The sequence below is a fragment of the Populus nigra genome, chromosome 17 (genome assembly GCF_951802175.1).
Source record: "Populus nigra chromosome 17, ddPopNigr1.1, whole genome shotgun sequence".
NCBI classification, from domain to species: domain Eukaryota; kingdom Viridiplantae; phylum Streptophyta; class Magnoliopsida; order Malpighiales; family Salicaceae; genus Populus; species Populus nigra.
The window spans coordinates 1,865,149-1,935,902 of NC_084868.1; the positions used below are offsets into that span (position 1 = coordinate 1,865,149).

General features: G+C 31.7%; 8 protein-coding genes and 1 non-coding gene across 10 annotated transcripts; 3 read left to right on the forward strand and 6 right to left on the reverse strand.

The window, feature by feature from the left end:
* Positions 1–1,282: 1,282 nt before the first annotated feature.
* LOC133676803 (two-component response regulator ARR14) lies at positions 1,283–3,537 on the forward strand. 2 transcript variants are annotated; one of them, XM_062098546.1, is made up of 6 exons: positions 1,283–1,563; positions 1,664–2,002; positions 2,163–2,239; positions 2,387–2,423; positions 2,544–2,658; positions 2,758–3,537. In XM_062098546.1, exons 2-6 carry the CDS (start codon positions 1,744–1,746, stop codon positions 3,413–3,415), a joined length of 1,146 nt encoding a protein of 381 aa, XP_061954530.1. In that variant the 5' UTR covers positions 1,283–1,563; positions 1,664–1,743; the 3' UTR covers positions 3,416–3,537. The 2 variants fall into 2 exon arrangements, with proteins under 2 accessions (XP_061954530.1, XP_061954531.1); XM_062098547.1 differs by having other exon boundaries at positions 1,283–1,555.
* A 614-nt stretch (positions 3,538–4,151) lies between these two features.
* Positions 4,152–6,498, reverse strand: LOC133677508 (basic leucine zipper 19-like). The gene is made up of 5 exons (XM_062099589.1): positions 6,354–6,498; positions 6,057–6,153; positions 4,794–4,884; positions 4,544–4,670; positions 4,152–4,222 (listed from the first exon to the last, which is right to left on the reverse strand). The coding sequence occupies exons 1-5, from the start codon at positions 6,496–6,498 to the stop codon at positions 4,152–4,154; spliced, it is 531 nt and encodes a 176-aa protein (XP_061955573.1).
* Positions 6,499–7,230: 732 nt separating this feature from the next.
* On the reverse strand, positions 7,231–7,304 carry TRNAI-AAU (transfer RNA isoleucine (anticodon AAU)). Its single transcript has one exon. It is a non-coding gene; the product is annotated as a tRNA-Ile (tRNA).
* A 10,834-nt stretch (positions 7,305–18,138) lies between these two features.
* Positions 18,139–24,558, forward strand: LOC133677179 (nudix hydrolase 11-like). Its single transcript, XM_062099044.1, has 4 exons — positions 18,139–18,603; positions 19,793–19,935; positions 20,029–20,148; positions 24,161–24,558. The coding sequence occupies exons 1-4, from the start codon at positions 18,261–18,263 to the stop codon at positions 24,383–24,385; spliced, it is 831 nt and encodes a 276-aa protein (XP_061955028.1). The 5' UTR covers positions 18,139–18,260; the 3' UTR covers positions 24,386–24,558.
* A 7,852-nt stretch (positions 24,559–32,410) lies between these two features.
* On the forward strand, positions 32,411–35,194 carry LOC133677068 (ammonium transporter 2-like). The gene is made up of 4 exons (XM_062098907.1): positions 32,411–33,152; positions 33,247–33,532; positions 33,613–33,716; positions 34,514–35,194. Exons 1-4 carry the CDS (start codon positions 32,520–32,522, stop codon positions 34,946–34,948), a joined length of 1,458 nt encoding a protein of 485 aa, XP_061954891.1. The 5' UTR covers positions 32,411–32,519; the 3' UTR covers positions 34,949–35,194.
* A 4,047-nt stretch (positions 35,195–39,241) lies between these two features.
* On the reverse strand, positions 39,242–42,118 carry LOC133676826 (BAG family molecular chaperone regulator 4-like). Its single transcript, XM_062098584.1, has 4 exons — positions 41,881–42,118; positions 41,467–41,765; positions 41,226–41,372; positions 39,242–39,551 (listed from the first exon to the last, which is right to left on the reverse strand). The coding sequence occupies exons 1-4, from the start codon at positions 42,002–42,004 to the stop codon at positions 39,357–39,359; spliced, it is 765 nt and encodes a 254-aa protein (XP_061954568.1). The 5' UTR covers positions 42,005–42,118; the 3' UTR covers positions 39,242–39,356.
* A 2,205-nt stretch (positions 42,119–44,323) lies between these two features.
* On the reverse strand, positions 44,324–49,896 carry LOC133676823 (uncharacterized). The gene is made up of 7 exons (XM_062098575.1): positions 48,404–49,896; positions 48,105–48,294; positions 47,112–47,215; positions 46,896–46,998; positions 46,491–46,801; positions 45,458–45,763; positions 44,324–45,037 (listed from the first exon to the last, which is right to left on the reverse strand). The coding sequence occupies exons 1-7, from the start codon at positions 49,583–49,585 to the stop codon at positions 44,573–44,575; spliced, it is 2,661 nt and encodes an 886-aa protein (XP_061954559.1). The 5' UTR covers positions 49,586–49,896; the 3' UTR covers positions 44,324–44,572.
* Positions 49,897–52,593: 2,697 nt separating this feature from the next.
* LOC133677437 (uncharacterized) lies at positions 52,594–54,344 on the reverse strand. Its single transcript, XM_062099495.1, has 2 exons — positions 53,199–54,344; positions 52,594–53,116 (listed from the first exon to the last, which is right to left on the reverse strand). The coding sequence occupies exons 1-2, from the start codon at positions 53,619–53,621 to the stop codon at positions 53,042–53,044; spliced, it is 498 nt and encodes a 165-aa protein (XP_061955479.1). The 5' UTR covers positions 53,622–54,344; the 3' UTR covers positions 52,594–53,041.
* A 130-nt stretch (positions 54,345–54,474) lies between these two features.
* On the reverse strand, positions 54,475–59,053 carry LOC133677436 (diaminopimelate epimerase, chloroplastic-like). The gene is made up of 6 exons (XM_062099494.1): positions 58,689–59,053; positions 58,119–58,598; positions 57,915–57,999; positions 55,416–55,475; positions 55,194–55,267; positions 54,475–54,976 (listed from the first exon to the last, which is right to left on the reverse strand). Exons 1-6 carry the CDS (start codon positions 58,962–58,964, stop codon positions 54,845–54,847), a joined length of 1,107 nt encoding a protein of 368 aa, XP_061955478.1. The 5' UTR covers positions 58,965–59,053; the 3' UTR covers positions 54,475–54,844.
* Between the last annotated feature and the right edge of the window lie 11,701 nt (positions 59,054–70,754).

The window sequence follows — 70,754 nt, forward strand, 5'->3', positions numbered from 1 at the left end:
AGCTTGAGTTGACTCATATTATTTTTAGGATTTTTTTTTCAAGCTAATATTTGTTATATTTCATCCTTCAGTACTGAATTGTTTTGAAATTGAGCTTTGTAATTTTTCTGGTTTTTCTTCTATTGAGTTTTTTTATTTTCATAATTTAGAACACAGTATTTAGTTGGCTTACCTAGTTTACTAGTTGTTTCTTTGGTCCTTTTTTTAATTAACTTATTTTCCATCAGTTTTTGTTTTAATTTTATTCTTTAATATTACGTTTGATATATTTGGAAATCGACTTTAGCTTCTTCTTCTTTTTTATCTTTTTTTATGTTAATTTATTATATTCTTATAATCTAACTTGCATATTTAGCATGCTCACTTAAATTGACTCATATCAAATTTTTTTTCAATTTTTTTTCTTTTTTTTTTATTTGCTTGGATGGAATTCTAGCTTCGACACCCTTTACATTTTGGTATTTTGGTGACCATTCTTTTTTTGTTTTACAATTTCCAATAATTCTTTTTTGTTTTTATTTGTCCATTAATTATCGTTATCTTTTTTTTTCATCTAGTTAGATTATACATTCTTTATTTTTTCTCAGTCATTTTCTTACTTATTTAAAAAATATTTGTTTCTCCCAAGCGTATTTCTTTTTATTTAATAAAAGATGTTCCGGTCCATGGCACAGCATATATATACCCACAAATCTAGTTACAAGCTAAACACAATAAATCCCACAAATTTCTAAAAATATGGGTTAATTTACAATGACCCAAAAACAAAACATTAATAATAATAATAATAGCTACATGAATAAATCTGGCCCACAAAAAAACCTTCTCAACAAAATCCTCAAAAAAAAAAACTTCACAAAAAAAAACTCAATCGTGAAAATCTCATAAATCTAGAAATCTCAAAAGACTTCACAAAAACTAACACAAAACCTTCTATATATGCTTAAACTAATTTATTTATTTATTTTCACCAAGAAAAAGTTCTCTCCCCCTTGGATCCAATATTCAAGAGTTTTTGTAGATAAAAGGAAATACTAATTAAAAAAGAATCACTCTATACGAAAAGAAATACTATAATACTAATAAAACTGGAAAATTGAAATATTTTTGAGAACAGGAATATGATATAAATTCCAACAACTTTTTCTTTTCTTTTCTAACAATTGAGGCCCACATACTGGTCAGAACGAAAGGGAGGAAATTTTCTTTACACGAGAAAGGCTTCTCTACCTAGCTGGTTTGTTTTCTTGCTTTGCATGACATCCATGCATACATGTACAACATCACATGTTAAGTAGAGAGGAAAACCGTATCATATAATATAAATTAATAATCTAATGGAACATACAAAAATTTAGGTGAATAATTGTTTACATGTCCCAAGAGGGAGAGGGAGAGTGAGAGACTATCTTCTTTGTCAAGATCTAGGGTTCCTATCCCCTCTTTTTGCACAAAGAACTGCATCTCTTTTTTGTCTTGCTTAGTTGATGAGTTTTCATTACCAAAATCGATGCCTCTTGTCTTCTGAACAGCAGTTTTTCTCTCCTATCAGGAGGTGAGAAGGTATATGGTTAACTATGGTCACCTTCACAGGGGCCCTAGTTCCAATTTCGTTTTTAGCTTTGTAAATCTGTCTGTAGCCCTAAAATCTCTTGCTATGTAGTTGTCTTTGTCAGGTGAAATAGAAAGTTTAGACTAAGATTTGGGAAGAAAGATAGGAGTGGAGTCAAAAGGAAAGATCATATGGAGGAAAGCAACCATACTGGATGTTCAAAAACGAGTGCCTCTCTACAAGATCATGATGAGAGTGCTGGTGGAGAGAATGATGAAGAAGAAAGTAGGCCTAAAAAGGGAGGAAGTTCAAGCAACAGCACGGTCGAAGAAAGCGAAAACAAGTCTTCAGTAAGACCCTATGTTAGATCCAAGCTGCCAAGGCTCCGTTGGACGCCTGAGCTTCATCTTTGCTTTATTAAAGCTGTGGAAAGACTTGGTGGCCAAGAAAGTAAGTCAAGATACCATATTTTTGCTTGAATTCTCAAGAAATGAAATCCTCTCATGACGGTCATAAATTCAGATTTAAATTCTTCAGTCTTATGGATTGACGTTGAAAAACAAGTGACAAATTCTTATTATCATTTTTTTTTGCTAATTTCTTGGTGCAGGAGCGACTCCTAAACTGGTTCTTCAACTGATGAATGTTAATGGACTTAGCATTGCTCATGTCAAGAGCCATCTACAGGTAGTTTTATTGAAGAATTAGTATTAGTTTTCTAACAATTCCTTGGAAATATATTATTGACTGCAGTTCATATATATATACCATAAGGTGATTCAGCATGTTCTAATTTTCTATTTCTTTTCCTTCTTTTCCTGGAATCCTAATCAGATGTATAGAAGCAAGAAGGTAGATGATCCAAGTCAAGGTAATTAAGCCGTTTACATTCCATTCTTCTTCTTGACTTGATGAAACATGAAGATAGATAAAGTTAGGGTCTCTTCATTTTGCTCTGATCCGTAGAAGTACTGGCCTTTATTACATGCAGGCATGACTGATCATAAGCATCTTGTGGAAAGTGGAGATCGCAATATTTATAACCTCAGCCAACTTCCCATGCTGCAAGGATATAATCAGTACCAACGACAAAATTCCAGCTTCAGGTATCAAATATGCAATCAGTAGGCATTCTTGTTCTCTATTTTCATAAATTAAGAATATCTTTTTTTGTCCATAAATTTTTTTCTTCCTGTTTTCTGAAGGTATGGAGATGCTTCTTGGAATGCTCGTGAACATTTTATTTATAACCCTCATGTGGGTCGGTGTGTAATCGATCGAACCAGACCAGGATCCTATGGAACAGTGGCTGAGAGGATCTTTGGTAGCAGCAACAATAGCAACTGGAGTGTCAATTCTGGCAAGTTCCAAATGGGTGCTTCCTCTTTGATTAATGCACAATCTAAATGGAAAAATGAAGAGCTTAAAGGTGATCAACAACTGCCACAATCATTAATGCACAACAATAGATTCTGGCAACCACAACCAAGTCCAAGCCTCATTGATGTTAGCCCTCTCGTGCTACCTCAAATGCAAACCAAAGTAGGGGAGAGTAGTAGTCCACATTTTAAGAGGTTTCTGCCTTCAGATTCAAAATCAACAACTAGTACAGTACAAGAGTGGAAGACATTGAAAAGAAAGGCTTCAGATTGCAATCTTGACTTAGATTTGTCTCTGAAGCTAACACCAACAAAAGATCATGATAGCAACCAGCGAAGTTTGGAGGACAGTACTAAAGTTAACAGTGAGCTATCTCTCTCTTTGTACTCTCCCTCATCCTCAAAGCTTAGTAGATTGAAGAGAGAAGGGGATGGGAATAAAGATCATGGAAAAAGGGCAAGTACTCTAGATCTGACTATATGAATGAGACATTCTAAGTGAGATCTTGAGGTACTTGTCCAAAATATTGCAATTCATATGATTGTCTTTTACCATCATACAAATCAATAGCAAGCATTTCTTAACTTCGAGCTTGCTTTCTCCAATGTCTCGTCATCATCACCGATGCACAATCTTGCCTATTATATGAATTAATTCCCGTCTGTATATAGCATCACACATATGCAATCCAATATTACACATGCAGGTGCCTTGCCCTACCTCTTACATAAACTAGGCGGTCCAAGGTTAACCGAACCAGTCATGATTTAATCTTTTATATATTTATTCGCACCCATCGGATGCTATGACATCCGATAAGACTGTTCTAAAAAATATCACATCTATTATGAGTCTTTCTATAACCTTAATTTAGGTCTGATCTCCAATCTTGGTTAGAGATATGCTTGGAACTGAAGTGGGAACATATAAGCAAAGCTTGGTCTAATGGCAAGCAAATGAAGGATATTATAGAAGGGTATTATTCACCATTCAAACCATCCAAATGAGCTAAATTAAACTGTTAATTTAAACTAGCTAGGAAGATCTAGCTTACATTTAAACGATATGGTATGATTTTATTCTTACAACATGACTCGAAACATCTTTATTTTGACGATTTCAATTCCACCATAGAAAGCAAATTACATTTCATGGCAGATTTTATTCTTGTCCTCCTAACTTACTCTGAAAATCTGAAAGTGCTTCCCCAGCTGATAAATCAGTTATAAAGCAAACGCATAGAGGCTCCCCTTAGTGCCTGCAGTTCTTTCTTCAGATATTGAAATTCCACTGCAAAAAATACACAGCCTTGAGAGATCTTTGAGAGTGCCGCGGCAATGATTTATTTTTACTTAAAAATACATTAAAAAGATTCAAGAATATAAAAAAAATAATTTTAAATAAAAAAATCAAAATTTTTAAAAATATAATTCCAAATAACCCCTTAGTTACATGACGGACCACAAACACTTAAATAACAATCGGAACAAGCTATAATATATTGTAACTCATTGCATATCATAACATATTTTAATACATTCCAGTGTGATTAGTCTAGTTTCAACGGATCAAAATCTATGTAATAATTTTCCAAAAACGTAGCATAATTACCTTCTTTCATAGCCTTTTCTCTCTCAAGTCCTTCCATGATCTCCTTTATATGAGTATTTTCAGTTTTAAGAGCCATTTGGGATTGCTGGTAGAGTGACTCTTGTAGAGATAACCAATATACTTTGACCTGCATTTTTGTTAAATATTTGAGGGATATTGATCATTTGTTAGACACAGACACACACACCAGTTTTAACCTTTAAAGGAGACGATGATCATGGGAGACAAAATATTTCAAGCACCTACGTACCTCTTCGGCTCTGACATCTCTTTCGAGTTTTTCTACATACACCAGCTTCCGAAGTCGGGATCTTTGAGCAGACAATCTGTTGGCCATAATTCTACAAAACAAGTGCGCCAATTTAATTAATTAGGCAAATATCATATAAAAATTAGTCTATGTTCGACACAAGAACTACCAAATTACAACATTCTTTTTTTTAAATAACAATTTTATGATTTTTTTTGGTTAGTGTTTTAAAAAGAAAAAATAAATACAAAAAAACAAATTTAATTAAAAAGATATAAATAAATTTATAAAATAAATTTATTTCTGAAATAATTATGAACTTAATTTTTGTCTTTCTATACTTAATTATTTTTATTCCTTTTTTTATCCCGAAAAAAGCTAGGATATGGAATAATATTTATTATATAATATTCTTAATTGTAGGATTTAGAAATAGTATCCCTAAAATTTATATATGGGTATGACGTGTATTGCCAATAAGTTCCGATTAACTTTTGTTTGGCGATGCCGTGCATGGCCATAAATATTGAGAAATTATATTACGTAAATCTCAAATTTAGCAATCGTGTGGGCTTGTGGCACGTGTGCATAAACATAGATATCAAATAAAAAATAATAATTTAGGAAATGGAATGACATTTTAGCTATATTAATTAATATTTTTTAAATTTCATAATCGCAAGATTTAGCAATTCTAAAGCATCTATAATTTTGGCGATGACATATATTAATTTCCAATAAGCTTTGATGATCATATATTTGGTAATCTACGACATGTCATGCATGGAGAAAAATTTATGTGTGATTAATTTAATTATGTGCATCAAATAAACATAGATTATATAAAAAATATTAATAGTGGTTTCAATTTATTTTCCTAAAAACTTTGACAGCAATATATATAGTCATTAAAATAGTATTTAGTTACTCTCTCGAGATATATATAGAAGTGATGGGAATAGATGAGACAAAAAAAATATTTTTTGGTGTCTTTTTTATTTTAAAATGATAAAAATACATTCTAAAACCATGTTAAAAATATATTTATGTTATTATTCCTCGAACCAAACACGTTTTTGTATTTTTTATATTTGATATTTTTATTTTAAAACACTAACTAAATATAATCTTATAATTGATGTACGGCATGTCGCTGAAAATATTATTTTTATTATATGTGCTAAATTTTTAATTTGGGAATGCATGCGTCACATAAGCATAGAGATCATATAAGAAAATAACAAGTAAAGGGAAAAAATCAACCGTTTAATCCTTTTCGATTCCAATTCCGAGTCTAGAGCGTTGTCATGCCTCCTCTTGCCCTGTGTATCATTCTGTTGCTCAGCTACGGTGCAAGAACCTGGAATAAAAGGCAATTTAATTCCATGGATTGAATTATCAGTTGAACAAAACGTTTTTCAAAATAACTTTGATCTCTTTTCAAGAGGCCTCTAGTAGTAAAACTTTTTTATATATAAAATAGGAGATATCTATTAATCAATTGTGATAGTCATTAAAAACATGGTTTTAACTTTTAACAGAGTAGTAAGAAGCTATTACCAGTCCCCGACTTGACAAAGCAGGGTTCCTTCAGAAAAGCAAATGAATCTCTAGCCGATCCAAGGAGTAATGGAACCCTAGGGCGTGAATTCATCTCCATGTCAAAGTAGGAAGCAGAGTGATCACTTCTCTTAGGGTTCAACATTTTTAGAGGGTGGATAGAGATTTGGTCCACCGCTTATGGCGATGTTACCTACAAATAAGCAATTTCCATATTCTTATATAATAACGAAAAACTATCAAAACAATAACAAGAAGAAATCAGAAAGACTCACTCACTTGGAAGAGCTAGTTGTTTGAGAGCAATGAAACCTTGTTAGGGCTTGTCAGCTATTTATATAAAAAATTTCAATTGTCACAGGAAATTTCTTTTTAATTATTCGGCTACAGCCAAAAATATTGGAACCCCAAAGTAATACAATTAAAATCACTAAAAATCCAAGAATACAAGGTAAGTTTTTGTATGATGAACAAGAACAACTTGGATCACCAAATTTAGACATATTGTGGCCTCGTTTATTTTTCTTTATGCGGAATATATGTGGTCTTGTACACAACAGATTGAAGAAGAAAGTACGTCAAGAGTATCAGACCCAGAAGAGATTTACTTAGAAGGTCATTAAAATGGCTTCCAAAGCTAGCTATATATAAAGGTGAAACACGCACCAACTCCATGGAAAAATTGATTTATATTGCATAGCAGCTGCAGCCCTCTAGATCCTAGATATGATAGTGATTTAGCTCTATCTATATTCTTGGTGCATTTGAGGATAAGGATAGATTAGCCCTAGACGAACAAGGTTATACATGGCAGGTGTTTGGTGGGAATTCTCAAAAAAAAAAAGAAAAAATTGGCTCCAGAACTCAAAATATAAAATGGCCCATGCAGGTTTCGAACCTGCGACCTTCGCGTTATTAGCACGACGCTCTAACCAACTGAGCTAATAGGCCAGTTGCCGAGCTAGTTGAAATATTATATAGAAATAATTTGATTTCTAGCTCTATAAGAGATTAAAACAGCCTGGCCTTCTAAACTGAGTTAGAAAGAAAGGCCTGGGCTTTTTCAAGTTCGTTCTACCTTTGCTAACAATTGGGTATGGGGAAGAGGGCTTCACTATTCTTTTGCATTTCATGCCTATCAAATTATCAAAAAAATCAGTTTTATAATAAAACAATTATTTCGATTAATTCCATCTTAGCCTGCTAGGCATTAATTTTTTTTAATTGAATCCCTCTATCCAATTCATTGTAGTTTTTTACAGGAGAATGCTAACTTCTCATCAATGCACTGAAGAATCAATTGAAGAGTGGTTGATGTCATCTATAGAATCTCATAGGAATAAATTTTAGTTTAAGAACCCAATTAAAAATTGGTGGCTATGTTTGGAAATAACTTGAGATATTCTTTTCTATTATTATGTATGAGGTATACAACTTTAATTTCATAAATTTTGATAAAAGTTTGTATGTATATTTTTATATATCTATTTCGAATTTTTGATATCTTCTTATAAAACCCAAAGATGTTGACTTTTTCCAGGTCCAATTTTAATTTTAATTATAATTCCATATATCCAATAATTAAATAATGTAGCTATGGTCATTGTTTTTACGTATTTACTCATCAATTTAAGCATCAATAGATTCAAAAGACTTTCCTAGACAATTTTAATGGTGTATCTTTCATTTAATTTGCTGTATTTAGAAGCATAAATTCTCTTAATTACTTACTCAAATCCTAAACTAGTAAAATTAAGAAAATAAATAAATCTCTAACCATATGGAACTGCTCATTGAAATTATCTACACTTAATTGTGAAAAATTAGATAATCAAAGGGTGTGCATATAATTTATGCAAATCGCAACACAGGATACAGATGGTACTGGGTTACATCCACCCCAAAATATCCCCGCAAATGTTCAATGTATATAGCTTATATTAAATTATTAATTTTGTCGCTCTCCCCTTTATTGAAGCAAACGACAAGATGCTACCACTTCCTAAAATCATTTACACACCAAACAAAAATAATAATTGCTACATTATCACTTGTATTGTCTTCGAAATATTGCCACTAAAATCATGATTTTTAAGGAGCATGTCCTCTTCCTGATCAACTAGCATATCGGCACCATGTTTTTTAAGGTTAACATGCCTTCATATATATATATATATATATATATCATAAGATATGCTCCCATCCATCACATAATTATAACCGATAATTGAAAAGCTCGAGTCGAATCGGTACAAGACAAGGGGAAAAAACCCTCAATATTTGATGCAAATGATGTGTGATCAATCAGAGTTATAGATGGATGAGTCAGTACGAAATCATAGAACTATTGATCTTGTCCCGATACGATTCATTCACAGTCCTCCATGGTAGGGTAGAAGTCCATAATATGCCAAATACAATTTATGGTTAAAGAGAAAAGGATGCCATATACTACTTTTTCTCGAGGAGGAAAAAATATATTGCACACATATTTCTCATGAATAACATAACTTATTAAGAAAAAAAATTGTAGATTAATTTAAACTAATACGATAATACGATATGTGTATATTATCATAGTTGATGCTCCAATCTGTTGAAACTAGAAGTAGACATCTAAAAACTACATTACATAAACTTAGGAACTTGATGTGGATCAAATCACATGAATCCATCACAACAGTAAGAAATATATATTCAAAAAAAAAGTTTATAATAATAATCAAGTGGGTTCATGCTCTTGATATCTTAATATTGTGAAAAGAAGAAGCAAGCGCGCTCGCGCATATATATATATATATATGGAAATTATTGCAGTAACCTCTGGATCTGGATGAATTAATTCTGAACCTTGATATAGAATCAGGTTGATAGCTCCAAGGCTCTGATCATTGGCAGCAATTCAGGCCAGGCATATTTTAGGAACAGTGCAGATGCTGCAGTGAGCCTATATTTCTATACCGGTTGCTGGGTTGTCTTGTGCTCCACGGATTGATGCATCAAATACCCGTCTCTAATCTGACCTTTGAAGTCAGGACTACCGGAAACATTCCTTGGCGAGACAAGCTCCGGCTGCCTGACTTTTGAGGCATCCTTTAGTCGTTTTGCACACATACAGTAGAGAATAAACAGAAGACATAAAGGGAAAAGCAAGAGCAGCACTAGCATCGTAATCTGACCCTGGATAGCAAAGTTACGGTCATTTGAGACAGGAAGCTCATCCTTCTGAGTGTGAACAATAACAGGGGCCAATGTAACTGATGGTAATGAACCAGCATTGGCCATAGAAATTACCAGTAGTGACTTTACTTGCTCGATGACTGTAAGTTGTAGTGGGCTAGAGAGAAGGTTAAGGGTCTCAATGTGCTGGGATGTTGCCAAGAAAAAGAGGAATGACTGGTTATGGATGGGATGGTGACAATGAAATAGAGGAGGCTGAGCAGCCAATAGTTTTTGAAATATTGAAATATGGCCCTTTTTAGACTATTCATGACTTGTAGATAAGCATCTTTGCTCTCAATCACATGTAAGAAATCAGTTTGTGATTAATTGATAATTATGGGAAAAAGAAAAGACATTGATCGTGCTATGTAAATCGAAAGTCTTACGTGTCAAATTGCTATTCCCTTATTGATATTGAGGTGACAATCAATTAGGTTTGGCCTAACATTTTTTATATATATAATAATAATCAATTGAACATTCAGATAATAATTTGAAGAAACAAGATGAATTTAAAAAAAAACTGAAAAAACTTGGAATAAGCCTAATTATAATATATCAATAATATCAGAATTTAAACTTTATTTTTTATGTGCTTCTTGCTTGTGTTTGTTCAAAAATAAATACTTTCAGCACTGTAAATGAAATCAATTATTGTATATAAAAAATCAGACTTATTAACTTATATATATATATATATATATATATATATATATATATTGTAATTTTTTTTTAGTAGTGGGTCATATTTACAGGACTAACTGACGTATTAAACATGCTAAAGAATTTTAGAAAATTATAAAGATACATTTACAAGTCAGGGTTACATAGATCCGGAAAGAAAAAATTCCAGACTTCTTAATAATCCACCGTCAACTTCTTTTCATGATATCCGACCTCCATGAAAGTCGAATTCTCACCGCCTTCTTGAAAACAAAATGTCTTGAACCATCAGGCGGCGGCGGCGCATTTGCGCGTCCAGATTATGATTTCAGAAATGCCCTAATACCATCTTCAAATTACTTATCTTTTTGTTAGGCAAGAGATAGGACAGAATACTATACTGGTTTGGGGGTCCCCAGAAACGATACAGGAAGATGTCTAGCTCTAGCCCCCTGGCCCAAGTGGGCAAATTAGTGATAGGACAATTATGAACCTTCTCTTGAAATATTTTCTCTACAATTGTTTTTTTTTTTAGATTTTTGTAACAATTTCTATAGCAGTTTTAAGTGATAACACTATAATCATAGTCTAGAGATATTCTTAAATCAATTTTTATACATCAAGACTAAATCTCTTTCTAACTTGTAAAATTTTGAATAAACTATGTATTTGAATGGAAGCATTGATAAAATAAAAGGTATTTTCTCAATGTCATATAAGGTTGTAATTTTGACTAATAGTGTAAATCCATTTAATTTTTTTTTGGATTCAAAGAAACTCCACTTCCTAGAAAGTGTACTTTATGATCCAGATAAGCGAGTAAAACCTTAATTATCCCAGACTCTTACAAAAGATGCACGCCCTGACTCGAACTCGAGACCTGTTATGCAGATCTCAAACCCTTTGTTATTACGCTACGCCTCTTGCGGACATAAATCTACTTAATGTTAAGACTTTAAGAGTAGATTATGTATATTTTTTTTTAATTAATATAGGTATCTAGATTAGCTTGCTTGTATCTCAATTAATTTCACGGGTTCTGAAGTTAACAATTATATAAGCTTTCAATAACTTTAAAATTTATAAAACTTAAATCGATAATCTTTAATAATCTTTAAAAAATAAATTTAAAACCTGAATATTTAAATTAAATCCCCTTAAAATTTATCATATATATGTTTTTATGAGGCAACGAAGAGAGGTGGAATCCAATGAATGCAGTCAGTACTCTAGATATTTCTTCATGAAGTTCAATTTTTCTGGCGATGGAGAGTGGTGACTTCCACGAGGAGCCAAGCGAGTACTTGATTGGAGGTAAGGTGATGATGCATGGTAGGGTTTGGGATCCGTGGTGAGCTCTTTTCTATTTCTTTTCGAGGGCATTGTGACTGTCATTCTTCGTGGGCATATCTATATATGATAACATCGATCGTTTTCCTTTGGCAGCTTCTTGCACTGTCTGCATGTAGGGGAGGCAACTTCTCATTCCGATCACATATTTATTACTACCAGGTTATCCTACTCCAGTTATTTATGGAAAAGAAAAATAATTAAACTAAAATAACTTAGGTGGTTATGCAAGTAGTTCTCATTAGTTAATTATAGATCCGTCGAAACCGGTTTAAATAAATAATCTTGTAGGAATATTTATGAATTAATAGAGCTAATTTTTTTAAAAAAAATCTGAGTTATGTATAATAATCAAGATAAAAAAATCTAAGATTTTCGATATAATCCTTTGATATTACTCATTTTTTACCACAAGATTTTAACTCCTGTTGATCTATTGAGCTATGAAGAGGTAGTGAAAAGTTACAAGAAGAGGCAAGATATGATGCTCGAATACAGTCCATTTAGAAAATAAAACATGAAATTTGACTGAATTACCAGCAGAAGATTGGAGTGAAATGGATTTTACCACAAGAATTTATAGGATAAAATAAATTTGGATTAGTTTTGTTATATTGTATCTTTATTTTCTATATTATTTAAGACTTTTATTGCTTTTTTTTTCACTTGGAGTTTCTTAATTTGTTTATGTTTAAAGAGTTGTAAATATTTTAGAGAAAGAAATTACTTGGAGAGAATATATTTAGTGATAAAATCTGGAATTAAGACTTTGTAATTTGACCCTATTTGACAGGATTGCTTGTTGTCTGCCTTGTGATATTATCATCTGCATCATCTTGTTAAAGGGTTGGGCTTATAAATTGCAAACTAAGCCCAACCCATCTATGCCTAAATCGAATCAAAGAACAAGTAGGTGCAACAAGGGCCGAGCCATCGAGCCTGACTCAGCCATAATCACTGCCAAAATGCTAGTGATTGCTTAAAGCATGGCCGGCTGATATGATAAGAACTTGTAAGAAAACCTAGCCTGTAAAGAATACTCCCTTGTCTGTTCATGATTTAGATTTTCATCTATTTATCTAAGAAAAACATTTAATATTGCTTTATGGGTTGGGTGTAAATTTAAAATTATTTCTATTTTAGAAAATATAGAAGTCCATATAGCTGCTATTAATCAAATAATTAAGGATGAAAATGAAAAATGATCCCAATGTTTTTATGTGTTTTATTTTGAGAGTTGGCAAAAAGCTTTGGACATCAAACATGGATAAACGAATAGGGACAAACGAGTAATATCAGAGAAGAATTGCTTATGTAAATTGTGTGTGATGCTATTTATCATAGGTTTTTACATGTAAAGGACAATGGCAGCTGATTTTAGGTTAAACTAGTTGGATGGCCAACGAATTTCCACTAATTGGATTTAAATGAAAAATTCAATATAGGGTTTGGTCAGTACCTAAATAATTCATTAAAAAATCTAAATTTCCTAAATCATCTAAACCAATTTAAGTAAAAAACAAAATTGAGAATTTTGAGAATGATTAATTTGTGTAATTATCTTGACTTTTTTTGGGTGATACATGAAAAAGATTAGATTACTTGAATTTTATATAGACACACACAATAAAAAAGGAATAGCTTGCAAACATTTTTTTTTAACCTAATTTTTTCCAGTAAAGTCGTTCATTAGACTTTGAATTTTAACAATTTAAATCTGATGAATTCTTTGAACTTGTCGCACTCGATATCGCGACGGTCTTAAAAATTATTCTAGATAATGGAAAAAGAACTGATATCTAGCATCTTGTTCTTTTAGGAAAAAAGGTTTTATTTAAGGAGTCGTCACCTAGTATTATGGTCACTAGGAATCCTAACTGGTCAACAGAGATTCTATGGTCCGGAACTGGTTATGCAAAAGGAAAGATGCTATCACCCTTTAAACGTCCTGCTTGAGGCAGGCTGCATTGCTGATTTTATCTAAAATTGCTAAATATTTTGTTGGTTTATGCTATGGTGGTTTTGCGTGTAATATTCCTGACTCTAGCGTTAGTGAATATTTAACTATGAATATTTCCAACTCTGGTGTTGGTAAATATTATGTAGCTATAAAAAAAAAATCTCAATCAGTATTTTTTATTCTTGACTCTGGCGTCAGTGAATAAACAAATCAAATAAATTTATTTTTTAAGCATACACATTTTTTATGTAACTAAATAAAAGTAAAATACAATAAAATAAAATAAATTTACATCAGTATCTTTATTCCTAACTCTAGCGTCAGTGAATAAACCAATAAATTTACTTTATTTTATTTTATTTTATTTTTGCATGCATATTTTTTTATTTTTATGTAATTTAAATAAAATACAATGAAATAAATTTGAATCAATATTTTTATTCTGACTCTAGCGTCAACGAATAAAAACAATAAATTCGTATTTATTTTTTTATTTATATATACACACATCTTTGTTTTTTTATTATTTTATTTTATTTTATTTTATTTTATTGGGCGGGGCCCAGCTCTGCCCACATGGGCTGGGCTAGACCCAGCCAGCCCGGCCCGGCCACTGGCCCAAGCCAGTGGCCCGGCTGGGCTGCAGGCACGCGTGGTTCAAACCACGCGTGCCCTGCACAGGGCAAAGTAATTAAATTACCTTAGCCCCGTTTTCTTCTCTTAAATCAAAGGAGCAGAAATGAAGATAACAGGAAAGCCTTACCTAGCGATTCGAAAGCGCAGGCGACAGCAAAAGTTCGAGCACTCCCGGATAATTCTCTCTTCCTCCTCCTCTCAGTCTCTTCCCCTCTGTTCTCTGGAGACGGTGTGGATGGTGGCAGCGCGGTGGCCCTCCTCTGCTTATAGCTTTCCCTCCTGCTTTCCTTTGCTTCTGTGCCCGCTGTTCCTTTTTTTCTTTTGTTTTTCCCTGCTTTCTCGGTCCTTGCGATGAAGAACTGAAGACGGTGCTGGCTTCTTCTTTCGAACTTGGGTCTGGGTTTTTACTCTGTGTGTGGCTTGCGTTTTCTTGGTTTTTCCTCTGTTTTTCTAGGTTTTTCTTCCTTGTTTTTGCTTGCGTTCTCTCTTCTGTTTCCCCTCTCCCTGTGTTTTCGTTCTTCTCTCTGTCCCCTGCGTTCGAGAAGATGGTGATGTTAATGTTGGTCCTCTGATTTTTTTTATTGCGCTTGTCTCTGTTTTTGCTCTGGATTTATGCTCTGGTTTTCAGTGTTCTCCCCACTGGTTCGTGGCCTTCTCTCTCGTTTTCAGTCCCCCCAAAATCCCCCCTTTCCTCTGATTTTTGGCCCCTTTTATAGAGACCCAGCTGCTTGCCTCTAACATCTTCCCCGACGAGATCGTGGGCGAGAGATGTGGTCCACGATCGGATTTGTTGCAGATTATCAGCTCCCCTGCTGAATCGGGAGCTCCCCTGTTGAAGCGGGATGGAGAAGACGCACGGCTGTTAGCAACGGTGCCGTTTCGGTAAAAAAATGAGAATTTTCAATTTGACCCCTGCCTCTGGAATTTAACAATTTGATCCCAACAATCTTTTAATTTTACCCTTGGATTAATTTCAAATAAGTCCCTGAATTTATTTAATTAATTAAATCAAAGTTTAATTAAGTCCTCAAACTCATTAATTCTTCAATTAAACTCTTAATTTCATTAATTAAAATAATCTAAATTTTAATTAAATAAATTCTCCAATTAAGCCATTGATTTAATTAATTAAACTAGTCAAGAGTTTAATTAAATTTTTAAACTTTCAATCATGTTGCTCTTAACCCAAATTTTAATTCATTCTTCAATTATTTTATTTTTACTTGTTTTTCATTATTTTTTAGAAAATAAAAATAATAAAAATAAAAAGATAAAAAATTGAGCTATGACAGAACTGATTAATCAATCTTATATGTATGTAAAGTGAAGTGTGTGAGTTCATTTTAATGTGTTATCCAGATAAGATGTGCATATTTACACATTGCACCAAAATATTTATTTAATTCTAAATCTTCACTTGTTTCATTCTTGGATTTCTTTCCATAATTTTATTTATCGATATGTTCTTTGAATAAATTTATTTAAATTTGTTCTCAACAAGATAATATTAGTTTATTTTCTATTTAATTATTATCATCAAAATATATAAAAATATAAATATATAACCCAAAGTTCAAGAGTGTGCTCATATGAGTTATTGTATGCTATGAAATTTGAGTATATTAGACAAAGTTTTAGAGTTTATTTTGGTCATGTGTTATCCCCAACAAATATAGTAAACATATTTTTATTATAGATTAGACTTAATGTTGTTGAACCATACTAAGTTTTTTATGTCTCTTTTTTATTTTTTGCATAGTATTATTTTCTATTAAATAGATCTTGTATTGTAGATCTTAAATCAAACTACTACCTACACACACGCTAAGGTTTTGTATAACATGACTTATACAAAATGATTTTTTTATTTTGAGTTATAATTCAAAAGTTATTTCTCATAAATAATTTATAATAAAAATATATAGTTAAATAAGAAGTGTGTTTGAGAAAATAACTTAATGCAACTTATTTGGAGCAGGAAAGATACTATGATAAAGAAATAATAAGTTAGAAATTAAAAATCCTATCTTTTGATTAAAACAACATTTTGAGTTTATTTTTGTAACAATTTCTTAAATTAAGTTAAGAAATAATTCTATCTATAAATATTTATGAATTTTATAAGTTAAAAACTAAAAATCAATTTAATTTAATTTGTAAAAATCATATCAAATAGAATCTAGATAATTTTACTAGTTAGACCAACAAATACACAAAAAAAAAATTAAGAGTAAGAGTTTAAAAAATAATCATATTAATAAAAAAAAAGTTGTCAACAATAAGAAATCATCATAGGATTATCAATGGAGTGTTAGAGATTTGTTATAAAAAATATGGTTCATTGAAATATTTGAGGTCAAATTAAAAGTGAAATTCACTCATTTTTAAAATTTAAAACTGTTGAAAATTATTCACCAATAAAAACACTTTAACATGAAACATTGACTTGATTAAAATAAATTATAGATAAATAAAAATTTGATCTTAAAGAACCTTTGGTTAACATGTTTTGTATGTCCAAAAACTCTCAATCCCATATTAAAATATTAAAAGATTTTTTATAGTTTATATAGTGAGAAGATGAAGAGTTAGGATGTGACTCGGGCCTTGGGCTAAGTCCCAGGTCCTACATTTGGGCCTAGATTTGTGTTTCTTGCAAAATGATTTTTTTAGCTAATAATAAATTAATTCAATTCGTGCCATCTATTTTAGGTTTGAGTTTGAGTTTGCAATAAGATTTTTTTTTTTTTTTTGCTTATAAAAAACTATTTTTTGTTAGCCCATTTTTTTATTTGTCTAGGACATGAATAAAAAGTTTGAATAGTTTTTTTTTTAACTTAAATATATTTTATTTTTACAAAAACATCATATTTAAAAAAAATTATGAGGTTAATTTTATTTTATTGTGGGTAATTAAAGCTGATAAATCACAAGAATCAATATTTATATAAAAATATTAATTAACAACAACAACAAAAACAACATATTTTTATTTATTTCAAATTTAAACTACTTCAACAAGTAATTATTATTTTATTTATGCAAATTAATTCAAGCATGTTTGTTTTGTTTTACAGTTTTAGTGTAATCTTCTATTTATGGTATATACGTGATTATAAATTTATGGTATTTACATGCTTTTTATATATATAATTAAACTAAATAAACAACTAATCTAAATTAACATTAAGTTATATCATTCAAATCTGTAGTAATTTTTCCAACATGAAGTGCATCACAACTTTCTTTGGATGCTCGTTCATTTTCATGCTTTTAGTATTCTATTCTCTTCCATTCCGGTCCAAAGAATATGTTTATACACATCACCATTATTCACTAATATGAATTATGCTGATCTTAGCTAGATATTATTAAATATTCTATTCTTTTTCTTTTCTTTTCTTTTTAATTTCCACTCTATATGTATATTTTTCCATTTATTCATAACATAACCGATCATATTTTGTCATCAATTAAGGTCACCTTTCATGCTTCTATAGATATTAATATCGAATGATTTAATTAGAGGCTCCGATATTTTAGAGGTCTCGATATTTTATTATGAACTAATAAGTAAAATATTCTTGAGCTTGTCGATACTTTTTTTTATATGTTTTTTAATGTTTTAAATTTTAAATATTTATAATAGTTTTAATAATAAATTAACTGGTTCCACCAATAATATCTCAATTATTATAAAAAAAAACATTAATATCATGAAAATGACACAACCCTAAAACTTCTTTATAATGATAAAAGACAATCAATTGCATAGTATATCCGAAGCTCTACCCTCCATATGTTCGACTTGGGTATATATGCCCCGTAATGATTCTTCTACGCAGTGGCTAAAGGGTTGCTAGAGGATATGTTCCTTATTTGACAACTAAAGTTATATCACGACGTTAATAAATAAAAGTTCTATAAATTTCTTGATTTTTTTCGATCCATGGCTCAGCTCAATGTACGAAAATATGTAAAACCAAGAAGAAGAAAGGGAATGATTCTCCTAAACAAGATATTGTTGTGTTCTCTATATATCTCACAGAACAAGATCACTTGTCAAAAATCAAATTATGATTAACAGGGCTTGCATTACTGTGCCCTCTACGTGCATGGAAAACGCTGGCTTCAAAAAGGGCATGTTCTGTAGCAGCCAATTAACGCTACAAAAAATTGCAGAGCAGCTCCAACTTCTTACTCCACCTAGAGTGAATACTATGGAAGTAGAGCACTTTGATGATAATATTGGTTCAAAGCTTGAGATCATGGAGTCTGTAGCAGTAGAAAATGATGAGTTTTGCTTGGAGAACTGGAGGAAGAAGAGAGCGGCTGTCTTGATTTGCCTCTTTGAAGGCAATGAAGGCGAGCTACGTGTTATTCTTACCAAGAGATCTATGAAGTTGTCTTCTCATCCAGGTAATTAATCAAATGTATAGAATGAATTGAAATCTTCATGTATTTTGAGTTTTATATAAATTATAAGTTGTAATTTACACTTGGGTAAGCATTATTTTTCACAAAGATTTTCTCAACTGCAACACCAACCATCATTAGGGAGCAAATAGGGCTGAAATGGATTATCGAATGCCAAAATTTAATTGGTTTGTCTAATTATAGTGGGATACTACTGGTGTGTCTCTTTCACAAGAGGATTCGAACAATAAAAGAATTCAATTGCTAGGGGAAAAAAGGATTAAAGGAGGGAGACTACAGTTTCATAACATAATTTTGCAAGGCTAGTGATTAAGGATCATGATGGGGAAGCTCATCAACACCAATATTATATATATGGTGACTGATTTCTCCGGCACAAATGATTTTCCAACAAGAATTCCCGGAAAAAAAATGCTTAAAATAGATATGGTAATTAATGAAAAAAAATTATAATTGACTTAGGTTTACAATTACTACTGCATAAAATTGGTTCTTGAGTGGATTAATTCTCTTCAGTTGAAATCTCACTTCGTTTAGCTTCCTACACACACTTCTACAAGATAGAATCTAGTGACAATTATTCGATAATTATGTCAACATTTTGAGTAAACGTAATTAGAAATACATGTTATATATAGTAGTATTTCAAGTAATTATTTTTATTAAACATCTTTAGCTGCATTTATTTAACTTTGAAGTACATTATATTAGTTTTAGTTGGAATTATGATATAACTTCAAATGTTTAATTTATATCTAATATTGGGAAAAATATATCACAATTGCCACAAAAATTAAGACAAATGATACTAAAATATATAATGATGACAATTATAAAATAGTATTATAATGAGTATCTACCATGGCATTTATTTTTATAATTTTTTTAGACAAATTATACTAAAAAATAATTTTATTTTAGTTACAATGATTTAATTCCATCACTTGTATGATTTTTCCTACTTCCCTATCTCACTAGATATGAGTTCTGCCAAAAACAATTTCTTTTATGAATCAGATTATTAGTAGAACAGAAGTAGAGTACAAAAGAGCTAAACATTAGCAAACTATAAAAATGACAGAAGAGGTAAAACATTTTCTAAAAACTTTTTTTGGTCAAAAATTAATTAAGGGACTCCTAAATTATTATTATTATTATTTGCAAGAAGCAGGGGATGTAGCATTGCCGGGTGGGAAGATGGAAGAAGGAGATGTAGATGACTCTGCAACTGCATTAAGGGAAGCCATGGAAGAGATAGGTTTGGATCCTCATCTTGTTCAAGTTGTTGCAAACTTAGAGCCCTTTATTTCCCAGGTATACATATGTAGTAATGTTTAATTTCCTCTTGGTAATTTATATGACTCAAACTATCTGATGATCCTGATCGAACCCATGTTTTTCATGCAGCACCAGCTGCAGGTTGTCCCTGTGGTAGGGCTACTAGCCAGGGTAGAAGACTTCAAGCCTGTACTAAATACTGACGAAGTTGACACTCTTTTTGATGTCCCATTGGAAATGTTTCTCAAGGTTTTCAGACCCTCTCCATACCTCAATCTTTTATTTTTCAAAAGTTGCATGCACGAACAATATTTGACAAATGCAAAACACATAATCACTACTAGAAAATAGCAAAACAAGAAAGAAATAAGAAATATTTCATCGCTGATTAAAGTCTGATTTCATCAGAATTACAATTAATAACAAACGGTAAAATATTGTTAGAAAACATATTTTGGGTGATTTATTTTCTATTAAAAATATATATAATCACCAATAAATTTTCAGTTTGAATTAATGATGTCTCAAATAAAAAAATTAACCAATAATAATTTATCTATAGTAATTATTGCAAATTACCAATGAGATAAATCAATGGTAAATTCATTGGTAGTTATAACAATAAATCTGTAAAAAAATTACATCAACAGTGACAATTCCTGTAAATTTTTTTGAATGCTTTGAAACTCTTCAAGAAATTAAGTCCGATGGTAATTGTATTCACATTCTGTCAATAATTCTGTACATATTATATGTAGTTATTTAGAAAAAAAGTTAAAACAAACAATACAATTAAAACAGGGATGTTGTTCATCAGTTGAAGAGGGGTTGACAAATGTGGAAGTCTCAGTGGCTGTGAGTGAGTGGTCTCGAGTAAAAGAGTTGGTATAGCTCAAGATGGAGGTGCTTCGTTTTTTGGCTTAGGAATGGTGGAAATTTTAAGTGTTGATGGGTGTATGTTTTTTACTGTGGGTTTGTGATGGTGAGACTGTTGGACATGGTGGTGGCTAAACTGGGATAAAAAAGGAGCAACGGCGGAGGAGGAGGATAAACAATGACTTGACTTTATGATTTTGGGGGTATGACTTATGAGCACTGTCTGTGAGAGAGGGAGAACGAGCGGCTACTAGTCTGAATTGTTATTTTTTTATGACTAAGATTTGGGTTGATCGGGTTTTGTTTTCTTGTTTTCTTTTATGGAGGCTATTACTGGAAGAGAGGCTGTCGTGAGTGTGATGAAGATGGTGGTGTTGAAGGAGGGCATTAAGGGTTTATGCCTACTCTTCAGTATTTTTTTTTTTTTTTTATCCATGAAACCGAGGCTCCCTCTGGTTTTATCGTTCCTCCACTCTTGTTCCTCCCTAGTTCTCTCTTGTTGCAGGCTTTTGAAGCCCATCAAAGGCTAGGCTTGTGGGAATAATTTAGGATTTGATTTCGGGTCTTGATTGAAGATTTTGGGCTAGAATTATGGGATTTGAGAGATGAAATAGGGATATTTAAAATCTAGTTTAATAGCTAAGTTTCTTGATTGGATTGAAATCTGAACTAAATTGAATTAATTTGGTCTAAATCAATTGAAGTGAAATAAATGGATTGGTTTGAATTTAATTCAATACAATTCAATTGAAATAGAATTAATTGAACTGAATTAATTGGAATGAAAACAAACAAGACTGAAATTAAATTAAATAAAAATTCAAGTGTTCCTATTAATATTTTATTATTTTCATTACAGTCCTTATCTTTTTAATTTTTCAATTTCATTTAATTAAGATATTTAATCTTGAGATTTCTTTCGATTTAAAATTAATTGATTTTTTTAATTTCAATTTATTCTTTGTTTTCCAAAAATTCTGAATTCATATATTTTTTATTATTATGTCCGAATCAATTTATTCATCCAAATTTAACCATTTGTTGCAAATTCATCCTTTGTTCTTTCATTCTTTATTTTTAAACTAAATTGACTGTTGATATCAAATTACTTTTTCAATTAAACCCTTCATTGATTTCTAATTTGGCTATTTGTTTCAAAATCATCCTTGAATTTCAAATTTCTTTCAATATTAACCAAATTAAGTCATTTTCTAAATTTCTCTTCAATTGAAGCCTCGATTATGTCCCAAAAATTCTCAAACTCAATTTTTTCTTGTGCTACTCAATTATTGGTTCAATTTCAACCCCAAATATATTTTTTATATTTTATATTTTTTGTATTTGTTTATGATTATTTTTAACACCTAAAAATGATGAAAATAAAGAAATAACTAAATTTATTGAAAAGATATTTTTGGATTTTTTTAATTTTTTTCAAAATATATACAAAAAATAAGGGTTTAGAATTTGAGTTATGACAAATATGAGAGGCATATTCATTAAAAAATACTCATTATAACACTTGACCTTTCTTCTAAAACTTAAACATACTAAATTCAAATTACCAGGAGCATTACCTCTCATTTGATAATCTTGGTACATGATTACAACCATCTTGTATTTAAAAAATTTGAGATTCATTTATATGTGAATTTTGGGATAGTAAAAATTAACAATATTGCCTACAAGAAATTATTCAATCTATCAGTTTATATAAGAGTATAAGAGAAAATTGTTTTAAAAAATAACATATTATAATTATAATTATTGAATAAAAGGTCTCAATTCTTCGCAATTAAATTGCATATAATTATATGCATGTTTGAATTTAATTTCTATCAAGTATCTTCCCCTTACTACATTTTTAGATAAAAGTCGCCCAGGATAGAAAAATATTGACAAATTCTCATATGAAAGGTATTTTCACACCATCATCTTAGCTTGAAACGTGATTGATTTTTGTTCTCAAGTAAAGCTCAAAATAGTATAAGATATATATTGAATATAAATCTCGCATATCGAAACATCAACATGCACCTTATTTTTAACTTTTTTTTTAAGGTTGAACAAGCAGTTGCATGGAATTAAACAGAGATTGAATAAATGAATGTTTTATTTTTTAAAGAAAAAAAAAACGATAAAAATTTACTTATGATGTATATGTAATTCTTAACCTCTCGAATGGATATATGGATAGGAACTCCAACTTTTTCCTTAAACAATAAATATATGGGTAGATGCTTAATTGAGTCGAAAAATTATGGAGGAATATCATCTCAAGTTTGTAAATTATTTGAAAAATATTCATTTCAAGCTTCTCCATGTGTTCGGTATGTAACTTGTTATAGCATATATCTCTAAAAAAAATGACTAATTTTCGCGAGTGCATCTCATATCTATTTTGAAAATAAATCCTTGAAAGTAAATGGAATGAGTGTTAACATAAACACATAGCAGTTATGACTCGTCATTCCATACAATCTGTCATTCTTCAAATTCATCAATCTAGATATGTTCGAAGCATATTCATCAAGAAAATCTTAAGTCATGGCTTTGAGTTTTGCGACTCATGACCCATCATAAAACAACTTCATACTCTTATGGTGACAAAAAAAAAAAAGATATCATTTTAACCTTTATGTTGTCCTTTGTCTTCCCTTTTCCATTCATCACCATGTTAAATCTTTTCAAACATGTTTTTTTCATATGCATGGCATACGAAGTATGACAGAGGAGATTAGTCTTTAAATAAGAAAACTCCCAAAAAATACTTCGTTTTATCAAATTGTATGTCACATCAAAATCAGAAAACTTCTACTTACCAGATTAAAAATCAAACACAATGCTCTCATATTGTGATACCATATTATATAATTCTTCATCTGACGGTGCCGATAGTGCAACAATATCCCTTTCAACTCTATCAACAAAGAAGTTATTTTTATTTTTTTATACTTATGATCAATTACTAAGAATCTCTAGTAGCAACATATAAAATAAAATAAAAAGATGTGTTATCGTTATTTGTTAAAGTAAAGACCTTGTTATTTTTCATACAATATAGACAGGTTAATTATCATCGGTAATTCCATTTGAATAATTGACACGTTAGATGCTGACAGAATTAACGAGAGAATATTTGTTCAATTTTTTTTATTTTTTAAATTCCACCAATAATTCCATAGGTATTCACCAACGAAAATATCGAAGTGATTTTTCATCTGTAAATATCATTATAATTTATCATTTTTTTCCGTTGTTGGTATTTGATAGTTTCCTGGAGTGAATTGGAGAATTTCTATTAAACATCTTCAACTTAATTTGATAAAAATGAGCATATTAGCCGTGCTTCATGGTGCTCAACACTTTCTGTTTTTCCATATAGGAAGAAAATCATCGATGGGAAGAGAAGGAATGGATGGGTTGGAACTATTGTCTCCATCTCTTCGATTTTGAATCCGAGAAAGGAGTTTTTCTCATATGGGGTTTAACAGCAAGCATTCTTATTGAAACAGCCTCTGCCATCTACCAGCGGTCTCCAAGTTTCGAACATCATCTCCGAGATTTTCAACAATTACAAAAGGCCTTGAACAATAATAGAATTGCATGACAAGAACCACATTTCTGCATGCGGTAATTACAAGTTAAAGAGTTCATGCAGTCACAAGGATTAGATAGCACAAAATAATAGAATTTATTGTTATATATATTAAGCAAATGGAATAGATTTAGTTTCTGTTTGTTGTGTTAACAAGTTTGGTATATATATATGACTTCTGCAAATTTCAATCTAGGTTATTTTTTAACTTCTGATTTTATAGAGAAATTATAAATATGATTGATTAAAAATAATATTTTTTAATTAAAATCAAAAGTCAGATTGTTTATTTAATCAAAATCTATAATTTATGGATTACTTGTCCTACATCTATTCTTTAAGAAAAATTTCACTTTCAATTTAAAGTATTTTAATTTATTTTTTTAATCATGTGATATTTACCAACGCCAGAGTTGAAAGTATTTGTAGTTGAATATTAATTAACATCAGAATCAAGAATATTATTATAAGCAGACCATCTGTAGTATAATACAACAAATCATTAGCAATTTAAGACAAAATCAACGATACAGTCTATTTCAGATATGATGTTTAAGGGATAATAGTATCTCAGTCATGTACTATAAAATCTTTATTGACCAGTTAGGATTCCTACTGACTATAATACTAGGTGATAACTTCTTAAACCAAACCTTTTTCTCTTTAAGAACAAAATGTCAGATATCTATTTTTTTTCCTTAAAATTTAAAGGTTGTCACAATATTGAATACAACAATATATATTAAACAGCTATTGGAATAGATTTAGTTTGTGTTTGTTGTGTTAATATGTTTGGTACATATATGACTTTTGCAAATTTCAATTTAAGCTATATTTTTTTAGAGAAATTATAAATATGATTGATTATAAATAATATTTTTTTTAATTAAAATCAGAACAATATTGGGTCAGATTTTTTATTTAATCAAAATCTATAATTTGTGGATTCCTTGTCCTACATCTTTTCTTAAAAAAAAAAAATTGCACTTTCAATTTAAAGCATTTTAATTTATTTATGAATCATGTAAAATGAACTCTTATGAATTTCAAAGAGATGCGACAATTTGATTAGACATTAAATTATCATTTTTTTAATAGAATTTTGTAATAAATAAGGGAAATGTTTAAAACGAAAGCTAAGACCATGTCTTAGTCAAAGTAATATGATTAGATATATAGTCGTTGTATTTGTCTTGCTTTATATCTAATTCCAACCTCCCTTCCACCCTGGTTCCCCGGCATCTCCATCACTGACCAGCAAGAATCTTCATAATTAATTGCTCTTTCTAGTTTGTACGCAAAAGCAAAAGACTTGGACATGAATATTTTTCTAGTCTACAATCAAAAGTTGTCCTTCTGATTCCCGTTGAGGGCAGGTCTTTAAATCCATCTCAGCTTGAAAAGTCACGTTGTTGTTTTTTTCAAATTAATTGTAAGTTTATCGAAATATAATATTTAATTCTTGTAGTATTAAAGATCAATTAAATAATCTCTTGATTAGTGTTGGTTGTACCTAATCTTTCCATGTTGCCCACTTACTTGTTTCCTTGTTCTATTTTTAGAAAAAATAAATTAAGTTAAGAGTTAATTTTGAAATAGATGAAAATGATTAAGTTATGAATGGATTAATTAAAAGATTAAATATTTGATTTCCAAATCTATGAGGATTAATTAATTGATTTTGGTAAACTACATGGACTAAGTTTATGATTAACTCGTGTTTTTTCAAACAAAACTTTATCCACCCCCGTGTACGGAGGAATCCCATTTTTCTATTTCTTGAATTGGCCGATTTCAAAGAAATTTCGTCTCATTTTCTCAAGGGTTTAGAAGACACAACTCTCAGCTCAACCTAATTAAGGAATTAATCTTAATTAAGCAAGCTTTGTACTTATAGATAAATACCTTGATGAAATAGTCATCAAATATAATCAAGGCAAGAATTTTCCTTGAGTGTATGAATCGAACAGAGACACACAATTCCCTTTTTGACAAAACAATCTTTGTGTTGGTCAGTCAATCTTTCATCTGCTGTTTTTGCCTGTGTCTTACAAAGTATTCCATGTGTTCCACATCTTGACCGACCAGGCACGGCAAGTCCACAGCACCTTTCAAGGTGGGATGACTGTCTATTATGGCATAAATTCTAAATTCATGCGTGCGTGCGTGTGTCTACAGACGTCAGAAACAACAAGAAAACGTATCAAAGAATTATGCCAAATAAAATCATCATATAAAAAATTTAATTTAAAATTTTATAATATTTTCTCTTCAACTAACTGCTAGCAATTATCTAATTGTAAATATGAATAATCAAATAAAATCATAATACTTATGATCTTAGAAATTTATGTTTCTCACATTCATAATTAATTGGATCTATAGTAAACCTCGTAAAATTTTGAAATCTCACATGTGAATTAATGAAAAAATTGTGTTTTTTTTAACCCCTTTAAAATTCTTTGCAAAAGTTTTGATGAACTAAAACGTATTGTTATGGGTAGAGAGAATAATCGGTTTCTAAAGAGACTCTTTATTTTATGCGTCCATTAAATATGTAGTTATTAAATAGAATACTACTTCTCAAAATTGATTAATAGGTTTCACCATTAATATTCTAATAAACCATTTAAGAACCCATTTTATATATATATATATATATATATGCTATGATACTTTCCTTTCTACAAGATTACTAAAATTCTTGGGTGACAATCCTTTCGTCAATGGATCAGCAATTATAAAATTAGTGCTAATATGTTCAATTGACACTCTTTGTTTTTGAACTTTTTCTTTAACAATAAAGTATTTTAATTTCATATGTTTCCACCTCTTGAATACATATCATTTTTAGAAAAGAAAATGTTTACAGAATTATCTTAATAAATTTTCAGTGGCTTTATGATATTTTCAACTACTCCAGGTCTTGAAATAATGTTCTACAACTAATTTGCCTTAATTGTAGCCTCAAAGCATGCCATAAATTTAGTTTTCATTATGGATGCAACAATAATAGATTATTTTGCACTCTTCTATGAAATTGCTCCTCCAGCTAAAACAAGCAAATAACCAAATATGGATCATTTTATATCCACAAATCTAGCAAAATCTGAATCTAAATATTCAGTCATCTTAAGATGATCAGATTTTTTATAAGTGAGCATGTAGTCTTTCATTCCTTACAAGTATCTCAATATTTTCTTTATGGCCTTCCAATGATTTAAACTTGGATTAATTTGGTAGATGCCTAACATTTCAACAGCAAAATTAATGTTTGACCTAATACAAGTTCGAGCATACATCAAGCTCCCAACAATTAATTCATATGAAATTCCTTCCATTTGTTTATATTTCAATTCATTCCTGGGGCATTAAATGAAACTGAACTTATCTTCTTTTTTAATAGGCCTTTTGAGACAACCTTAACCATCCTTGTGATCTATCCTAGAATATTTCAATAACAATTACATTAGTTATCCCTCACATGTCTTTCATCTTAAAGGTATTAGAGAGAAATTTCTTGGTCTCGTGTAGTAAACCATGATCATTAGTTGCAAGCAAGATATCATCAACATACAGAATCAGAAATATGAATTCGCTCATACTAACCTTCATATATATACACTGGTCAATAATGTTTTCCTTAAATTCAAAGAAAGTAATGGTATCATTAAACTTGAGATAATATTGTCTAAAAGCTTGTTTAAGTCTATATATTGATTTCTTAAGCTTGCACACCATGTGCTCTCTCTTTTTTCAATTGAAAATCCCTTAGGTTGATCCATATAAACTTCTTCTTCTAAATCTCTTTTTAGAAAGGTTGTTCTTGCATCCATTTGATGCAACTATAAGTTATAATGAGCTACTAAAGCCATAATAATTCTAAGTGAGTCTTTCCTAGAGACTGGTGAAAAATCTCTTTGTAATCAATGTCATCTTTTTTAGTAAAACCTTTGGTAACAAGTATGTCCTTATATCTTTCAACATTGTCATTTAAGACTTGTTTGATCTTGAAAACCTATTTACATCTAACTCTATTACAACCTTCAGGTATTTTAACAAAGTTTTAAACTTTATTTTGTTCCATAGATTTTAGTTTATCTTTAATGACATCAATCCATTTCTTAGAATTATCAATATCAATAGCATGTGAAAATGAAACTGGATCATTGCCAATTTCTTAGTCAAATTCTGACCCTTTTCAATATACCACATAATCATTTTAAATAGCAGACCTTTTTTTATCTTTAAGACCTTCTTAATGCTATTTTTTATGGTTCATCAACAATGTCTTCATGATGGGGTGTATAATCATTAATTTATTGTTCTTGATAATTGTTGAAATGTTCAACAATTTGAGGAACAACAACGTTAGAAGATGTAAAAGATAAAGGGATTTGTACTCTAACTTCTTGAATTTTCATATTCTATGGTGTTTCACTTCCACTAAATTCATCATTTTCAATGAACTTAACATTTTCAATTTCAACAATTCTTGTGCTATGGTTAGGAAAATAATATTTATACCCTTTAATTTTTTAAGGGTAACCAATGAAGAAACCACTAGTTGTTCTTGAATCCAGTTTCTAAAATAATACCAGAACCAATAAGACGATTATGTTTAAACAAACTAAAACATCCATTTCTAGATCTAAAACAATATCTAGATTTATCAAGTTTGGATAAAGAAACTAAGTTTCAAGAAAATAGGGATACATAAAGAGTTTGAAACAAGTCTAAATGATATCATGTGTCTAGAATCAAACAATAAGTCTCAATAGCTTCAATTAGAAATCTGACTTTGTTTCCCATGTAGACAAACTTTTCATTTGGTTTTATGGTTTGGATTGAAAGAAACATAGTATCATATTAGAAACATGAGTTGTTCATCATGAATCAATCCACCAAGTATCATAAAGAACCTCAGTTAAATTTGATTTGAAACATACAAAAACATTAGGCTTACCTTTCTTTTTGAACCATGCCATACGTTTCAGACAATCTTTCTGAAAGTGTTGGGGTTTTCTATAAAAGTGATACTTATCTTTTTTATGCTTCTTCTTACAAACTTGGAGAGAAGATTCATTTATTTTAAATGGTCTATATTTTCTTTCCATGTTGCTTGCCAACTTTCTTTCCTGCTCCTTAAATGCTAACAAAATGAATGGAATGGGTTCCTTGATTCTTAAGTCTCGTTTTCTTTTGAACAAGCATGTTGTGCAATTCATGCACATTTCATTTGTCCTTCATAGTATTATAGTTCATTTAAAAAGGACCATAATCAGGAGGTAATGAGTCAATAATAAATTGCACAAGAAAATTCTCATCCACATTCATTCTCAATTATTTAAGTCTTATTACAATATTTGTCATTTTAATGATATGCTTGTGCATGATACGAGAACTATTAGACCTTATGGTGGTTAAAGTACTCATTAATGTCATAGCAAGTGACTAACCATTAGTTTAAGAACGCTCTTTCACATCATAAATTCCTTAACACTTTCAGTTTTAGGAAGAGCATATTTAATATTATTAGTTATACTCTTTTGTATAAACATTAGGCTCAATCTGTTTGATCTTTTCCAAGCTTTATGGAAAGATTTTTGTTTGGCACTGCTAGTGTCAGTAATAACAATGAGTTTCTCAACTTAATATGTTAAATCGAGATCCAAAACACATAAGTGAAATTGGATTTGTTCACACCAATTTAGAAATTAAGCCGATTAAACATTGGAACAGACAAAGCATACGAATGAAGGTAAATATAAATAGATATTGCAAAGATTCATAGAAATACTCAAACATTACTGTTTTGAACCAAAACCTAAATATAGGATATAGATTCAGAAAAATTATTCATATGTATATAAACATAAATGATAGCACATATTGATTACCATTAATTATATTCATTAATCATAAAAACAACTAATCGGTGATCCTAAGATGTCTTATAATAATTAATTGTAATTTACCCATAAATAAGCAATTATCAGGACATTTATAAACATCAAAATTTATGGGTGATTGAAAAGAAAGAACATTGTACAAACTCATTTGTCTTAATGATTTGACTTCTTTGATAATTAACAACCAATTATAATATAATTTTCAAATTGTAAACATGGTACTTAAACATAAATATTCTAACATATAGCCATAAATATATCTTGTTCTGAACTTTTATCTTAATCATGCTTAAGAACATATAAACAATAATTATTATATATTAGAAATAGACTAAAATGCTAATTATTATAAAGTCTCCATTCCTATACAAATACTACCTATTATTGGAGAACTTATAATTAATTTTGGATCAACACTTTAATCCCTCGACTTAGAGAGTATTTGTATAAGTTGTTGCGTCTGTGTTTTGCTTAAAACGCAGATGCAACAACGTTTGATAACAAAAAAAAAATTACCATTCATAGATCCCATCAAATCATGCGTTTGAAACGCTGGAAAACGAAAGCAGGTGTTACCTGCTTCTTGCGGTTGCACCATGTTGCACTGTTCAGTGAACAATGCAGCATGGTGCAGCCTTCGCACTGTTCACTAAAGTGAACAGTGCGAATTTTGTTTTCTTCAAAAAAGCAGCGAACAGTGCGAGTGAAATATAATTCACTCGCACTGTACATGAACAATTTATTTATTTATTTATTTTTCAAAAAGCCAGTTAACATTTTTTTTAAAAAAAAACTAGTGCAGTTAATTAATTTCACTCGCACTGTTCACGTGAATGTAAACAGTAATTTTTAAAAAAAAAAATTAGTTTAAGATGAATTAAATTTATTTGTACTGTAATTTCAATTTTATTCCTGGTAATATTTTACCTAATTTTATTGCACGCTCAAATAATTATGGAAACTGTAGTTCTTGTCGAATGAATTTTGTATGTAATGGAATTGTAGATAGTTTAATGGAACAATAAATTTTTTTATATAAAGTATGATTTATTTCATAATGTAATAACAATAGTTAAATCTACAATATTTAAATTAAAAACCATAAATATTAATATATATTTTTTAAAATTATTTTATAACCTCAATTTCAAAAGCATTCTTAACCAAACACATTAAACTACTTTTTGTTCAACCTCAATTTCAACCACAGTTTTAACCAAACATATATTTTTTCAAACCAACCTCAACTAAAAGTACTTTTTATAAAACAATTTATTTTCAAACCACAACCATAACAATTACCGCAATACCAAACATACTCTTAACCACCTGGATTCGACTTCTCAGTTATGCTGTAATATTGTAGTTTTGTATTTGAATAGCCCTTCGTGGACTCATAGAAATATGGTGGCTGTAACATTATTATTATTATTATTATTATTATTATTATTATTATTATTGCTAAACGTAATGGTGTTTGAAGTTGGGAATCCTAAGTATAATCCAAGAGCCAAAATTATTTATCTCAATAGCATATAGCATCGTCCTTTTCTGCTACTGTTTCTTTAATTTTATTTGTGTAGCAGCAGGCCTAGCAAATTAGTGAACGATGACTTCACATTCACTACAAGTACTCAAATTGAAGAATTAACTATTCCAAAAAATGCCACAATATATATATATATATATGATGAACTGGAAGCGTCATATATAGCCTAGGTTTGGACCACACCAAAGCATTTTATGTGCGTGCAGTAGTAGTTTTTTAAATTTCTAGGTAGGTTTTTTTAAAAAAATCCATCATCAATTATAAGAATACGTACAAATTAACAATAATATTCTTTTTATAAATATTCATATACAAAAATCGTTATTAAATAGAAAATTATTTCTCAAAGTTGACCAATAAAGCTTCAGAATGAATATTTTATTCAAACATTTAATAGCTTATTATTTTATTCATGTAGGTCACATCTCATATTAACTTCTCTTTCAAATTGGGAGCAGCTATCATGTTACTATCCATGTGTGAATGCATCTCATAAACAAGTGGAAATCAGCTAAATGCCATTTGATTTGATATAAAAGTAGAAGATGCTGCTATGATAATGAAACATGAATTCACATTGCTTGACCTAACCTTATAAAAGTATCAAAGAAATTAAGAAACACGAAGAGATCGACTAACAAAAATATCTATTACAGAGAATTAAGGGCTTTTTGCTGCAGCATTAATGGAGGCCTCCGCATATGGACAAGTTTCACCAGCAGTTCCTTCATGGCTAAACAAAGGAGACAATGCATGGCAAATGATAGCATCAATTCTGGTTGCCACCCAGAGCATGCCAGGGCTTGTCATACTCTATGCCAGCATAGTCAAGAAGAAATGGGCTGTAAACTCTGCCTTCATGGCCCTTTACGCCTTCGCTGCTGTCCTCATTTGCTGGGTGCTTTTATGCTACCGAATGGCCTTCGGCGATGAACTCCTCCCCTTCTGGGGCAAGGGTGCTCCAGCTTTAGGCCAAAAGTATCTAATAGCCCAAGCCAGGATCCCTGAAAGCACGCATACACATGAAGATGGAACAAGGGAAACTGTTGCGCCTTTGTATCCAATGGCCACACTTGTGTACTTCCAATTTACTTTTGCTGCTATTACCCTCATTTTGCTTGCTGGTTCTGTTCTCGGCCGCATGAATATTAAAGCTTGGATGGCTTTTGTCCCTCTATGGCTCATATTCTCCTACACTGTTGGTGCTTTTAGTCTATGGGGCGGTGGATTTCTTTATCATTGGGGTGTCATTGATTACTCCGGCGGCTATGTTATTCACCTCTCCTCTGGAATTGCAGGGCTGACAGCAGCTTATTGGGTATTTTAAATCATTCCCTTTCCTAAATAAAAAAACAAATTGGAGTTTATTTCACTCTTGCAGCCATGATGCTAACCTGTTGAAAGTGACACAGGTCGGACCGAGGCTAAAAACTGACAGGGAGAGATTTCCTCCTAACAATGTGTTGCTGATGCTTGCGGGTGCTGGCCTATTGTGGATGGGCTGGTCAGGATTCAATGGCGGTGCACCCTATGCAGCAAATATCGATGCTTCGATGGCGATGTTGAACACTAATGTATGTGCAGCAACAAGTCTGCTTGTATGGACATCTCTGGATGTTGTATACTTTGGGAAGCCATCGGTGATAGGAGCTGTCCAGGGCATGATGACAGGACTAGTTTGCATCACTCCAGGAGCAGGTTGGTGCTTTTTTTGGGTCTGTATCACAGCGATGTTAGCTTTACTTTACTTATTAAATCTATGAATGGTGTTAATGCAGGACTGGTTCAATCTTGGGCGGCTATAGTGATGGGAATACTTTCTGGTAGCATTCCGTGGGTGTCTATGATGATACTGCACAAGAAATTTGCCCTGCTTCAAAAGGTATCGTCACTTTCCAATTTTGTTGCTTCTCCTAGAAATGCACATGTCTAACGAAATTCTAATCTATTCTTGCATCTTTTCCCACCTCCAATCTAACGAGAATCTTGGGGTTTCGCCCTAACTAGGATGAGACTTAAGGAAAGAGGGGAAAATTGCAGGTAACATATGCTAGGTAGTTCCCCAACAGAACTCAAGAGTATACCATCAAGCCATTGAACTTTGTCATGATTTTTTCCTCAATGGATTAACAAACTTAAATGGAGATGATAATTCTTCAACTCTTATATGGGTGGATGATGACTTCATGACCAAGTCCTCATCTTGGGCCAAAATATTCTCTTAGAACTTGCAGCATGTTCATTACCAAGTCTTCATTTAATACTTCTTCTATCCTTGTTCTTTGCCAATATAATCCCATTTATCATTCTTATGATTTCACCATCTAATCATATCTGTAAACCTTGAAATTAAGTGATGAATGACTATAACAACACTGTGCCATCCTTCCAAGTATTCGCTTGATTTCCCATCCACCTATTTTGGATCTTATTATTCATCCTGAACAATCTGCCTTATCAGGCAGAGTCCTACAACATAATGAAAAGCATTAATTGCAGTCAGATGAGAACATAGCTTTGAATAGAACTATAATTGAAAAACAAACAGATAACGTTATCAGAGTCCTGTTTTTTATGTTTGATTGCCAAGGTAACAAGGATAATCATGGACTATTTACCGATTAGTATATAGCAAAGTCCATAAATAAACTTTTTTCAATTGTGTGGTAAATTTTACAGGTGGATGATACACTAGGTGTCTTTCACACACATGCAGTAGCTGGGCTCTTGGGTGGACTTCTAACTGGTCTTTTAGCAGAGCCAGAACTCTGTGACCTTATACTGCAAGTGAATACAAGAGGTGCATTTTATGGTGGAAATGGCGGGGTGCAATTCTTGAAGCAAATGGTTGCAGCCCTTTTTGTTATAGGTTGGAACATAGTGTCAACAACGCTAATCCTTCTGTTTATAAGGTTGTTTATACCACTGAGAATGCCGGAGGAGCAACTTGCAATCGGAGATGATGCAGTTCATGGAGAGGAAGCTTATGCTTTATGGGGTGATGGAGAAAAATATGATCCGTCTAAGCACGGTAGGATTACCTCCTTGTTTGGAGAGGAAACAACACAGTCTCCGTATGTCAATGGCGCAAGAGGTGTAACCATAAATTTGTAAGCTAGATGCCTGCATACACCAGCATACTTGGAGCATTTGATTTCTTTGTATATATTAGTCCATAGTCTGATTTGTACGTAGAATTTTGATGTTTCTAAATTGTGTTGCCTATTTCTAGAGTTGCATAGCAGCTTAATTAATGTGAGTAAGAGGACAATAACAGCTGAACGAGGATGATTTACAGAGAGAAAATTATTTTTCTCAGTTATTATTATTTAGTTTATGAAATTAATAATTTTATTTTTATTTCTAGTTTGTTTAAGATTTTTATTGATTGTACTTTATTTTTAGACTTTCTGGTTTGTTTAGGTTGGCTTTTTAGCTTATTTAAGAAGTTATAAACTTTTTAGAGAAGTGGATTAATCGGAGTTATTTATTCAATAATTAAAATAAAAATTAGAATTTTATATAACAATGCTATTCAGTTTCAATTTTGTTTTTCTAACTTATTGTTTTTTTTATTTTTTATGTTTCCATTTATGTTAGTTGGTATAATAGTCTAATGATCCCTTTCATTATTTGTTTATTAAGTGTTGCTAAGTAACCATGGTTGAAAGAGGTCATGGAATAAGATTTCTTTGTGTGGGAGGGGATGAGTAGGTTCCCTCCACGAAAGAGATGTCCATGAAATAATATGATATTTTTCTTAGTTAATTTTATGTTTTTTTTATTTTTGTTTTTGTATTATGTATTATAAAGTTTTTCTAGTTTTTTTTTATTTAAAGAAAATAGTTTTCCTGCAAACCCTTGGAAAAAATTTACAAAATTAATGAGGAAAAAATTTACTAAGCAAGTGAAATGAATATTTAACTCGAGAGGTGATGATAGATGGGAGAAATTAAAATATATGTGTTTAGAGAATAAGAAAATAATTTTAAAAAATGATAAGGAAAATGAAGATAAAAGTTAAGAAGAGAACTACATGAAAAGGTGTTGGTGCAAACCACGATTAAAAATTGATAATGTTACCGTGAAACGATAATAAGTCTGTAGATGAAATAAATAATCAAAAAAATGATCTCGTCTACACCACCAATTGGATCTAATATAAAGTCAAAATTAAATAGGATCAAAAAAGAAGTTAATAGGCTAAGTTTAGAGGTTCGGATTAAAAAGGTTCAAATCTGTCACACTAGACTTTTGGATGCTAATTCATCTGGATGAGAGAGTACGACATGTTGAAAGTTGGGCTTGGAATCAAATTTGGGTTGTAATTCCAATATTATCCAGTTTAACAATATCAAGTATAATTCTCAATTTGATCATTGGATCATACTGAACTTTTATGTAGAGCCTCCTAACATATTGTTATACCTCATGTTAGACTTTTAAGGAAATTAGAGTTTGACAAGGCCTTATAAAATTGTCGAAAGTTTGACTAAAATACAGGAAAATGAAACATGTGCAAAGTAAAGTGGTAAAAAAGACTTTAGCCAAAAACCCATCCCACCATCCTCTTTATATTCTGGCATGGGCTCTTGGAAAAGAGGAAAAGGAAGAAAAAAAAGAGTATGAAATTAGATCCTATACAAAATTATGATTTAACACAAAATCTAGATTGGTTACAATTTCAAGCTCATTTTATCACCATGTAAGGAGTTCTAGACTTGATTATACAAGCTTAAATGAATACGAATGGAATTGATGCTTGATTTTATGAATTTGAGTTAGGATTATTGAATGAAATTTGGAAAAAAGTGAGATTGTTATATTGTTGTGATTGGGATGGAATAGAATAATAATGTTTTGGATGGATGAGCAATTGAAGAAGAAAATTAGGTGTTCTTCTATGGGTTAAAGGGAAACTTAGGATTATTAGATGTAGTATTGATAATACGAATACTTGAGAATTATTTATATTGTGCTTGAGTTATGTTTTGATGTTGAAAAGGTATAGGTATAGTTAAAATTTATGTGAAAGGGTAATTATTTTGCAGTACCCTCTAGGTGTTTGATGAAATGAGTGCAAGTGATTGGAGATGAATTTAAATTGGATTTTTGGTATGTTGGGTGAGAATAAAGAAATTATGTATGATTACAAATTAAGCACCTTAGACATTATGAATATAAACTAACATGGTGAAATCATATTAATTCAGGAGAGATAGTAGGAGTAGGATCTTATGCAGGTGAAACAGGATTATCTTGAGTAGAAGGTACGTGTTCTTTACTACACTTCAATTTTAAAATTATTTTAATGTTTAATTTCCATATTTCTGGTTATTGGATGTGTTATCATTATTGTAAAAGAAGGAATAAAGTAGATGATAATGATATAAATTATTGATAATTGAAAAAGTTTGTTGGATTTATTGGCATCTGTGAAAGGATAGCCGAATTGTTGACAATGAGAAAGATTATCAGATTTATTGAAAATCATGGAAGGATTGCCAGATTGATGACAATTAGAAGGATTGTCGGATTTATTGGCATTCGTGAGGGAATTACTAGATTGTTGACAATTAGAAGGATTATCGGATTTATTAACATCTATGAGGGGATAGCTGAATTGTTGACAATCAGAAGGATTGTCGGATTTATCAGCATCCACGAGGGAATTGCTGGATTGTTGATCATCGGAAGAATTGTTGGATTTATTAGTATTCGTGTGAGGATTGTAAACTAGCAGTAATAGATGTCATAAAGTTTAACTTAGTTGATCAGGTCGTGGGTGTCACAAAATCAACTAAGTCAACTCTCATTTAGTTTGATACGAAACTCGGCTCAAACTAGGTCTTAGATTGGCGATCACCAAGTTGACTTGCTGGGTAGGTCAACCCGGGTTTAATAACATTGCTTCCAAAGAAGTTGCCAACATGAAATATAGAACTGAGACAAAAAAAATCATCATATTAACATTAAGATTAGGGTTCCAAAACTGAATTATAGCGTGGAGAATGACACCTAATGGTAGATTACTTATTTGAGAGTGTAGTATTTTTGTAAATTTTTATATTTTTCAAAAACATGTTTGTCTTGAAAAGGCATTAAATTAATATTATTTTTAATATTTTTCATGATTTTGATATATTAATGTCAAAAAATATATTTTAATATATTTTTAATAGTAAAAATTTTAAAAAAAATACTATGCATCACTACTAAACATGCACTTAAGACAGGGCTCTCCTAGTCCATCGAAATTAGCCTACGCATGTACTCATGCATACATACATACGTATATGTATGTACAACAAGATTCCAAAAAAAAATTGTCAAACATATTTTCACACCATGTCGACCTGCTAACCTCTCACCAATGACAATTACATCTAAGTTTCATGTGCAAATTTTTCCACATGCAAACCCCAGCATCTCCGGTGCATCAGGAAAAACATGGTTATTAGAGCCCACATCATCGTTGACTCCACATGTCTTCGTTTACATTGCCTTGATCTGAGATTCTCCCACAATGTTAAAGATTCTGTTCATGACCAATGTGAGCATCCAATACTACAACAGCATGGGAGTTTCCCATGATTGGGCGAGCACCATTCTTCTTCCAGTTTCCGGCCCATCTAAACATGTCTTCCCTGACTTGGTGGTGTAAATGAACGTTGTTGATCTCTCGCCGGATGGACCAAGACGGCAGGAAGACAGGAAGAGTTCCCATCAAATAATCTCTTAATGGCTCTGGCTGGGGGTGTTATTTTTTGGAGGAAATTCGTTTACCGCCGGATTCCTCCCTTGCAGTTCTCATCACGCATCAGTGCAGCCACCAGTATCCTTGTCTGGACCTGCTGGGATGTCCACTTTTTCAAAAAGCCGTCTGTGATTGGAGCCATTCAAGGAATGATAACAGGGTTGGTGCGCAAAACTCGAGCTGCAGGGGAGGACCCTTCCGATTAAAAATCTAAATTGATCAAACCTTCATCTATACTAGCTCACTCTTCATTGCCAATTTCCTTCCACATGTCTTGTTCAGGGCTGGGCAGCACTGGTAATGGGTATAACATCTGGAACCATACCCTAGTACACCATGATGCGTCTGAGCAAGAAGCTGCCACTGCTGCAGAAAGTTGATACCCTTGGTGAAGAAACCTATGCTCTAGTTGGACAAAGACGGCGGAGAATCTTCAAATAATAGTGGCAACCTTGATGGTGTTGAGCTCCAGCGTCCCCGGGTTTAATTTGAGAAAGGAAGCAGTACCCAAAATATCAGTTGTCACGGACAAATATTAAACCATGAAATAGAAATTCGAGTTTGTAAGAATCTTCAAAAATTGATGGATCTTCAAGCAACTGTAAGTCCTTTAAGTTCTAAAGTTTCTAAGCCGAGAAACAAAAAAAACAAAAACAAAAAGCTTATAATTAAGTAGCAAAATCAAGGATACAATGTTTACTAAATGTAAAATATTATATATCACACATTTCGGGAGACTGGAATAATCAAGGAGGTTGTTGTAAACTACTCAAGCCTTTCCCAATCCTGAGTAATTCTTGTTGAAGATGGGATTGAGGATGGGGGACTTGAGCTTCCCGATCCAGAGTCGAAGGTCTCCCACTCAGTTGTCACTGACACATTGCCACTATTGCCCAATGGCTTGGGATTTCTTGCCTTCAGGTTGTCTAATATCTCATGGAAATTCTGGACACGACGAACCTGTTGAAGGGAGCTATTAGTTGATGCAACAGCATTTAGGACAAATGCAAACCTCAATTGTAAATCTAAAAAGCTAGTTAAAGAGAACGATATATACACACACACACACACACACACACACACACTAACGCATAAAGGTTAGATCACTGTGTTTCATGGTCTTAAAGGAGGGAGGGGCCAGGACATGCAAAATAATTTATAAAAGAGAATGCATGCGGTCCAAAGAAGTAGAGAACAAGCATGCATTGATACGTTACAAGGCCTACTGCAATTATGACATTACTCACATCAGAGAATGTGGTAAATCAGAAAAATCAAGAAAGTTTCAGAGACTTTTGGAAGAGAAGCTGCCGTGAACTAGAGGGATGGATTTTTTTAGTAAGAAAGAGGTTGTTTTAGGCCCAGAAACAGTTCTATACATGCTTCCATCCCACAAATCCCTGCACCACAAGGTCCTTTATGTAGTCAGTACGAAGACTTAGAAGCCCTATTTACTTTACCAGAGCAAGAGTTCAACATTATTGTCTCTAGCACGCTAATCCATAGCCAGCACTACTTTCCTCCATTATTCATCAACTTTATTGGCATGGGCAACTTAACATTTTAAAACCACCAATGCTCTTGAAAATGTAACCCAGCATGCAAAACATATGGATTTACAACTCAAATGACAGGGAGCATTTTAATGTAACACAAGGATCGCAAACCCATAAACTTGATAGTGATTAGCAATTCAACGTGTAAACAGAAAAGAAAAGAGAAAAGAAAAGAAAGAATAGGTTTGACCCTCCACCCCAACCCCCACCCCAACAACTGCCCTGTTTTTTTTTCTAACACAGTCTGTTTTTCCTTCTTTTTTTTTATGTTCTCTGCCTCTCTCTATCTATATACCACCTCTACTTCCACTCTTTGTTTCTTCAAATCGAATAATGACAAATGGAGATATATTGAACAGAGAAAAGAAATTATCTGGGTTCAGGTTTTTCTCTAAGCATTAAGCTATATATAATTCAATTTTATTGAGCTATTAGAACTAATTTGGCACTAATTTGTTTCTCTTTCTAGCAAGCACGATTTTTTAACAAATCATTATTTAATCGGAGTTTTGAGAAGCTTGCACGCGTCTTTAATTCTGAATTCTTTGGAATCATTATGTTTACTACTGATTTCTTTAACCAATATTTGTTTTCTTTACTAATTTTAATGTTCATAGTAAAATTTATATTGATCACAAACAACAGACATGACAAAATCAAGCATCTTATTATTAAAATAAAGTAATTGGTTGGGAAAGAAAACTCAATCTATATGAGACCGATGTATTCCAACTCCTACATTTTAATCATAACTTGCACAAATTTTGAAGTTAATTTCACATCTACATTTTGTTTATGACCATTTCATGCACATCTATCCTCACGTAAAATCACAGAATTCTACAACTGGAGTTCACAAACTGAGATTATAGACCTTCAGGCGACACATAAAAATGAGTTTCTAAGAACATTGAATCTTGAGTTTATCAGATAGAAAATCTTCCATCTTCAATATAGCATGCACATGCTACACTCAGGAGCACTTATTAGTTAAAACTCAAACAAAGCACGATTCATCTATTCGACAATGCGACAAGCAGATATAGAGAAAATCAAGTTCAACAACACAAACACAAACCTCAGCCTTTCGCTGCACCCGTGCTTCCCCTTCCGCCTCAATAGCATCCAATTTCAGCAACTGCCTCATGAGCAACTCCGAAAAAACACCAAATTCATCCTCCGAAACCCTAGTCCCGCCACTCACAGCCACTTCCAAAGCACCCACCTAAAAATCCAAAACACACAAAAATCACCACAACAATTAACAATAACAATAACAATAAAAAATCACAACACATGCACAACTAACAATAACTCACTCTTTCCGCAAGCTTATCAATCTCCTTCCTCGTTTCTTCAATAGCTCGAAAGGCCTTCGACATCTCCTTATCGTTTCCCTTCACCTCCTCCACATTTTCCTGCATTGTCGCCGTTGATGTGTCCTCGACTTCCTTCATCTCCTTCCTCACCACGTCCTCCAAAACCAAAATCTTGGAGTTATCCCTCACGCCTGCCTCCTGCAAATTCTCTCCGTCCTCCTTTTCGTTTCCTCTGAACAAAATCCTCTGCTTTTCCGATTCCAAACCGGTTTGCTGTTCGATTACCTTTTTAACATGCCCTAATTAAAAGGAAATTTATTTAATTATCACTCCAAAATCTTCTAAATTAAAGCATTTTAATGGAGAAAATAAATATTAATAAAAATAAAAATGGAGAAAAATAGGAGAAATTACCGAAAGTTGAATGAGCAGGGACATGGAGTTCGAGGTGGGAGGGACCGTGAGAGACGTTGATTTTGATCAATTTATGATTAAACTGTCTCCCTCCGTGATTAATTTCTTCATTTTTTGAACTCATTGAATTAATTATAAAAAATTAATTAAGCAGGAAAGGACGGAGGCCTTTTTTTTTTCTCAATTCTGGGGGAAGAGAAACGGTTGGTCGGTTTCAATGGATGGAGACTCCGTCCGAAGAGATTTTTTTATATAAAAATAAATAAATATTGTTGCATTCGAGATATATATTTAGTACATATACTTTTGATTTTTTCAGATAGGTACCTACTGCACCTTATTTTAATACCCAAAATATTCTAATACTAGCTATTTAACGCACGCTCTGCCACGGGTTGTAAAGTTTTTTTTGAAAAATATATTGAATATACAGCTATTCTGATGAGTTGTTAATATAAAAATATAAATAAAAAAATCTGTGTAAATATCTAATTAAATAAATTGATAATCATCTTTATAAATAAACAATAATTAAAAGAAAAATTAAAAAAAATTAAAAAATAAATATAGATCAAGAAATTTAATAACACGAAATGAAAAATTTATTTGATTATATTTACTGAACTTGTTTATTTACATCAACAAAAGATAATAAAAATAAAAACATAAATGAAACCGGTTAAATAAACCTATGCTCTAAAAAAGATTATGCAAGGCCGAACATACTGAGAACATTATTTAAAAATAAGTATTTTTTATTTTGAAAAATAATGTTCATTTGTATAAAACAAGAAAAATATTTAGATGAATTAGAATAATATCTTCAAAAATTGAATACAAAAAAAAATAATTTAAAAAAATATATATATTAAAAATTACTAAAAAAACATGTGATATAAGCCATAACACCGAGATAAACACATAGAAAAAAAATTGAAAATAATAATAAAAAATCAATATTTTTTTTAAGAAACCTAATGTATAATGATAATACCATAAAATAAAATGAGAAAAAAATCAAACAAAATTAACTTTTTAAATTCATGATTCAGGTTATTAGATCGACAACACTACAAATAAAAAAAAATTATGAAACTCAATCCCCAACAAATCAAATGTCAAATTATGAAATCGGGAAAAAAAACAATTATACAAAAGGATCTAAAAACATATAATGAAAAGAATGAGGGTGAAAATCAAAATAAAAAGGAAATTAGAAGACAAACTAAAATTTTTAGTTGGAGGGTTAAATTAAAACAAAAAATAACCTTGACAAAAGGAGAAACAAATAAAAAGAAAGAAAGTCAAATTGAAAAAAAAAATAGAACAATATAAACTTTGATTGAAGGATGAAATTTAAAAAGGGAGAAAAAAACAGTTACCGGTAACAAACCGCACATCATTCGCCGTCATGCACCACACCATGAGAGAGAAGATACGTCAACGCATTCAAAGATATAATGGAAGGTCAAGTTTGGTCATCAATTGACGTCTCACGCACTACTTGAATGATACGAATGTCACTCATGCCCTAAAGTGTAATGAGCATGCACTGGTAGATTTTCAAGGGAAAAAAAGCCAAAACACCTCTCATTAAATTGAAAATTACAAATAAACTCATATGAAATGACAAAAAAAACCCTAAATGCATACCTTGTATTTTGTATTTCTAAGAGCAAAGTCATATTTTAATTGTAGCTTTAGAAGGGAAAAACCAAAAAAAAATCATTGGTCAATAGCTCTACCTTTTTTTTTATTTGGAGTAAAGAAATATTTTTACTATTTTAAAGTTTTTAAAAAGATATAAAAAAAAAAATTTGTCAACAATTCTAAATTTTGTTAAATTCAAGGGTAAAATCACATTTTTACTATACAAAGAATTTGAAAAAAACTAACATAACCCCAAATAATTTTTTTAATATATAATGAGCCTCTAGAAAAAAAATAATAATTTTACAATAGTAATTGACACGGTACGCTATATATTTCATGTTAAATAGAATTTGTAATTATCCTCCTACAAATTTATCAAATTGATTCAAAATTGCATCAATTAAATTTTAATTTGTGAATCCATTGGATAAAAAATAATGGTGAAATATTAAATATAAAGAGGATAAAAATTTTAAATTTTAAATATATTATTTCAAGTGATAAAAGATGTTACAGTGGCCTTTGGATTTATGCAAGAGAAGCGGATAAAATGATCTGAAATCTTAAGCCACCTAGCTCTTCGCCTAAGAAATGTTTTAAAAAGTACAATTGACTAATTTTTTTTAACATGATTTAATATAATCCTTATGAAAACTCCATTTAATTTTTTTTAAGAAAAAATCTTTAAAATAATATTACTTTAATTTTTTCAAAAAAATAACCCTTGACATCGTTGCAAAAGACAAAAAAAAGCGACACGTTAGGCAATCATGGAATTCGAAGAGACCAGTTAAAAAAAACAGGCATTCGTAAGCAATACCTTATTCTCCCCGAGGGTACCTCAGAATATGGTACATGACAGTCTAACAGCTTGTAATAAGAAATGTGATCAAAGAAAAGCTCAAAATGAGAAGAAGCTTCTAAGGCAAACAAGGTTCTTGAAATCACTGCTGTAAGAACAATCCCAAACCATACGAGAACAGCCAAGAGCATTAAAAGACATCATCAAGAGCAGCTGACACTGCAGCAGAAGGCTTCTTTATCGTTTCCTGCGTCTTTCATCCCTTTCACTACTCCTGCGTCGCTTCCTGTGTCTTTCATCCCTTTCACTGCTCCTGTGTCGCTTCTTGTGTCTTTCACCCCTTTCACTGCTCCTGTGTCGCTTCCTACGTCTTTCATCCTCATCAGAACTTGGTGAATCTGACTCTGATTCGGAACTGCCGGAATCTGAATCGGATGAACGAGAACTTTCAGATTCGTCATCTGATCCAGATTCTGATTCTGGCAATTGTTCTTGTTGTTGCATGATCATCCTAGGCATATTCTTCAAGTACTCGCGCAAATTTTCTGTTATACCACCAAGCCCAATTGATGTGAAGAAGTTGATGGCAAACCTTGTGTTCTTGGGGTTATCTTTTGGAAAAATTGAATCAAATGAGTCTCGCATGGTTGGATCTGTGAGGCGCTCATTCAGTGTTCGTATACCAAGATGCTCTGACAATTCCTGCACCAGACATGACAACACTGAAATCAATAACTTAATGAAAAGGAAAAGCTCCGTACATATACCATAATGTTCAATTAAAGAATATTTCCTTTAGCCTTTATTTATCCGTTAAATGCTTTCTGAACAAAAAAAAATAACTTGCAAGGTAGAACATTTGCATTGCCAACTGACATTTCCTCGATGGTTGGTTAAATCAGCAGGGTCATCAGTTATTTGAAGGCAGTTCACAGAAAACAAGGTTCTTGTTCAAATTTTTGCAGCAGCTTGTGAGAGTAGCTAACATTTAACATTATGCAAACCAACACACCGCATTGTCCCATCTTGTAGATGGAAACCCAGATGCACAATATTGCAAAACTTAAAACTAAGGAAACAGAAACAACCAAGAATGATATGAAAGTAGGTCTCTCTAATTACCTGGAAGAGAATCTTGATAAAAATACGGGAAGAAGAAGTTGTATCCTCCTCAGTCAATCGTATGTAGGCTAAAACATGCCAAGGCAATGCATCAGTGCCAAGTAAATGGGCAAAAAACTTGGCCACATTGCGCAGCTTATTTGTTTCAAGACGATGAATCATCGAGTACTGTTGAACAAAGGACTTCTCAAAATTTTCCTGATGCACTTTGTTGATCATACAGAACCGCTGCCCCAAAAGACCGTAATAACGAAGATATGTCCTCTCTTGACTGCAGCATTCCAATAGCATAATGCACAGCTCCATCTACACAAACCAAATGAAGAAAATGACTAAAGTAAAACAAAATCCAACATAATAGAACTGACCAGTTTGTGTTTCTCGAAAAGAAACAAAAATCTAAGTCATTAATTCTTAAGTGTGGCTAGAATTTATATCTTTCTATAACCAATGTAAAAGCCCATGAAACAGATCTCAGCAGTGGATGATGGAGTGAAAAGTGACTTGTTTCAGCCAAATTATGAATAGTCAAAGACTGCTTTGTTGATTTTACAAGGATTATAATTAACAACATTGAAACTCAGGGATTTGGAGATAAATAATAAAAAACATGAAGCAAAAGCTTAAGCAGGAAATCTAGCACACATGCAGGAAAATGAAAAATAAAAACATACTTTAAGACAGAAAATCAATCAACTGGCCAGCATAATACAATGCATTAAGCTAGAAATACTCAAATAGTGCCCAAGCAACCAGAAAAAAGAAAAATGTACCCTACTAATTTACCCATAGATAATCACGGAACTCAGCTTCAGCAATATCAAATTGCAGCACCAGCTACAGTAACTTGAAAATGCTGTCCTAGAAAACTATTGGATCCACCAAATATATAACAACTCTCAAGATTATTGCACTAACAGGACCAAATCACAAACATTGACAGTTACCAAAATAGTTCTAAATTAGTGGAAAGCCAGTAACACAAGGAAATGAATTGCAAATATGCCATTGAGTCAGAGTTTTTATGGCTCACCTCTTGTCCCGGCTCTAGTTTAATTTTCAGTAGTTTGTGGCCAGCCTCCTCAAAATCTACACTGGACATGATTGTCAGATAGATTGTTCTCCGAAGGTTTATAAGGTTTGTTTCTGTCTGATCATCTATTCGCATCTGCTCTTCATCTTCTTCCTCGGATTCATCTTCGTCATCGTCATCGTTATCCTCCTCATCACCAGAAGCTGCATCAGAACCATCTTCGTCCTCAGACTCCTCACCAAGAAGGCTTTTCTTCAATTCTTCATAGCGCTTCTCATTCTCCAGGAAATTAGGATCTGGTTTGAAGACATCTGAAGAAGAACAAACAAAAAAGATTCACAACCATATATACAAGAATAGATAATCAATCAATCTGTGAAAGACAACTCAGTGTCCTGGACATACCAAGAGTGATCTCTGCAACTATGTCCTCTGAAAGAGATAACTCATGAGTTAACTGGTCTTCCTGGTCTACAAGGTCCAATTCTGGACGAACAGCAGGGTACCCCTGCAAATGAAATTCACCGAAAGGTTGTTCAGCCCACACTTGCCTTATTGAACAATGAACATATATTCTGGTGAATAATATATCACATAAAAATGTAAGACACAAGAATGCACCTGAAATTTGGCTTTTCTTATAGCAAAAAGGCCTTCAATTAAAAATTGAACCCTCTTGTCTATCTCTCCTTCATGAAGAATTCCACGAAATCGCTCAAAAGCTCCTGAAAAATCACAACACCATAAATAAAAGACTGTAAAAGAGAAAGGAATGCCATACAACCAGATGCATTTCCTCCCAAAAAAAAATGTTTAAAGCAAACCATTAATGGCAAACCCATCAAACAATAAGAACCAAAATTCCAAGGCGTTGAATACCCAACACAAAATAAGCCACTAAAGCTCCAAACCATATGTTTTCTTAAATAGAACAACAAACTTCAACATGTAATTTTCAGCTGAAAGAAACAACTTTGCACTATTACCCAATTCATTATCAATCCAGTTCACATGTCATTGGTAAAGCTACTGGCCACTATGAATGTGGAATGGCAATGTCTCTTTCAAAAAGTACAGGATGCAGCCATAGGTTGGTATGATCATGCTGTTATCTAACCTAGGTCAGTATAAAATGAAAACAATGTATAGTTCTAATACAGATGTCATAGTTGTGCCAGAAACCTTACGTATAACTAAGAAATCTAAGGGAGAAGAGTTTTAAACATATTGATATCTTGCCTGTGTCTAAAAAGAGTTATATTAGGAAAGGAGGTCCAAGGCACCTATAGAAATGATAAGCAAGCATGATGTCCCCTTTATATAACTTTACATTTCAAAACCTAAAAATAAATGGAACATCATTCCAAATACAGTGAAAATATTAGTCAAATCCTCTGATGGATTGGTGAATGAAAACAAACCACTGTCAATTGCAGACAGGTATCCCTGAGTTCCACTAACATGCCAACTAAGAGACAGGGTAACCTAATTACAAATATAATCACAAGATGATGACTAAAAAATCCTAAGAAGAGAGCTATATAGTCCCTAGTCAAATAAGCATATTAAAAGAATTCTGAACAAATGCATATGCAAGCAGAGCAGTATTTTTACCATCTAAGCCTTTTGGCGACACATCCTGAAGCATTGATCCACATTCTGTGACAAACCCCACAGCCACCTCAACACTGTCGTCAGTGGGATTTTCCAGCAAAACAGCTAGGAGTTCTAGAGCAATAATCTCATGAGCTACTTGCTGGTTTACAAGATGTGCTATAAATTTAACAGCAGCTAGCAACTGAGGCTGTAAATATAATAAACAGGTGAAGACAATCAAAAGCAACTCAAAGTATTAACAAATGTTCACAAAAGCAAAAATCCTCCCAGTGAAGTGAGTAGGTGCAGACACATACCTTGTCATTCCGTTTGAAGGCTCTCTTTAGCTGCAGAACTATCCTTCTCAACAGAAGATCACCCACCTCAGGGAACTTGGTGTTGACAACAGCAACCAGTGCAGCAAAAACATCAGTGAATCTTGAAGATGCCATCTGTGACTTCATACACGACCGGCAAAAAAGTCCCCTTCCCCGTATCAAATTCTCCGAAAACAGTTCTGGGATGATATTCTTTATATTAGAAGCATTAACCTTGTTCACAAGTCCATTAATACTCTTACGCAGTGCATCCCAAGTCAGCCTTTGGTACTCAGTACTACTTTTGTCTTCAACCTCTTTCATCATCCTCGCCAACCTAAATGGAGGAATATAAACCCCACCGGTCTTACCCAAAATCGAAGCATCGGCACCCCCATTTCCTTTTTCCGCTGCCATTTCTCTCATAGGTTTCGACTCTTCAGCAGTCCTGCTACGACCCTCCTCTTGCTCCTTCAAATTCTCTGCTTCTTTTCCCATCTTATTCCTCTCCTTACCTCTCCCGTTCCTTCTATCACCACCATCATCATAATCTCTATCTATACGCCTCCTATCCCTATTCCTATCTTGCTCCGATTTTGTTCTCACCCCACTATCATCCTCATCATCTAAAGCCCGATGCCTTTCATGCCTGTCCCTCCTTCTATAACTATCCTCAATTTCTCTCCTTCTATGCCCATTCTCAAACCGATCATTTCTCTCTCTTTCTCTCCTCTCCCTCTTCTTCCTCCTATCATCCTCTTCATCAGAACTCCTACTAACCCTTTCCTTTTCCTTCTCCTTCTCCCGATTCTCTCGCCGCCCCTCATGACTTCTATTTTTCTCCACCAACTCTCCTTCTTCCTCAGAACTCTCCCTAACTTCCTTCCTCTCTCGGCTAAATCTCTCCTCATCTCTAGCCCTATCGATAAGCTTACTCCTTTCACCGCGCTTATCTTGTTTTTTCTCTAATGATTCATCACTTCCAGCCCTATCGCGACGCCTACTACGTTCGTCGCGCTTATCCTGTCTCTTATTATCTAACGATTCATCACTCTCATCTCCACGGCCGCCCCGAATACGATGACTGTCTGATTTTGAATCTCTTTTACTATGACGAAGACGACGTCTGTCTCTCTCTTCATCACTAGATTCACGGCTGCTGCTGCTGTATCTTCTCGGCATAATTGAAATTCAAACCCTAATTGAATCTTAAAACTATACTAATCCTTCAGCAAATTAATAAAAACCTAAAGCTGTTAAGAGTAATTTACTTCAGCGTACCTTAAATCACAAACTGCGGAGAGAGGGAGACGGTGGTGAGATGTGAAGGAGATCGACGAGGAGAGAGTTGGCTGTTTTTTTGAAAAAAAAACGAGAGAGAGGGATCGAGTGGCGGTATGGTATTTTTATTGAGATGTCCAAACAAACCCTTGAGCGGACACTGGCTGTGGCATAATTGGCATTCCTGATGAAATCGTCCCTGGACTCCCTACTTAAACGATCGGCCGCCCTAGGATGAGAGCGAAATTTTCATAAACGTAAAAAAAAAATTATGCAAGTGGCTAGATTTTTTTTAACATGTTCATTAATTAAACGTAATCCAACAATTCAAATTTAAAAACTCAGTCAGGACTCATTATAAAATCATTGAAAATTAGATGAATATAAATAGTTGATTTAACTCATTTTAAAAAAAATAACCAAAAAAATGTAACAAACATAAAAAAAAATAACTCTGATGATTGATGATTGATGAAACCATTGACTTCAGAAAAATATTTAAAAAGGTATAAAAATATTATATGAATCCAAATCAATTCAAGTTAACCCACCAAAAATATAACTTGGGTTCTAAATTCCTCTAGCTTCAATAATATTTTTTTAATTTAATTATACAATAACAAAATATAAATATCAATCCAAAATCAATTAAATATTAAAAAAATGGGATTAAAAAAATTTAAAAATCTAATTTTAAAGATAAAATTGTAAAATAAAATAAAAGATAAATAAAAAGACAAAGTTAGATATATAGCTTAGATGAGCCAACTTCTTATGCCATGAAAACATTATAGGTGCTCGCGTGCGTTTAAGGGAGGTCTGCCTGTCTAGCCATATTTATTTTTTTTAGGAGTGGATGACATTTTATTTTTTAAAAATATAATCATGTCTAATTAAATTATAGAATAATTCAATTAAAATAAATAAAAATTTAAAAACATATCAAAAAAAAATTAGAAGCTTCATTATTCATGTAAATAGTAAAGCACCCAAGGTTATATTCCATTTTTTTTTAGTTTTTTTTAGTTTATCGGTAAGATGTTTTAATTTAATATTTTATTGAGGAAATTGTTTTACTTTGGATGATAAAAAAAAATTTGTATTTTGGGAATTGTTTTTATTTTATTGTTGATTATTAATTAATTATTTTTCAAATCTTTTTTTTCTTCAAAAATTGGGGTCAAATTAATTGCAATGTGCTTTTAGATTTTAGATCAAATATGTATTTAAAATTACGCTATTATTTCTAAAATAAAATTAAAAATCTATTCTTAAAGTATATTGATTTAATTTCTTAAAAAAAGAGACATTAATCATTTTAAAAAAGTATTCCATAAATTAAAACTTACCTATCTTTTAACAAAAAGTAAATTCCTAAAGAAGGAGAAGGAAAACATTGATTGAATAAGAAATTCCCAAAGGGATAAATTTTAAATAGTAAGAGTAAAATAATTGGAAATATATGTTTAGTTTAAATCCTAAAATATATGATAAATATTTATTTCCCGTAATAATGTATGGAAAACCAAAAAAAAAATTATTACTTTTCATAATCTCAACACAACCGAATAACAAAAACTTATATATATTAAATTATTTTAAAAAAATAAAACAATTGTGTGTATAAGATCCGGGCTTGCACTCATGGGTATGAGAACTAGCCGGATGCATATGGCTAGATGTTCACAAGCTAACGTCATATTAATAGCGAGTAAAAATACTGAAAAATTAATTAAATTAAAAAGATTTAAAAAAATAATTGAAAAAACCAAACTTAAAAAAAAATCAATTAAAATTTTAAAAAAAATCGATCAATTTGGTTCGGTTTCGGTTTTATAAGCAGAAAACTAAAAAAACCGAACCGAAACCGAAAAAACCGGAAAAAAATCAAGCCAAACCGCAAAAAAACCAAGCCAAACCGAAAAAAATCGACCCAAAACCAGAAAAAACCGGGCCAAACTGGTTTAAACCGGTTTTTGCCCTTAAAAAACCGAACCAAATTGAAATCGGTCGGTTTGACCCGGTTTAGGTTTGGTTTTTTTTAAAAAAAAAATTTCAATTTAATTATTTTTTTTATATATAAAAACCAAACCAAACAAAAAATAATCACCATCGTTACTATTTCTCTGTCCTCCTGCATCAGGGATCAAACCTTGATATTAATTAGTTCTGTCCTCCTGCATCAGGGATCAAACCTTGATATTAATTAGTGAGGCTGGAAACTGAAATAAATGCTCTAAGTTGTTCATGCACAAGCAAACTGCTTTGCAATTCATCAAAGGTGAGAGTGTTTATATCTTTAGATTCCTTAATTGAATACACAGTATAATCAAATTTGAGAGTCAAGGATCTCAAAATTCTCTCGTCTCCTAAAGTCTCACTGTTTTCCTTCATCTTATTGACTATTGTAAGGGTTCGAGCAATATATTCATTCACTGGTATGGTAAGGGTTCGAGCAATATATTCATTTACAGTTTCTCGTGCCTTCACGTGGAGAACTTCAAACTCCTTCCAAAGAGCTTGCGATTTTTGCACATTTAACTCGCATGGTACCTTGATATTTCTGCCTCAGAAAGACCCAGATACTCTTTGTTGTGTCTTTGTCGAGGATAGTCTCAAGAATGGGACGATCAATTGCTTGAAAGAGGTAATACTTTGCCTTCAGGCCTTCAAGGTTAGATCTTCAATAGCTTTCTTTTTTCCGAGCGTGAGCACTACTGCGGGAATACCATCCTCTATCAAGTTCCAGAACTCCTTTAATCTCGGAAAGTCCTCCATGAGCATCGACCATTGTTCATAATGCCCATCAAATAAGAACTACTGCTTTCTGTCATCATATTCTCACTGCTACAGTCTACACGTTTGGGCTCTAATACCAGATGTAAGAAATAATTGATTCTTGTGAAGGATAAGCAAATTTGAAAAGGCTATCTTATTGAACTGAAACAATGAGTTGGCTATTAATAGCCTTACAAGAAACTTGAAACAGAAATATAACAACCCACGTCAAACAATCTCTAAGGAAGTGGTTACTGGCTAGAGAATAGGTCAATCTAAGCAATCGTAAACTACTGCCAACACAACATTTCAAAATAACTAGACAACTTTAACACAGATAATCTAAGACTTGATCTTGGTCGGGAAGGAGTTGTGTGACTGAATCTGGCCATGGAAAATCTGAGAACTGATATACTGGCTTAGGGGACTGGAGCTTCGTAGCCTCTATAGAATTAGTCCAAACTCCTCCAATCTTGTTTCTTAAATGACAACCAATTCATTGGCTTAAATTAAAACATTGTGATCAGCCACCTTCTCCCCAACGAAGATACAAGGCTTTAGCTTGCAATACACAAAGGATCAAAATCTGCACTTCAAGACTGCTTCTCCTAGTACATGCCCTTGAACTGCTTCCTCCAGCTTCTCCTTTGTCACCTGCATCTCATCCACCATAAATTAACAGAACCTAAGAAACAAATAAAAAATGGAAATACCAGTTAACTAAATATGTACGCACCTTGTTTCCTAGATGCAATTCATCATCCAAAGCATAGAGCTTGAACTCAAACCTATGTCTGTGTTTTGGCAGGACAGGTCCACGCCATCCAGGAAGCTTCCAGCCATTAACCCCTTCTTTGATCACAGCATATTCACCGCCAAACTCTTCTTCTTTTCCAGAGAAACCTTCAGGAAGACGCTTCACATGAGGTGGTATGTTAACCACTACCCAATGTGGCCATGGCACATTAGGGCCATCAGGGTCTGATATATCCAAGTCCTGCACCACAAGAGCTAGGCTCTTGGTTCCTTCTGGCACGTTGTACCATTCAACTGGTGGAGATAAGTTCTTTTTTGCACCTTGACCTTCTCCCGTGTACTTCCTTGGTAACCTTCCTTCATTATCTATCTCAGGTGATACCAGCCTGAATTCATCACCCATCACTAACTACTACCACAAGCTTAGCTTTGATAGGGTTTTGTCAAGTTCACTACCCTCATTTGAAGCTGGTTTATGAAGATGGTTCATATAGAGTACTGATTTTTAAGGTTGTATGGGTGCAGGACACGTGGTGGAAGAAATTTCGAGGTGTCAAGAGAAGGTGCACGAAGAATAGATGGGTGAGACACATGGAAGTACGCGTGGAGAAAGGAGAAGGGTTTTAGACGATCAATACTAAAATGTTCTATGATTTGCTTAAGTAATTTGCTCAAGCTAAGGAAAATGATTACATTTTGTTAGAAATGAAACCAGCAAGGTATTCGCCTGACCTCCTAGAAGAAAACAACTGCATTACAGTTTGAGTAGTGCACTTTGTGCTGAAGTTTAGTGCAGATAGACTACCACTTCATTTGGCACGAAGGACTGGAAGAAGGATAAATAAAAGTAGAGAGATTGCATGGAAGAGATTGAGTTTATTCTCTCTTTGACAATGAAGACAAGGACCCGAAGAAGAACCGGAAAAATCCCACTAATGCTTCGTTAATTCTATACCTCACGATTTCAATTTAGATGGATCTTCCATTTTACACGATCCATCATTCCCCTTGTCCGTCCCTCTTGAGAAGCATAGCCTTGGTTAGTAATAGAACTTCAAGATTAGTCATTTAAGGCCGTGTTAAAAGCCTAGAGAGGGATTAAAGAAACATAATCATGTTTCATGGACCCGAGTACGCTCTAATTAGGGAAGAAATACAACGAAAATTGACCAGAGTTAGAAGTAGAGAGACAGAAAACACATGCAGAGCATCAAAATGGCAATGGATCATTAGACAAGCAAAACAAATATAGAACATTGCAGCTCAAACACGATGTTGAATATTAATGTGAATGGTATCCAGGAAATAAGTCCATAACACAGTGATTTCACATAAACAGGGTCAGGGGCAGCTCTCGTCTCAAAGCATAACAGCAACTGAAATAGTTTGCCATGGACCTTCAGAATGAGGACCAACCGGGGGATTATATCTTCAGGCCCCTTAAGCTGCTGGTACAATTGGCTTCTTCTTTGCGATGAAACGCTCTAGCTAAAAAACTTAACTTCAAATGACTCGATACTCGATACCAGTTAGTGAGACACAGGGAAACACAAACGTTATTGTAGCAGTTTTAGGATTAATGACTAGTGTTTATGCGAAGTTTCAGGTAAGAGAATAAATCAATCTTCATTCTAAGAGATATCGTAGGGGTACTGATCCATCAAACACCATTTCAGCTGGGCCAGTCATGTACACATGGTTGTCTTCCTCCCTCCACTCAATCTCCAGTGGACCTCCAGGTAGATCAACCGTGCAATTCTGTTTAACAAGAACATTGGCAACTCGTGTGTGAGAAGACAAAAAATTACTGATCAGATATCTAATACAAAAAAAAAAATCAAAATAGTTAGCTTCCAACAATAACTCTAGGAAAGCTCTGAGCTTGAAATAAATGAATCTTGTTTGGAAATAGAAGATGTTCAAAGACTTGCTAGATAATCTGAAGGCAAGTTTAAACTTCTAATCTGAAACTTACTCTCCCAGCATGTCCCTCTAGAACTGCCGCAACAACTGTTGCGCAGGCCCCAGTTCCACAGGCTAGTGTTGCTCCTACAATCACAGAGCCATAATGTGAGTATTCCAGTCAAACAATCATTAAGGATTAGTAGATACGAAACAACATGGTAGCAACACGTGATTTATGAACTATGACTGCAGAATACATGAATATATCCATTAATGTCCATGGCAAACTAACCTGCCCCACGCTCCCATACACGCATTTTGAGATGTGAAGGGGAACAGACTTGCACAAACTCTGCAAATCATTTCAAAAATTAAATAAAAAGATGACAGAAATAAATTTTAGCAATGAGATCCCACAGAGAATGATCAAAAGACAGCAGAGAAGTACTGATCACCAGATTTATGAAATATTACTGCTTGAGGATGCAGGCACAAATATCTCATCAATGCAGGCAAATTCACATGCTCACTCATGCATGCGATGGCAGAGAGCAGTATATGCACACTAGAGTGGGTTTGAGATTATCAAAGTCATCAAAGACAACTTCAGGAAACAACACAACTTCTGGTTTGTTTTTTTATGTAATTTCATCTATAAATACTTTTCAAGTTGCAAAATGCAAAATATAAGAATTTCATAGATAAAAAAGGGATAACTATCCTAACCATCCTATAGTTTACTTAATTTTACACTTTGCAAAATTTATAGAAAACATTCTCAGTCAACGAAAAATCTCAAATCGATTGAAATGACCAAAATAACTCCATATATATTGTATACAAAAAAAACCTAAATGACATCCTGAACCTTCTCTCTCTTTTTTACGACTTCTTTCTCTTCATAATCAAAATTCTCTTTCTAAACCTAAATAGATCACAAAATCACAAATTATGTCGTTTGTATTCGACTATCTTGGACAATTTCTTTTCTTTTGGAAATGAGTTGTCTCTTCTCATCACCAACTGTTGGAATCTCTCTCTCTAGTGTTTATCGTCTGGAACCCAGCAACAAAAAGGCATGTCTCAATTTGTTTTTGAAGCAAGACTTCGACAATCATTATTAGCATGTTTAGTTGTTAAATATTGCTATTTCATTAAAATATAGATTTTATGACTCGATTTAACCAAAAAAACCTAAATTTGTAACTGTTGAACCGTAGATCCCAATGCTAAAAAACCCTAAAAATTCAGGCTTTTTTGCTCAAACTTTGATATTCAGAATCCAAATGGATTTTTGTTCAGACCCTACAAGTTTTGCCACAATGTTAGCATTGTTTTCATTATGAGCTTGTCAATAAGTAGCTTGTCACTTAGTCAATTTGCCTACTCTGTGGAGATTTTATCGGAGCTGACTCAGTTGTTTTATCTGTTACAACAGAGTAAACAAAGAAACCCGGTTTATATTTCTGTAGATTATGTCTGTAAATGAATTAGATTATTGTAATTAAATCACGAGTGTTCTGGCAAAGCATTGCTCTGTTTGTCTCTTGAGTTATAAATATTTCTCGCAAAGCATTGCTCTGTTTGTCTCTTGAGTTATAAATATTTTTATGAGCGCAAGAACATTTTTGCAGAAATGTAACAAGAAGGTGAATATACTTGATAAAAGAGAAGGAGCCTTCTATAATCATTTTGCTCATAACCCAGCTGCAAATTTCTCAATTTTATCCCTCCGAGGATTACAAGGGTTGTTGCAATGTGTATTGATTGCCATTTGTTCAATGAATTCTTTCAGAGACTTAAATCTCTCCTTATAGGATTTTGGGCCAGGAATTCAATAACGCTTTCTTAACATTTTTTAACAAACCAGAGCTGAAAATGAAATGCTAAATCAATTTGTACACCCTTCTCAGTTTTTTTTTAAAGAAAAAGAAAAAAAAATGCATGCATCGTTTTCAACATTTCTAGCCAACATTAATGCTTTGCAAAAATTCTACAAATAACTGGTGTGCTACTGAACATAATTCCAGGACATGCCAGCATTAATGCGGTTGATGTATTTTGGCAGTTGGGTTGAAGAATTTTTGATAGTTGGGTTGAAGAATTATAACAGTGTTTTATGGCTAGTACTTATGTGTGTTTTGATGTCTGAATATTTGAATTTTTGGCAGTGGAATTGGTGGAGAAGAAATGAGTTTTTGCTGTGTGTTTTTTATGGAGAAGAAATGTGTGTTTTTTAGGAGAAGAAAAATGGCTGTTTAATTGTGGTCCAGCAAAAAAAAATTGCAACGATAACTTTCTTATTTAATTTGATGCACCGGGGGTTCTTTTAGTCTTTAAATGAAATATAATGGAAAATTTGTAAATACTAGGATTTTTTTTATTGATTTTTTTTGGCGCCATGCAAAGTATTAGAAACTTATAAAGTTCGGGATGTTTTCTGTAATTTTCGAAACAATGGAGGTAGAGGGTAAAATTAAGGAGACTACAATATGATCAGGTAATTTTCCACAAAAAAAAAAAAAATCCCTAAAATTGCAGAACTTTAATCCATTTAAAACACGCCAGATAGGAGATCATTCATAAATCATAAGAGGATACCAATTCAATGAAAGTGCCAAGATTTTTAATCATTCAAAGGATGTATGAGATCAAAAACTTCAAACTTCAAATCAATATCCTATCAGGCACTCCTTCCATAAACCAAAATTTAAGCAGCAGGGAAAAAAATTCAACATAATCAAGCTTTGGAAACTGTTATAATCCAAGACTTTTCACCACGAGTACTAACCAGTGTTTGTTCGTGCTGGGAAAACCTCATGATGTTCGAACTTAGGACCAATTTGAGCCAAATTTAATGCATCAACCTGCAAATCCTGTCATCACAAACAGAGAAACAAAAAGCATCAATAACTAACCAGCAAAGAATACCAATCATACCTTCCCAGTTAAGCCGTAACACTCAAATGCCAAAGTTTTAACCAGAAGTACATACCTGCCCTCCTTTGATGCCAAAAGTGACACAATGAGGATTCCCCATGCTAACACAAGTCACATTCCAAGTCACTCCATCCACAACCAATTCCGACTTAACAACAGCATCATTCTTATTCGCGGCCAATTTTGTCGGCACATCAGCTGCTTTAAGCACCGGCTCTCCCATATCAACCTTAACTTTCCCATCTTCTTGAATCTCAGGAACAATCAAGCCAGCACCAGTATGCACAGAAAAACTCAGTTTCTTCCCATGTAAATTCTCTAGCTCAGAAATAAACCTTGCAAAACACCGCACCCCATTTCCACACATCTCCGGCTCACTCCCATCAGAATTAAATATCCTCATTGTATAATCAGTCCCATTAATCCCTGGCAATGCAAAAATCACCCCATCTGCCCCGATCCCAAAATTCCTATCACATAACTTCGCTGCTTGCTCTGGAGTTATCTTGGGTTCGCTAGAGTCCCTGTTATCAACCTGGCTCAAACAAACGAAGAAGCTTAAGAAACGCATAAAAAAGAAAAGAGAAGTTTCAATCTTTGGTTATGTTATGGAAAAGGGGATTACCAAAATGAAATCATTGCCGAGGCCGTGGTATTTGACAAAGTGAAGGTATCTGCTGCCTTCTCTTTGATCAAGAAAGGAGGTTTTTGATGAATTTTTCCGGGTGGCTGCTGACTCGATGCTCGTTGAGGAAACTACCAGTGGCCGAAAGTTTGGGTTTTTGAGAGAGTTCAATCGAATAATAGGGAAAGAAGTGGAAGAGAGGAAGAGTTGGGAATGAAGATTTGAGGGTTTTACAGAGAGGGATGTGGTGGCGGCGGCTGCAATGGCTTCGGCCATGGCTGCTGTGGTTTTGGAGGTTTTGGGTTGTTGGGGACAGAAGAGAGAACAAGCGCTCACGACTCAATGTGTGTCTGACGTTTCAATGTCTTTTTTAATTCTTTGATAGGGAGGGAGGGCTCGAGAATTTTCTGCTTAATTAATTTGTTTGAAAAAAAAGTTTTTAAAAAAATTTAAATTTTTTTATTTTTTTTAAATTAGTATTTTTTTTTATGTTTTTAGATTATTTTAATGTATTAATGTAAAAAGTAATTTTTAAAAATTAAAATAATATTATTTTAATACATTTACCACAAATATTCTCCTAAATATTTTTTAAAAGAAATTATATTTCTACCTTTTAACAAAAAAAAAATCAATAAACTGGTCTATGGTAAAAAAAAGTTTTTATACAGGCCTCATTTGTCATTCTATTATATGATTGTGAGTATTTTTGCAAATTTTTACAGAGTTAAATTATTTGATTATCTTTAAAAACAAAACAAAAATAATTTTGGTGTAGGGATTTTTTTCTGAAATTTTCTTTTATCATCTTAGTATAATTAATTCATTGCCTTTGCCACCAAAAGTTCTTAGGCTTAGTTTTATGGACATATTATTCATTTCACATTTATTTTTTTGCAATATTATGCAGTTTAAGTGGCAATTTGGTAATTTAATTGATAAAAACATTAAAAAATTGAAAAGTTGTCGGCCATTAGTGGAGGGCGCCAACGAATAAGCAGCCCTGTTATTTCCGAGCAGCAGATATGGTGGCTTGCCAAGGATAAAAATAGGCTTCCTTGGTCTTTTCCGGTTCATCACAGCAAGGCCTCCCTTCTTCGGTAGCGTGTACCTGAATTCCATCTGGTTTGGTGGTGGTCGGCTTTTTTTTTTCTTTTTTTTTCCTCTTTTACTTGGTTTCCAGCTTTGCCATGATTTATTTACAGGAACCCTTTAATTTGTTTGTTCTAAGAATTTATTTTATAATTTTTGGAATTGAAAAAAAATTGATTTCATTCTTCATTAATTTTTTATTTTATATTAATTTTTTTTTACGATTTCATCCTTATTTATTATATTTACATATTAGATTTTATTTTTAATTTTTTATTGTTATTTTTTTTACACTGGCAAGTTTTTAAAATTAATATTTTTTATTTCATCTTTCAATATTAAATTGAGCTTCTTGATTGGTTCTGGGTCTAAGATTTAAGAGGTTATAAATTTTAAAGATTAACTCAGGTTTAAGAGATTTGTCTATATTCACTAGTTTTTTTAACTCATGTTTTTTAATTTCATCCTTTAATATTTAATTTAATTGGATATTGGCTTTGTAATTTTATTTATCTTGCTTTATATAAGATTTTTCTTTTATTTAAAAAATGACCCCCAAGTTATTTAAGGTTTTTTTATTTGTTATTTTTTTATTTGTTAGATTTAACTTCTTTTAAAGAATTATTTTAACTGATTGATCAATATTTGTTTTAAAAAACATATCATCCAGTAAATCACCTAGTTATTATATTTTTTAAAAGGTTAGGAAAAAATTTCCACCCTGCAGCATAATATAAGGCAAAAATTAATTTTTTTTTATTTTTTTAATATCATATTTTTTTTAATTTCATATTTTAGCATTTATTTTTTGGGGAATCAGGTCCATTATTTTTTATTTTATTATTATTTATATAGGACTTTTTACTAATTTTAAAAATAATATCGGTTATCTTAAGTCTTTTAATTTATCATTTTGTGTTAATTTTTTTAATCATATTATTAAATCAACCTAACTTGAGTCTCAGATTTTCCTTTCTTCTTTAAAAACATAGACATCAAATGAGTCTCAAATCATGAGTTTTGCGGATTAAACATAGCTAGCCCAAGTCAATTCAGTGTGTACTCATCTCAATTTTTTTTAAAAAAAAATATCTTATTTAGTATATCACCAACCTAATATTTTATTGGCGTCCAAGGGGTTTTTTTGTCTTTTCATGCTGATTTTGTAGTTATAATGAAGTTGACCGAGAGACAATTTTATATTTTAATAAATATAAAATATAATTTAAAAATAAAAAGGAATGATGCTTGCGACAACTTGCAGCAACAAAAAATGACCTCCCTTTATATTTTTGAAATTGTCTTGGCAAACCCTCCCTCTCTAGGCAGCGTGTGTAGCTTACTAACTTCTGATTTGGCGATAACATCCTTCTTCTTTTTCTTTTTTCTTTTCTTTTCTCTCACCTCCTTATTTTTCATGCTTGACCCTTCAAATTTTCAAAACAACTTTTTAATTTGTCTTTTTCTTCAAATTTGATTTATGTTCTTTTGATTACTATTTATTTTATTTGAAGTAATTAACAAAATAGGGATTTGTTTTAATTTCATCCTCTAGTTTTTTCATCTCTAAAATTTATTCCTCATTTTTTTATTATATTTTTTTATTCGAGCTAATTTTTAAAATAATAATTTTTTTTATTTTTTAAAATTTATTTTTAACATCAACACATCAAAACAATTAAAAAATATAAAAAATATTTCTAACAAAAAAAATAAAAAATTTAAAAACACACATTCAGCCCGCATTCCCAAACAACCTCTATACAATAATTTGAGAATAAACATTGTTCCTATACCTAGAGTCCAAACACTTCCTCTGAAAGAAATAGATAGAGTGAAAAACTTCTCTGTAGAACGATCATCTATGATTTTAGGGTTTAAAATCACCACTTCCTTACTTTTGAAGTTATTACAATTAATCGAAGAATTATTAGGTATTATAATAGCAGTAATCCTCCATTTATATAAAAGAGAGACCTGCCATAAGAATTATTTACGCATCTCAATTTTGTATGTGTGGAGTATTTTCACAGAAGGACCGCATAATTCTTTACCCGAGTTGGACCGTTCTTTACCACAAACTGTAACTCCGAGATCCAGTCGACAAACTATAACACTAAAATGGACTTGTAAAATTGATGGGCTAACCCATCTTGTTGAGCTGGTGTAGAAAGTCAGTTAAGTGAGTATGGATTAGTTTTCAGCCTGGTCAGGTGGGTTTGGTCGATCATGGGCTTAGCCATTGAAGTTTCATAGTGAAGATAGTGTTTGTGATTATAAAAATAATTGATTTTTAAAATGTTTTTTTATTTATAAATATATTAAAATAATATGTTTTAAAAAAATTTACACAGAACATCAAAATAATTTAAAATAATAACAAAAAATTAGTTTGAAATAAAATAAAATTTCAAAAATGTTTTTTTAAACTAAAAAAACACACTTTAAAAAACTTAGGGTACACGGTGACTTTTTCTTCTTCTTCTTCATTTCTCCTATTTTTTTTAATTTTATTTTTTAATACTTGTTTAATTTTTAATTAATCTTTATAAATTATTATATAAAATTATTATAGTTTTAAATAAGTATCCCAAGATGTAATCGTGAAAAATCCAAATTTAATGTGAAGTTTTCACTTCATCAAACTAGATGTAATTTTTTATTAACTGCTCGGTTATTTTTATGCCATCAATGGAAGATGGATAGTTTATCTTGTCTGCTTATATTCATTATTATTTGAAAACAAGAAACAAATGCTCTTTTTTTAATAAAAAAAATTATTTGACACACACACATGCATATATAACCTTTGATTTTGTTAACTAAATTGTCATCCTTATAACAACTATTTTGATTTAAAAAAAAAATTTCAGGTTAAGTTATTTTAATTTTTTTAAAAAATATTAAAACAATATTATTTTGGATTGATTCGGGTTAATTCAGGTTGACCATTCAATCCGTGACTTAGAGCTTGGGCGGGTCATGGGTTTAGTTTTGCAATTATGTTTTTTATATATTAAAATGATAAAAAAGACTTTAAAAATCAATTTAAAATTATTTTTTAATCTAATAGAGTTTTTTATTTTATTTTAATGACAGAATTATTTAAATTTTGATTAGTTCAACCATATTCAACTGGGGTGTGTTCAAATGTTCACTCAAAGCACAAGAGTTGACAGAATCTTGGGGTTTATATATATATATATATACACACAATAATAGGGAGAATAAAGAGGTCATGGATTTTGTTTCTGGAGTTGAATGCAATAAAATCAAATAAAAAATGGATACAGTCTTATAGGAGCATGAACCGCTGAAACAAAAACAAAAGAAGCACATTGTATTATAGTTATAGAATACACTAAAAGGTGTGGATGAATTAAGCAGATTTACATTGTTCATACACTCATAAAATATTACGGATTTACTGTTTATTTTCTAATAATTTATTTTGTTTCTCAAAAAATTTTTTTGACAATTTAATCATAATTTAAACCTAGTCGCTTTGGATTTCTTAGGCAAGAGGGATCAAAATAAAAAATAAATCAAATATTGATGGCCTTCCAAAGATTTCACAAAAAAAAAAAAAACTTAGGTCCGTAATCTTTAAAAATAACATAATTTATACAATTTAGATTTTTTAAAATTTTCAAAATTCACTTTTAGTATAAAAGTTCATTTGTATTATTTTTCGGTCTTTGTTTAAAAAGAGGAAAGAGAGATAGGTTGCCAGATTCTAGCGACGATAGAGAAAATTATTGTTCACGTCATTTCTATTCACTAAAATAGTTTTTCTTGGTATCCACGGGTTCTATACGATGAAAGGAGCTTGATTGTGAATTTTTTATTTTATTTTATTAATAGAGTTATTTAAATTTTGATTAGTTCAACCATATTCAACTGGGATGTGTTCAAATGTTCACTCAAAGCACAAGAGTTGGCAGAATCTTGGGGTTTTTTATATATATATTTATTTATTTACAATAATAGGGAGAATAAAGAGGTCATGGATTTTCTTTCCGGAGTTGAATGCAATAAAAAGGGATAAAAAACGGATACAGTCTCATAGGAGCATGAACCGCTGAAACAAAAACAAAATAAGCACATTATATTATGGTTATAGAATATACTAAAAGGTGTGGATGGATTAAGCAGATTTACATTCTTCATATACCCATAAAATATTATGGATTTACTGTTTATTTTCTAATAATTTATTTTGTCTCTCAAAAAAATTTTAGACGATTTAATCATAATTTAAACCTAGTCACTTTGGATTTCTTAGGCAAGAGAGACCGAAATAAAAAATGAATCAAATATTGATGGCGTTCCAAAGATTTCACAAACAAAACACTTAGGTTCTTAATCTTAAAAAATAACATAATTCATACAATTTAGATTCTTTTTAATTTTCAAAATTCACTTTTAGTATAAAAGTTTATTTGTATTATTTTTCAGTCTCTGTTTAGAGAGAGGAGAGAGAGATAAGTCGCCAGATTCTAACGACGAGAGAGAAAATTATTGTTCACGCCATTTCTATCAACTAAAATAGTTTTTCTTAGTATCCACGAGTTCCATACGATAAGAGAAGCTTGATGGTGAGTTTTTTAAAAGCAATGTTGTTTGAAAAAATAGATCTAAGCCTAGAAAGCCAAAATTAGCCCGGTTTAATTTCATATTTTTGGACCTTTTTTGGGTATTTTGTGTTGATGGGTTGTTTGTAAGTATTCTAAGGGTGTTGATGAGGTGTGTTTGGAGTTGAAATGAATTAAAAAAATGTTGACCTGATTTTTCAGCCACTATTACAGTAGCTAAAATATGGGCTTGCAAATAACACATCATCTACCTTGATAGGCGATGTCTTGTTATCTTTTTCTCTTAAGAGAATAGAGGCAAACGACATGTTATCCGCTCTTTTTTTTTTAAAAAAAAAACCAAGCCTAGCCCCATTGACTTGGGCTTGAAGGCCCACCTATGTGACTGAGCTTTTCAATAACCAAACACGTTGGGCCATGGGCCCGCAAGCTTGAACTTTTTAAAAAAATATATATATCTAAAAGAAAAAGAATATTGAACCCGATTAAATTTATATCCCGGATCATATGTTTGACGAGTTAAGCCACAATACTCGAGATATTCTTTTTTAATATTGCTTTTTTTAATTGATATATTTTTTAATGCCTTTTTTTTTAAAACAATTTGTAAATTTATGTTTCAATTAATAACTCTCCTATGTCATTTCTTTTTTGCTTATTTAACCTTTTTTGGATAAAGATTTTTTTTAATGGCGTTGTATTCGTTTAATTTTTGAAAAAAATAATTTAATTCATCTATAATTTTTTTTTATCTTTGGTATAAATAAATTTTATTTTTAAAAATAAAAAATATTTATTTTCAAATAAAGTTTCTAATATATGTAGCCATGTATAATGTTTTTTTTTTCTTTTTATTTTATTCAATCAATTTAACATATGTGTGTTTATCTCTATTATAGTTTGATTGAAAAAGAATTAATTTTAATAAATAAATTGAGCAAACACAACCGGGTAAATGTTCATTCTTGCAAAATTAAATATCGTGATGCATATATATCTCTTAATTTTTTCAATTTTATTTTCAGTTATCATTAACACTAAAGCATGTGATCTTTTTAGTGCAGACAAAACATTGTGTTGAATTATTCACACATTCACATATTATTGTTAAGTTATTGTATATTTTAATATTTTCACTTTAGTCCTTAAATTTTTATTTATGGTGATTTGACCTTAAATTGAAGGTGAATTGCTTATGATTTCTTAGGCAAAGGCAACACAGAAAGAAGAGGTCTCTAAATAAGAAAGGTAGGCAAAATGGGTGATGTGTCCAAAGTTTTTTTTTTTAAATACACTTTTGTCTTTAAGCTTTACAAATATTTAATTTAGGCTAATTTGAATGTTTAAGATTGAATTTTGATCTAAAACTTTATTTTCCTTATATTTTAGTCTCTGGTTAGAGAAAGGAAAGAGAAAGACTTGCTAAATTTCAGTATTAGAAAGATAAAATTAGAGTTTACAATGATTCTGGCCACCAAAAATATCTATCTTAGTACTAAGATTGCATTCAGTGAGAGAGGGTTCCACCTAGGTGTTTTAAACCTTAAAATTGACTAAAAAATTATATCTAAGCTTGAGAAGAGTTTTTATTTCAGGTTGATTTCAAGTTTTTCTGTAGTTTTTTTTAATGGAAATTTATAGGTATATCCAGGTGTTTAAAGTTTTTTTAGGTATTTCAAGTTAAAATTGGGGTTTCTATGCAAAAAAACAAGAATCCTGATTTTCTGGTCACCATAGTAGCCAAAATCTAGGTAATTCAAGACAACGTGTTATCTATTTTTTTATATAAAAAATTTGAGGGGAGCTACACCCTATCAGCTTTTAAAAAAAATTAAAGGCTTACGAGCAGACCCTTTACTTATGGGCCAAATGCTTGGCCTAGCTTACCAGGCCCGACAACGTATGATCTATTTTTTTAAAATTTTGACTTTTTTATTTTTAATTAATACCTTTTTATATATTTTTTTTCTAAATAATTCTAAATATATATTTTAATTAATAGCCCCTCCTCGTGATTTTTTTTTGTTTATTTAGCTTTTTTAAGTACCAATTATTTATAATTATATTATGTGTATTTAGGTTTTTAAGATGTTATATATATATATATATAACATCTTAAAAACCTAAATACACATAATATAAAGGCGTGGGGAAAGCACTGTAGCTTCCCCACGCCTTTTAATTATACTTATATATGATAATAATAATAATTATTATAGCCTTTTAATTATACTTATATATAATTATAATTATAATTATATAATTATATTATAATATTTTTTTTTCGTTTTCATTTTTTTCATTTTTTAATACCTTTATGGGTTTTTTTTTGCCTTTTTCTTTGTGTTTTTTTCTTTTAATAAATTTTTTTAATTTAGTTTGTTAATGGTAAATTTTTTTATTTAGTTATCAGACTTTCATGATACGGATCCTGATTTTGACGGGTTAACCTGGTTTGACGAGTCCTGGAATTTTATTTTATTTTATTTTTTTCTTTTTAATTAATTTTTTCATTTAGTTTAGTTTGTTAATGTTAAATTTCTTTCTATTTAATTATCATACTTTTATGACACGTATCCCGAACTTGACAGGATAACCCAGTTAATTATGGGTTAACCTGTCAAATTTTTTTTTCTATTTAGTTATCAAACTTTTATGATATGAATCTAAAGTTTGACGAGTTAACCTGGTTTGAAGGGTTAACCCAGTTAATTTAGATTTTTTTTTATTTTTCTTCATTAGTTTTTTTTCTTCTCGTTGATTTTTTTTCTTTGTTTTTTTAATTAATCTATTTAATTATCATACTTTTATAACACAACCTTGCTGCCAGACCAACATCCAAGGCTCTTGGGTCCGGTATTGCAACCAGACTCACTTAAACTTAAGTCATGTAAGTTTAATATTATTATAAATATTATAAATAGTAATCTTAAGTCAAGTGTTGCAGCTAGACCAAAGGCTCTTGGATATATTTTGTAGAAAGACATAACACTCTTAGATCTTAGCCTTTTTTGATATTTTTTATGCAAGAAAAAAAAATAACCTGCAGCGTATGCCTTTGTTTTGTTTTTTTTCCTTTTCTTTTTTAAGCTTTTTACTGTGGACTGCACAGTACAGTCCACATTGAAAAAGATGATGCCTTTAGTTTTCTTTTTTTTTTCTTTTTTTTCTTTTTTTTGTAATTATTATTTTAATTTAGTTTCTTAATATTAAATTTTTTCTATTTAATTATTAGACTTTCATGATACGAATCTTATGTTTGACGGGTTAACCCAGTTGATTCAGATTGTTTTTCTTTTTCCTCATTAGTTTTATTCTTCCAATTTCATCTTTTAATATTGTATGCAGTTCATAGTGAAAAGGATGATGCCTTTAGTTTTTTTTTCTTTTATTTTCTTTTTATGCCTTTCACTGTGAACTGCACAGTTCAGTCCATGGCAAAAACGTTGATGTTTTTTTTTCTTTTTAATTAGGCGAAAAGGTTGATGTTTTTTTTTCTTTTTAATTAACTTTTTTTATTTAATTTGTTGATATTAATTTTTTTTTGTATTTAGTTATCAGACTTTCATGACACGGATCTCAGGTTTAACGGGTTAACACAGTTAATTCATTTTTTTCTTTTTCTTCATTAGTTTTTTTTCTTAATGTTGGTTTTTTTTCTTTGTTTTTTTCTTTTTAATTAATTTATTTAAGTATCACAATTTTATGACACAACCTTGCAGCCAAACTAATATCCAAGACCATTGGGTTTGATATTGTAGCCAGACCCACTTAAACTTAGATCTTTCAAGTTTAATGTTAATATAAATATTATTCTTGGGTCAGGCGTTGCAGTCAAACTTAAAACTCTTGAATATAGCGTTGCAAAAAACCCTAATATTTTTAAATTTTAATTTTTTTTTTAATATTTTTTATACAAAAAAATTGACCTGCAGCATCACGCGGTCCATAAAACTAGTATATATATGTTTCGTAGCGTTTCTGTACTGTTCAGAATCTGCAACCGCAGTTACCCCTGTGTACATCCATAAAGAGTTAAGAAACCAGGCCAGCCTGTTCTGCTTTAGACCTGCATTTCACTTGACTGAAACATCGCCTTTCACAAAAAAAGAAGAAAAAAAGCACTGAAACATTTGATCATACCCTTGTTAGCCCATGTTTTTCCACGATCGTGGGGCCTGGCCTTAAATCTTTACGTCAAATTGTTTCTTTCAAAAGCTACCTAATCCTGTCACAACACACAGTACTGGACTCGTTAGAGTTTTATCTTCTTTTGATATGTTTTTACTGCCAATCTTTGTTGCTATTGTTTTCTTTTACATGTGTTAATGTTCAAACATGTTGATTATACACTATACAGTAAAAATATTTTCGAAATGTATAACAAATCAACAGTAGAATTCGATCTGGAGATTGAGATTTCGAGGTTGAACCAATCAAAATTATTAAACTCATTCTGGGTCGTAAATATAACAAGTCAATTTCGTTAAAAACCTGGCTCGGGCTAGATGGCGAGTGGAGCCGGGTTGAATAATCTTGGAAATGAATATTATCATCATTGCTAGCCAAGACAAACAGGCCTCTCAGGGCCAGGAGCTTAATCAGTCTAGTCAAAATCAGTGGATAAACTCTCCTTTATCTATGCTAATTGTTCATGGTTACGATATCCATCACGCTGCAGTGTCACATACATCAATGTTTAGACTGATGTGGGGGTTGACAAAAGGGAAAGCAAGATCTTGAGTGGACTGGAAAAGCTAGCTGCTAGCAGATGTTATTTCAGTAGAGCAAGTAAGAATAATAATGATAATAAGGGTTCTCCATCCACCTACCCCAGACGTAAAAGCCGGATCCACTCGTGCTTTTGCTGCTGCTTCTTGTCTTCTGTCCCTGTCACAGCCTCTCTGGATTAGCTTTGTTTTCAGTTTTCTTTCTTTCCATGAAACTTCATAAGGTCAGTTTCATCCATGTACCAACCTGAACTATTTCGAGTAAAAAAGCTCTTTAGGGTTCTTCTTTGCCAACAAAATTGCTTCTCCCAACTCAATGGGTTAGATTTATAAGACGTGACTTTGCCGCCATCACAGGGGAGACTAGCTAGAATGGCCTTTTAGGGCACAAACAATTTGTTGGCTTGGGTTTAGATTGGGCCGGATATGATGGTACAACCTCAAAAACCAAAATCCTTATAACCATTCCAAAAATTCCAATTCCTGACGATTATTATATACAATTATTAAAATATATCAGTTTATAATAGAATAAACTGATATAGAACCAACAACTCTAAAAAAAAATAGCAAAACTTCTCCATAGAAAATATAAAAATTCCTATACTAAAAAAACTATGGTATTTAAATGGTGAAATGAATGACAATATTTACACTTATTAAAGATACTGAAACTCATCCATTTATCTAACTTATTTTTATCATCATCATCATCATCATCGTCATCGTCATTTTCATTTTCATCTTCATCATCATACTCTTGGTTGGTTTATATAGTTGTTTGTAGGATGTTTTTGTGTATAAATTTGAAATATGATCACTAATAGAAACTTGTTATAAAAGGCATATATATCATGCCATAAGATTTTAGTATATTGTTTTTCTATGATAGGTAACTTGTGTTTAAAACTTTAGATTAAACCAAAATGTTGGAAGTGCATAATATTTTTTTTCTTATTAAACTCGTTTTATGTTCATATATTCCCGAATTACATGAAATTTTCACCAAACTTTTTCCTTGTTATGTAGATTAAATTTTTTAAAAAATTATATTACTTACAAGTGAGGTTTTTTCATTTAAATTAGTTTTTGCAACAATCGTTGTTTAGCTTAATTTCAAGACTTGTAATTTATAACTTATACATTTTGAAATAGTTATCAAAACTTTATTTCTATGTATAATTAATAATATGACATGCTAGCATTCTAACAAGCTGAAGATCACTAAAATCGTAGTCCTAGTAAGTGAGATATAATTAAGATCTCAAAGCATGTCACTTCGCATTTAGGATTATTATAAAAGTTTATTTTTAAAATAATTTTTTTAAAAATATATTAAAATAATATATTTTTTTAAAAAAATATTTTTGATATCAACCCAACAAACAATTTAAAAATATTTTAAAAAATCCAGTTTTTTTTTAAAATACTTTCAAAACAAAAAAAAACACAAAAAAATCAATAACGTTTCAACCGTTGGAAAATCTTCAGAAAAGTCAAATTCCATATGGAGGGTTATTGTCTGTAGCCAACGTGTTAAGGTTGTTTGTTGCCATTATCAAACAAGGAGTCCACAAGAAGGCAAAAACAGGGCCCTTAATTGGGGGGCTCCATGCACACAAGGTTGCATGAACGAAATTGCTAGCGTG

Coding starts and splice junctions, on each gene's coding strand:
- LOC133676803 (XM_062098546.1), top strand. CDS start 1,744: ATGGAGGAAAGCAACCATACTGGATGTTCAAAAACGAGTGCCTCTCTA. Junction 2,240..2,386: donor ATGTCAAGAGCCATCTACAG/GTAGTTTTATTG, acceptor AATCCTAATCAG/ATGTATAGAAGCAAGAAGGT. Junction 2,424..2,543: donor GGTAGATGATCCAAGTCAAG/GTAATTAAGCCG, acceptor TATTACATGCAG/GCATGACTGATCATAAGCAT.
- LOC133677508 (XM_062099589.1), bottom strand. CDS start 6,498: ATGTTGAACCCTAAGAGAAGTGATCACTCTGCTTCCTACTTTGACATG. Junction 4,885..6,056: donor GAATCGAAAAGGATTAAACG/GTTGATTTTTTC, acceptor CTTGTTTTGTAG/AATTATGGCCAACAGATTGT. Junction 4,223..4,543: donor AGAAAAGGCTATGAAAGAAG/GTAATTATGCTA, acceptor TATTTTTTGCAG/TGGAATTTCAATATCTGAAG.
- LOC133677179 (XM_062099044.1), top strand. CDS start 18,261: ATGATTAACAGGGCTTGCATTACTGTGCCCTCTACGTGCATGGAAAAC. Junction 19,936..20,028: donor TAGAGCCCTTTATTTCCCAG/GTATACATATGT, acceptor TTTTTCATGCAG/CACCAGCTGCAGGTTGTCCC. Junction 20,149..24,160: donor CATTGGAAATGTTTCTCAAG/GTTTTCAGACCC, acceptor TTTTCCATATAG/GAAGAAAATCATCGATGGGA.
- LOC133677068 (XM_062098907.1), top strand. CDS start 32,520: ATGGAGGCCTCCGCATATGGACAAGTTTCACCAGCAGTTCCTTCATGG. Junction 33,153..33,246: donor GGCTGACAGCAGCTTATTGG/GTATTTTAAATC, acceptor AAAGTGACACAG/GTCGGACCGAGGCTAAAAAC. Junction 33,533..33,612: donor TTGCATCACTCCAGGAGCAG/GTTGGTGCTTTT, acceptor GTGTTAATGCAG/GACTGGTTCAATCTTGGGCG.
- LOC133676826 (XM_062098584.1), bottom strand. CDS start 42,004: ATGAGTTCAAAAAATGAAGAAATTAATCACGGAGGGAGACAGTTTAAT. Junction 41,766..41,880: donor CCCTGCTCATTCAACTTTCG/GTAATTTCTCCT, acceptor CCTTTTAATTAG/GGCATGTTAAAAAGGTAATC. Junction 39,552..41,225: donor GGGTGCAGCGAAAGGCTGAG/GTTTGTGTTTGT, acceptor TCCCTTCAACAG/GTTCGTCGTGTCCAGAATTT.
- LOC133676823 (XM_062098575.1), bottom strand. CDS start 49,585: ATGCCGAGAAGATACAGCAGCAGCAGCCGTGAATCTAGTGATGAAGAG. Junction 47,216..48,104: donor GTCGCCAAAAGGCTTAGATG/GTAAAAATACTG, acceptor GTGATTTTTCAG/GAGCTTTTGAGCGATTTCGT. Junction 45,038..45,457: donor TTATCAAGATTCTCTTCCAG/GTAATTAGAGAG, acceptor TGTCTGGTGCAG/GAATTGTCAGAGCATCTTGG.
- LOC133677437 (XM_062099495.1), bottom strand. CDS start 53,621: ATGGGTGATGAATTCAGGCTGGTATCACCTGAGATAGATAATGAAGGA. Junction 53,117..53,198: donor AATTGCATCTAGGAAACAAG/GTGCGTACATAT, acceptor GATGAGATGCAG/GTGACAAAGGAGAAGCTGGA.
- LOC133677436 (XM_062099494.1), bottom strand. CDS start 58,964: ATGGCCGAAGCCATTGCAGCCGCCGCCACCACATCCCTCTCTGTAAAA. Junction 55,268..55,415: donor TGTATGGGAGCGTGGGGCAG/GTTAGTTTGCCA, acceptor CTGTGATTGTAG/GAGCAACACTAGCCTGTGGA. Junction 54,977..55,193: donor TAGAGGGACATGCTGGGAGA/GTAAGTTTCAGA, acceptor CTTGTTAAACAG/AATTGCACGGTTGATCTACC.